The sequence below is a fragment of the Mesoplodon mirus genome (genome assembly GCF_964341445.2).
Source record: "Mesoplodon mirus genome assembly, chromosome: 19".
Taxonomy (NCBI): Eukaryota; Metazoa; Chordata; class Mammalia; order Artiodactyla; family Ziphiidae; genus Mesoplodon; species Mesoplodon mirus.
In genome coordinates, this window is record NC_138995.1 from 53,548,710 (window position 1) to 53,613,481 (window position 64,772).

Consider the following 64,772-nt stretch of genomic DNA (forward strand, 5'->3'; position numbering starts at 1 on the left):
AGAAGTCTCATACAATGCTCCTTCTTAAATATTTTTTTCTTCAGTTGGTTTCTTTCCCACTGGTTGACATTAGTGATTAAGAAAATGCTTCCCAGTTCAACTACCTGGATTTAAGTGTTAGCTCTGGCTCTTCTGTGTGACCTTTAGCCTCTCTGTACCTTAGTTTCCTCATCTGTAACTTGAGAATGAGTGATGGTACCCACCTTGTTAGATTATTGTCAGGATTTAATGAATGTATGAAGCTGTTTTAAAATATGTCCACAGATTCTTTGACACTCCTTCTTTCACTAGGTGGAGCCTAATTTCCTTCCTCTTGAGTATAGGCTGCACTTTGTAACTTGCTTCTAACCAGCAGAATATGGTAGAAGTGTTGCTGTGTGACTTCTTAGACTAAGCCATAGAAGGCATTGAGGCTTCCTCATCCATCTCTCTATTGAATGGCTCACTTTGAGAGAGACCAGCCACCATTTGTGACAGCACTGAAGCAGCCAGCGGAGAGACCCAAATGGAAAATAACCGAGGCCCCGTGCCAACAAACCAGCACCATGTGAGTGACCCTTCTTGGAAGGACATCTTTCAGCCACATCAAATCTTCCAGTGACTGTTGCACCTGGCCAACATGCTGACTGTAGCTTCACGACACCCTGAGCGAGAACCAGCCAGGTAAGCCATCAACAGATTCCTGACCAACAGAAACTGTCTGATGGTAAATGTTTGTTTATTTATTTATTTATTATTTTTGGCTGTGTCGGGTCTTTGTTGCTGCGCGCGGGCTTTCTCTAGTTGCGGCGAGGGGTGGCTTCTCCTGTTGTGGAGCACGGGCTCTAGGGCGTGCAGGCTTCAGCAGCTGTGGCTCGCGGGCTCTAGAGCGCAGGCTCAGTAGTTGTGGCATATAGGCTTAGTCACTCCGCGGCATGTGGGATCTTCCCGGACCAGGGATCGAACCCCTGTCACCTGCATTGGTAGGAGGATTCTTAACCACTGCGCCACCCGGGAAGTCCCTGTTTGTTGTTTTAAGCCACTAAGTTTTGGGGAATAATTTGTTATGCAGCAATAATAACGAATACAAATGCCTAATGAAATTAGGGCAGTGCCTGGCACATAAGAAGCACAATAAATGTTTGTTACTATTGATGGTTTTTATTGTTTATGTTGTTGTTACTGAAATGGCATATTTTACATTTTTTTTACGAGAAGCACACTGAATATTTATGTACTTTTTATTCTTTTTTAAAAAAATTATTGATCTTAATTGTTTATTTTTGGCTGTGTTGGGTCTTTGTTGCTGCGCGCGGGCTTTCTCTAGTTGCGGTGAGCGGGGACTACTCTTCGTTGTGGTGCGCGGGCCTCTCATTGTGGTGGCTTCTCTTGTTGCCCAGCACGGGCTCTAGACGCGCGGGCTTCAGTAGTTGTGGCTCACAGGCTCTAGAGCACAGGCTCAGTAGTCGTGGCGCACAGGCTTAGTTGCTCCGCGGCATGTGGCATCTTCCCAGACCAGGGCTGGAACCCATGTCCCCTGCGTTGGCAGGCGGATTCTTAACCACTGCGCCACCAGGGAAGTCCCTGTACTTTTTATTCTTTTTTTAAAAAATAAATTTATTTATTTTATTTATTTATTTTTGGGTGTGTTGGGTCTTCGTTGTTGTGCGTGGGCTTTCTCTAGTTGTGGCAAGCAGGGGCTACTCTTCGTTGCAGTGCGTGGGCTTCTCGTTGCGGTGGCTTCTCTTGTTGTGGAGCACGGGCTCTAGGCACACGGGCTTCAGTAGTTGTGGCACGTGGGCTCAGTAGTTGTGGCTCATGGGCTCTAGAGCGCAGGCTCAGTAGTTGTGGCGCACGGGCTTAGTTGCTCCGCGGCATGTGGGATCTTCCCGGACCAGGGCTTGAACCCGTGTGCCCTGCATTGGCAGGCGGATTCTTAACCACTGCGCCACCAGGGAAGCCCTACTTTTTATTCTTAAAGTTTTTAAAATTGTGATAAAATACACATAACATAAAATTTACCATTTTAACCATCTTTATGTGTACAGTTTAGTGGCATTAAGTACATTCACATAATTGTGCAACCAACCTCTAGAACTCCTTTCATCTTGCAAAACTGAAACTCTGTACCCATTAAACAAAAACTCCCCATCCCTCCCTTCCTCTAGCCCCTGGAAACCACCTATTTACTTTCTATTTCTATGAATTTGACTACTCTAGGTGCCCCATCTGAGTAGAATCATTATTTGTCCTTTTATTACTGGCTTATTTCATTTAGAATAATTTAGCATAATGTCCTCAAGGATCATCCATGCTGTAGTGCATGTCAGAATTTCCTTTTTTTTTTTTAATTACATGGCAAGTATTTATTTATTTAGAAGTATAATTGACCTACAACACCATGTTAGTTCCAGGTGCACAACATAATGATTCAGTATTTCTATACATTACAAAATGGTCATCAAAGAATCTCCTTCCTTTTTAAGGCTAAATAATATCCCATTTTATATATACACCCCATTTGCTTTACCCATTCATCTGTCGATGTACAGTTGGGTTGCTTCCACCTTTTGGCTATTGTGAATAACGCTGCTATGAACATGGGTGTACACATATCTCTTCAAGACCATGCTTTCAGGACTTCCCTGGTGGCACAGTGGTTAAGAATCGCCCTGCCAATGCAGGGGACATGGGTTCGATCCCTGGTCTGGGAAGATCCCACATGCTGCAGAGTAACTAAGCCCGTGCACCACAACTACTGAGCCTGCATTCTAGAGCCCGCGTGCCACAACTACTGAAGCCCGCGTGCCACAACTACTGAACCTGCATGCCACAACTACTGAAGCCTGCACGCCTAGAGCCCATCTCCGCAACAAGAGAAGCCACCACAGTGAGAAGCACGCACACTGCAATGAAGAGTAGCCCCCCCCTCACCACAACTAGAGAAAGCCCGCACACAGCAACGAAGACCCAACACAACCAAAAATAAATAAATTATTTTTTAAATTTATTAAATTTATTTTTTTTAAAAAGACCCTGATTTCAGTTCTTTTGGGTGTACACCCAGAAGTGGAATTGCTGAGTCATATGATAATTCTATTTTTAATTTTTTGAGGAAGTGCTGTACTGATTAACAGAGTGACTGTTCATATTATTCTTTTACATCTTGCTTTTTTTTTTTTTTTTGGTGGCGCTGCGCAGCTCCTGGGATCTTAGTTCCCTGACAGTGATTGAACCCAGGCCCTCGGCAGTGAAAGTGCTGAGTCCTAACCACTGGACCACCAGGGAATTCCCACATCTTGCATTTATCATTCAGTGATACATCTTGGAAAGTTATCCGTATCTTTAGATCTAACTTGCTCTTTCTCAAAAATAAATGTTTTGAAGTGTACAGAAAAGCGCACAAATCATAAGTGAACAGCTGAATTAAATTTCATAAACTGAACACACCTGGTAACAAGAACTCAGCTCATGAAAAGAACATGACCAGCCCCTCCAGGATGCCCCCAAAGGAAACCACTAACTGGACTTTTAACAATATGGATTAATTTTGCCTGTTTTCATACTTTATATAAATGAAATCTCACAATATGCATTGTTTTGTGTCTGCTGTCTTTTGCTCAGTGTTTTGTTTGTGAAATTCATCCCACGCTATTGCATGTGGCTGTAGCTCTTTCATTCTCATTGCTATATAGTTTCCTCTGTGTGAAGATGCTACACTTTATCCATCTGTTGATGGGAATTTGTTTTTTGGTGGACATATGTTCATATCTGATTGGACTGGAATTGCTGGGTCATAGGATATGTTCAGCTATAGTAGAAACTACCCAACAGTTTTCCTAGTGGTTGGACCAATTTGGATGCCCACCAGCAGTGTACGAGAGTTTCCCCACTCCATATCCTCACCAGCACTTCCTGGTGGTGTCTTCTTTCATTTAGCCATTCTGGTGGGTGTGTATTGGTATCGCACTGTGATTTTAGTTTGCATTTCCCTGATGATTAGTTGAGTAACTTTTTAAATGTTCATCTCTCCCTTGGATTTCCTCTTTCTGTGAAGTTTTGTTCAATTCTTTTGCTTGCTTTTCTGCATACACACACACACACACACACGCATATATACACACACATGCAAATATATTATATTCGTAAATATAATTCATAATATATTAGTAAAATTCTCCTAAGAACAAGGGGATTCTCCTATATAACCATAATACCAATTTAACATTTCCCCAAGTATCAGTTTAAGATTGATAGAAAACTATCATCTAATTTATAGTCTATGTTCAAATTTCTCCCATTGTCCCAATAACATACCTTGTCACCATCTGCTTTCCATCCGTGATCACACTTGGTTTAGTTGTCATGTTTCTTTAGTCACCTTTAATCTAGAACTGGCTGCCAGCTTTTAAATTTTTGTTATTGTTTTGGTTTTCATGACACTGACATTTTTAAAGTGTACAGACCAAGTACTTTATAGAGTGTCCCTCAGTTGGGCTTTGACCCATGTTTTCTCATGATTCAATTCGGATGATGCATTTTTGGCAGAAAAACATCACAGAAATGATGTTGTGTCCTTTTCAGTGCATATCAGGAGGCACACAATGTTCATTTGTCCCAATACTGGTGATGTTAACTTCTATCACCTGGTTTTAGGTGGTGTCTGCTGGTGTTGTCCATTAATACTATTTTTTTTCCCTTTGTAATTAATAAGTAATCTGTGGGAGGATACTTTGAGACTAAATAAATATCCTGTTCCTCATCAAACTTTCACTCAGTGGTTTAGGCTTCTGTTGATGATCCTGGCTGGAATTTTGTGTTTAATATTCCAGGACCATCACAACCCCCAAGAGGCCTGGGCCTCTAGTGACATCCTGGAAGGGGTGGGGAGACTGTATGAGGCTGATGGTGGCCAGAGAGATCTATTGGAAGTGAATAAATCTCTATGGTGGCCTAGGGGGTTGAAGGGACCCACATTGCCCAGGGATTTGGTAAAAAACTGAGGCTGGTGAGAATTCATGCCCTTACCCCACAAATATGTATCAAAGTCCTGCTTGGGGCCAGGCACTGTTCTAGGCCCTGAGGCACAGCAGTAAACAAAAGAGATCAAATCCCAGCCAAGCTGGAGCTGGCACTGGTGGGAGGACTCAAACCAGCAGAAATATGTAATATGTTTCATAGTGATAAGAGCGAGGTTAAGGGGGTACAGAGTAACAAGGGTGTCTCTCCCCATAAAACAGTTCTGCCCCCTCTCCTTCTCATCTATGCTCCTGTGGGTCTCCCTGCCTGTTGTCTGCCAGAAACTCTGGCTGAGCCAAGGTCACTTCCAGACACCGTCTGTTCTCCCCAGGAGTGGGGCCTGTACCAGCTTCAGCGTCTGGACTCTTGGCACGGAGCCCCAGAGCCCTGGAGCGAGGGAACGCTGGCCTGCCCCACATCAGGAAGGGAATCCTCCAGTTTGGCTGTCTGGGACTGGTGAGATGGAGGGCTTCCGAGAAAGAGAAGCCAGTGCAAGCTGGGTGGCCTCCCTGAAGGAGGTGGAGGACTGCTGGGCGAGAAGAGTCCCTTAATTAGACTGATGAAGACGGATGTAAACAATTATATTCCTAAACACCATCAAACACGTTCAGAGTGCCTAGTTTGGGGCAAATGTTGGACATTTGTTATGGAACCTAATCTAAGTGCTTTATATATGTTATCATATCTAAGAGGCAGGGGGTATTTTCCCTATTTCACAGATGAAGAAATTGGGGTTCAGAGAGGTGATGCCATTATCCAGAGGTCACACAGCGAGTGCTTTGAAGAGCCTGGAAAGGAACTCAGGTCTGTGTGGGTCCAAACACTAACTCATAACCACCACCTGTACCACCTGCTAAGCAGCACGCCCTCCCTGGCCCACTCCCAGCACCGCCCCTTTCCCTGGAAGCCCCCGCCGCACCTTCTGCCTCTGCTTTCTCCCCTCTACTTGGGCCGGCAAGAAATACAGCCCTGGGTTACAGTCTGTGGGTCGGTCCTACTACCAGTTGTTTACCTTGGCCAAGTGAGCACACACCTCTGAGCCTCAGTTTCCTTAACTGCCTAATAGGGATACAAATAGAGCTACTGAGAGGAGTCCGCGCGTTGATGAACGTAGGGTATCTAACCCCCGCGCCGGGCGTAGTCTGCACTCAGTGACCCGGCGGCACGCTTTTAGGCAAGTTCTAACTCTCTGCGCCCGTTTCCTCCTGGGCACGACAGGACAATCAATGATAGTGCCTCTTAGGTGGTTCTCGGGAATAAACGTGTACGTGTATATGTAAAGCACTAAGAACCGTGCCCACAGTTAGCCGGGGTTGCTGTTTTTACTGTTGGGGAGGGGGGAGGGCAGTGGGGTGGAAGCAGGGCCAAGCCAGGAAGGCTCTGGAGAATCGGGGCGCCCCGTCCTCCGTCCTGCAGCGTTTGGGTCTGGGTTCGGGATGTCAGGGCCGGCTGACCTCGGAGACCTCCGCCTGCTCCTCCGCACCCGAGGTGGCAAGGGCCAGCGCCGGGCGCTGACGTCGGCCTTCAAGGCCCCATCACCCGCCCCCCCCACCCCCGCGCGCGCGCGCGCGCACACACACACACACACACACACACACACCCGGCGGCCTCCTCTGAGGGCGGAGCCCGGGAGCCCACCGCCCCGCCCCCACCCCCGCCCCTGCGCGCCGCGGGCCCGGGGCGCTGAGAGGGGTGCGCAGCGGAGCTCTCAGACCCCGTGCTCCCCAGGCCTAGACCCCTAGGAGCGCGGGGCTCACTGAGTTCCCCCACCCTGAGCGGCAGGATCGGGGAGGGTGTCGGTACGGAGAGCCCAGGAGGTCCCGGCCTATGGCCGTGGGCTGTGAGTGAGAGGCGCAGCTTGGGGGGCCCCGCTCTTCTCCCGGGTCCTGGCGCTGGGGACAGGGAGGCAAAACCTTGGCCAGGAAATCGGCTCAAGCCAGGTTTGACTGAGGGCGGGAGACTTGGGGACCCCCGCAGAGGGATTGTGAGGGCGAGAAGAATAGTCTCCGTGGTTGAGTTGTGTGGTGGGTTGGTGGTGTTATGGGGGAAGTGTGCAAAGGTGGATTCTGGTAAAACAAGAGGTGTCAGCGGAGCGGGTGGGTGTGGGCCATGGATGTGGGTGGAGAAAGAGAGGAGTGTGTGGCCCCGGGTGTTTGGGCAGATGTGCAAGGGAAGTGATGGGGACTGGGGAGAGTGTCCAGGCTGCATGTGTGGGAAGCCTGTGCATATATGTGCATCTGGGGAGAATCTGATCCTGGGGGGGATTAGGATGAATGTGCAAGGAGTTATTTGGGGTGAGTGTGTAAGACCGTTGGGAGCTCATGTTTGGGGCAAGTATGCAAACAGTCCCTTGGGACGTGAATGTGCACAGGTGGAGGTGGGGATTGGGCTTGCCTGGATGGGTATGTGTGGCAGGGGACTTGGGTATTGAGAGTGTGCAGGCTTGGGGGCACAGGCGGTGTGTGAACTAAGCATCATTGGGGATGGGTGTGGGGGAGAGGGATGAGAGTGTCAACCCAGGATGGGTGTGTAGTTCATGGGCCAAGTAAGTATGTAAGGCATGGTTTGGAATAAATGTGCAACAGGTGTGTGGTTTTTGCCTGAGGAGAGAGAAGCCTGGAACTGAATGTCCAGAGTCCTGAGTTCTCTTCACAACTTGGACCAACCTCTGTTACTCTCTGGGCCTCGGTTTTACTATCTGTAAAATGGGTCTGAGGATGGTTCAGCTACCTAGTCTCTGCCTGGAGTCTCTCCAAAGCCAGGAGTCAGGGGAAGGATAAAAGTGAGACTTTTACAACTCGTCTTTTTCTTTCCCCTACTCCCAGGAAGCCCCTCTGGGAGCCTCTCCCGAGCCATGGACAACCCCAGTCTTCCAGAGCTCCAACAGCCTCTGCTGGTGGGTGTAGGCGGTGAGCCCCCTGTCCAGAAGCCTGGCGAGCCTGAGCCAGGGCCTCCCTTTTGAGAGACAGCCTTTGCAGAATCACTGAGGGGTTGGCAGTTCCTGCCACCATCTCTTCCTTCTGTGAGTGCTGTACTGGGGGAGCCAGGGCTCCCCGACCTTGAGGTAGGAGCAGGACCACTAATGTAGGCTGCTTAGTGGGAGCTGGGGGAGGGGGCTGGAGGTGAATGCAGCTGTGGCCAACATCTGGCAGGCTGCTGGCCAACTCCAGCTGCCAGCTGCTGGCCTTGAGTCTCACTTCGCAACTGCGTGTGGCCTTCCAGGTGTGGTTTTTCCTGTTCTCCATCCCCCCTGGCTTCTTTACCTTTTCCTCTCCAGATTCATCTCTCATCTTTGTTCCCTTTGTGTCTGTTTGTTTTCCCCCTGATTTCTGACCCCCCTGTTCTCTATCAGTCCATCTCTTTCCAAAGCCGATGCATCTCTGTGCCTCTGTTTGCCCTGGTCTCTCTCTCTCTTTTTTCCAATTAATGTCATTTTTTATAATTTCTTATTCCTTGTGCATATTGTCAAGCTTGTCTTTTATTTGCTAAACATGGTTTTCCAGTTGCTATTGCCATATAAGAAATCACCCCAAAGCTTAGTAGCTTAAAACAACAATCATTATCATGGCTCATGGTTTCCATGGGTTGGGAACTTGGGAAGGACTTGGGTGGTTCTGCCTCAGGGTCTTTCATGAGGTTGCGGTCAGCCAGTGGCTAGAGCTGGAACAGTCAGGGTCTGAAGCAGCTGGGGTCTGGTTGACTAACTCTCTCTTAATGTAGTCTCAGGGCTTCTGCAGGAGTCTCCCCATGTGGGCTGGTTTGGGCTTACAGCATGGCGCCTTCAGGGCAGCCAGACTCCTTATGTGCCTCCAGCCTCCAGCAGGAGTGTTTCAGCAAAGCAGAAGCTGCCTCACCTTTTCTGACTTAACGCTTGCAAGTCGTGTTGCATTACTTCCACCACATTCTATCAATTACAAATGAATCATAGCCTGCCCAGACTCAAGGAAAGTGGACATAGACCTCACCCCTGATGAGAAGATTATCAGTCACACAGTAAGAAGAGCATGTGGGAGGGAAGAGATGGGTGTGGCCATTTTTGGAAACACAGTCTGCCACACTGTGGCAGTAAGCTTCGCTTTGACATGGTTTGTGTCAAAGAATCCCATTATTTGAAGACTTTGAGGGCCTTATTATTTCTGCTAGTTCTCCTCCACGGTTCCTGTCTGCCTGGTTATCTTTGACTGCATGCTGGTCACTGTATTTGGAAAGCTTGTTTTGAGGCCTAGAATGAAAGTACCTTCCTCAGGAGAGGATTTGGTTTGCTTTTGTCAGCTGTCTGGGGGTACTACCAGTTAAAGATCATTTTTAATCTAGTTCAAGGTCTGAATGAAAGCTTAATTTCTCATTCAGGGATTGATAAATGCCTGCAGGGCAGAAGGGGCCTTCTCTGTTCCTTTGACCTCTCTGTTAGATTAACCTTTTCACTTCAGTTTTGGCTTTACAGTAAGTCTTGTGAGCTATTTGATGCAAGATTTTAAAATATATATTTTTAACCTAGAACCTGTAGTTTCAGCAGGCAGGTTTGTCCTAGTAATTTAGGCCACCAGAGCTGGCTCCCCTAATCGCCATCTTTTTGCAGGTTCCAGTCCCCATTGGTTTCTGTCGCCACTTCAGCGGTTTTTAACTCAAGAGCTTATAAGCAGCTGTAGTATCCATGAGTGGACCTGTGAACTTGAAATTGAACTCAAAGCTTTTGAGTGTGGGTGAGGCTCTTCCCTGGAGACAGGGTCCAGAGCTTCCCGTCAGAGGGATCCAGGATGTGGGCAAGTCAAGAGCCTACCTCTTGGAACATTTTTCTCTCTTGGTGTCTGGGGGCATGGGGAGTGGAGCAGTGGGGCAAGGAAGATGGGTGGAGATGACCACTTAGGCTGTCTCCTGCCCATAGGATGTGTCATCCAGTGACAGTGACTCGGACTGGGATGGGGGCGGCCTTCTCTCCCCATTCCTATCCCACGACCACCTTGGCTTGGCTGTCTTCATGCTGTGATGTTTCTGGCCCGTGGCATTGCCGCCTTCTGCCTGGCCCAGAAGGTCAGTCTGTGGATGCACTCGAAAGAAAAGAAAAAAAAAGAGGAGGCATGCTTGGGGGAAAAAAAAGTGATGGAGAAAAGGATTTACATAGAAACATTCAGGGGTAAAATGAGGCATTTTTCACAGAGGGCAGCCCAGAGTGGTGGTTAAGAACCTGAGCTCCAATCCTAGGCCTGCCACCCTCTGGTAAGGTTGTGGGCAAGCCACTTAAACTCCCGGTGCCTCATTTTCCTCATCTGTAAAATGGGAATGAATAATTCCTGCCTCAGGGTCATTGTGAGGCTCAGCGAATTAGAACTGTGGCATATAGTAATATATGCATATTTTTATTAATCACCCAGTATCCCCGGTGCCCAACTGTGCCTGACCCACAGTAGCTGCTCCCTGTTTTTGGAACATATGAATGAATACATGGGTGTATTGGGTGGGGAAGGGGTCGGGCTGCGGGAAGCAGGGTGGGATGAGGGGATACCTGAGTCACCGCTGCCCAACGCCTCCACAGACCAACAAGGCTTGGGCCGAGGGGGACGTCCAGGGGGCAAGGGCCGCCTCCCGCCGCGCCTTCCTGCTGGGGGTCCTGGCCGTCGGGCTGGGCGTGTGCACGTACGCGGCCGCCCTGGTGAGCCTGGCCGCCTACCTCGCCTCCCGGGACCCACCCTAGTTGCCCCTGCGGTCCCCACTGTGAACCCAGGGGCCGCCCGCCCAGCGCGTCCGCGGTCAGAGTGGAGAATCCAGGTGGATGAGGCGGCAGCGGCCAGAAACGGGGAGGGAGTCGGTTCTCCCCCTCCCCGCCACCCCCCTTCCTGGAGGCCGCAAACAGCGATTAAACACCAGACACTCCTGCAGCCAAACCTGTCTGTCTGTGTGGGAAGGCGGAAGGGACGGGCCGGAGTGACAGGCTGCCCCCCGGGGTGCTTCCGGACACCTCAGAGCCAGAGAAGAGGGAATCCGAGGAAGCTCAGAGGGCTTCCAAATTGCAGAATATTCTCTTCACAACGTGGGTGATAGGTAGAGAATTAGAGAGAGCCAGGTTCCAAGGCCTTCCTCCTCCAAGTTCACTGTGTAACCTCTGCCCACGTACCTTCTGAGCCTCACTTTTCCTCATCTGCAAAATGGGACTAATTTCTCCCACACCTGGAGCAGCTCTGAAAACTGAAGAGTCATACAGTGTAAACAGCAACCTCCCCCAGAGCCCCCTCGCCAGCAAGTGGCAGAAATCCAACTTAGACTGCCTTATACAACAAACGGGAAGCTGAGGGAGAACTGGATTGAGGGCCTCAGATAAAAGAGTCTGGTCTCCCCATCTCTTGGCTTCACTGCACAGGCTCCACCTCGTGGGGGAGGAGAATGGAGCAGGCAGCTCTGGTACCCCAAAGATCCTCTTCCCCAGGCACCCTCTCATTGGCCCACCCGGGCTAGGAGGCAGCCCCATCACATAGTCAGAGACTGGGAAGGATGGGGCCTTCAGGCCTCAAAGTGCTGACACTCTGGCAGGCAAAATAGCCCTGTTCTGAGCTTATCAGAGGTACATTAAATGGAGCCTGATATTACCAAGTAATAAAGTGAGAGTGGTTTAGTTTTTTCATTCCACTTAATGCCATTTAATCTTGCTTCTTAGAAGAAAACACTATTCCTTGTTTGTGCTCTCCTGCGCGTCTTCACGGAGTGTAATTTCAAGCTAAAGATATTTATGCATTTCCTTCTTGTTTACTGGGGATGAAAATGACACCTGCTCAAAGGCAATTGTGGGCACCGTGTGGGCCAGTTTAAGCATGTGAAGTGTGCAGCAGTGGGCCCCCAGATGTGTCATAAAACCCTAAATGTCAGTGGCAGACAGGATCTGGCAGCCATGTGGCCCACCTGTGGGAACGTTATTCCTTGCTGGATGCGTCATCTTGGCTCCTGCCCCCTGCATGTGAGGGTGGGGATTAGTCAAATCAGAACTGAAAATACATCCATTTCCAAAAGCCCCTTAGGGGGTGCTATCACCCCTGAGAGAGAACCAACAGGCCTTGGCCACTTCCTTTCACAGACAGGGACCGGAGGTCCAGAATGCGCTGGCACCTCCAGTGTTTGTCTGCATAGTGAGGGCTCTGGGTCTGGACATTTTTTTTGGCCGCACCATGTGGCACGTGAGATCCCCAACTAGGGACTGAAGCCGTGCCCCCTGCAGTGAACGCATGGAGTCTTAACTGCTGGATGGCCAGGGAAGTCCCTGGGTCTGGACTCTTGAGTGGGGCCCGTGCTCCACCACTTAACTAGCTGGTGACCTCTGGCGGTTAACTGGCTTCTGAGCTTGTTCCCTTACATTTTTTTTTTTTTTTTTTTTTTTGCGGTACACGGGCCTCTCACTGCCGTGGCCTCCCCAGCCGCGGAGCCGGACACACAGGCCCAGCGGTCATGGCTCACGGGCCCAGCCACTCCGCGGCATGTGGGATCTTCCCAGACCAGGGCACGAACCCGTGTCCCCTGCATCAGCAGGCGGACTCTCAACCACTGCGCCACCAGGGAAGCCCTCTTCCTTGAATTTTATTTATTTTTTTGGCTGCGTTGGGTCTTCGTTACTGCACGCACGCTCTCTCTAGTTGCAGCGAGTGGGGGCTACTCTTGTTGTGGAGCACGGGTTCTAGGCACATGGGCTCAGCAGCTGTGGCACGTGGGCTCAGGAGTTGTGGCTCGAGGGCTCTAGAGCACAGGTTCAGTAGTTGTGATGCACAGGCTTAAGTGCTCCTTGGCATGTGGGATCTTCCCGGACCAGGGCTCGAACCCATGTCCCCTGCACTGGCAGGCAGATCCGTAACCACTGCACCACCAGGGAAGTCCCTTGTTTCCTTACCTTAAAACAGAGACTGTAACAACAGCCACACCTCACAGGGTTGTCGGGTGGGTAAAAGCAGCATTCAGAGCCAGATTCCCCTCTGAGGCCCACGAAGCCCACGAAGCCCACTGCCTCCCTGACCACCTCCTTTACTCTCCTTAGCCCTCTGCTCCAGCCACACTGGCCACCTTGCTGGTCCTTGAACCTCTGCCCGTCTCTGCCAGGGGGTCCTCCCCCTACATGCCCATGAGTCCCTGAGTTTGTCCCTGGCCTCCTCCTGGGCTTCCCTCAGATGTTCCCCTCTCCACGGAGGTGTCCCCGACTGATGTATTAAATCTGCCCTCCCCCCGACTCACCTAAACCCGTCTCCCGTTTGTTTTTAAAGAGCATCCACCATCCAAAAAACACCAATTTTATTTGTCCATCACGTCACTGCTCCTCGAACCTGGGATGTGGGCCTCCTTCACTGCTGAGGCCTCAGCACCCAGCAGGGCCTGCACACTCTTAAGAGCAGTCCCACTTCACTGGGCTGTCAGAATGAGTAGATTCAGTCAATAAATGAACCATCCTACTAGCGTTTTCCTGGGGTGGGGTGGGGTCTGTGCCCCCGGGCCCAGGGGCTGGCTATCGACACTTTCTCAGCAGGGCTGGGCTACCAGTTTATTTGACGCTGGAGGTGGTGGGAGGGGCACCTTGCCCCTGCGTGCCTCGGCTCTTCGAGTAACGCCTCTGCAGAGATTCCCGGTAGAAGCGGAAGACGTGCTGGGAGGCAGCCTGGGCTGCAGCCAGGCACTGCTGGAGCTGGGAAGGGAGAGGGGCTCAGTGCTGCGGGCCCAGGCCTGCACCCACACGGCCTGACGGGCCCCACCTCCCTGTTCACCGGGAGCCCCGCCCCCCAAGGGGAGGCAGGTGGAGCGGGGATTACTCCCTGTGCATTTCCTTCTTCCCCACTTCATGGGCTCCTTCAAGGGGAAGGCCTCAGGGGTCAGGTTCCAGCAGCTCCAGGCCCTCAGACCAAAGGCATCAGGCAGCCTGACCCCTGGACGTGACCCCAACCTTGTTGAGCTCCGGGGCCAGATTGGAATTTTAGAGCCACAGGCCCTGTGACTCCAAATAGTCTTAAAAGCCATGGAACCTGAGGCCCCAAATCTTTACTGCCTTGTATACCTGGATTCACAAGAGGGCCAGGTGGGAAATATTCTTGGAGACCATTTGGCCCAACAGGTGCCAAACTCTGTTTTTCAGACACCCCGAGTTCCGGGGTGCACAGCTCTGAGCTGGAAGCTGGGAGGCCTCCAGGTGCCCCCATCTCTTGATTTCAACCTGTGCCCCTCTTCTCATAAATTGGTCTTCCCTTTAAAATTCCCACAAAGGTTTCTATGGCTACAAAGTTTGAAAACTCCTATTTACAGAAGGGATGCAAGGACGGGGCCCTCCTTAAGCTTACTAGGATTGGGGCAGGACCTTATGTCAGGTGGGTGGGAAGGATCTGGCATTCACCCCCAATTGCACAGTGGTACCTCAGCATCAGAGTAGAGCCCCTTGGTGGTGGACATCAGCAGCTTCTGTTCCACGCTGTCAAGTGCAAAGGTCAGGACTGCCCGGGCCTCCTAGGGATGAGGGGTACAAGGTGGGGGACCTGGGACTCTCTCTTCAGACACATTCTTAGCTGGTCCCCAAAAAAGTGTATTTTTTAAATTTTTGGTCTACATACCACCCCTTCCCTGCTTCCTTGAGTAATCGCTACCCATGCCAAATTCCACCACATGGTTCTGACAGGGGCTTCCGAGCACAGTATCCTGCGCCACAGGGGCAGCAGCCACAGTGCCGGTCGTTCCCCGGTGCCTCCCATCTCCCTGCAGCGCTCTGTACCCCTGGGGCTGGAAGCCAGCAAACTACATTTCCCAGATTCCCCTGCCAGTTAGGTTCTACCAGGAATCTGGTGGGAGACTGGGAGGGAGGATTGCAGCAGGAGTATGGGGTATATCACCTGCCACAGGAGGCATGGAGATGGGGCGGGTTCTGGACTTCAGCAGCCAGGGCAAAGCCAGACCATCTCTGTGCATCTAGATCTGACTGCACCAGTGTCTCCGCCAGTACAGAGCAGGAGCTGGCTTCCGGCTTCTCATCTCTGGGTGTCCTCTCTTCTTCCCTTTTGCTCCTTCAGCTCTTCCAATATGGTTATAGCTAGTTCCCTGCATTAAATTCTGTCTGAAATCCCCCAAGGGGTTTCTGCTTTCCCAACTGGATGTGACTGTTACAGTCCTGAGCAGATAACTGGGAATAACCAGAACCCTAGCACACTGTGACCTTGAGCCAATGAAGAAAAAACTCTTTCCTCCTTTGCTTTTTTTTTTTTTTTTTTTTGCGGTACGCGGGCCTCTCACTGTTGTGGCCTCTCCCGTTGCGGAGCACAGGCCCCGGACGCACAGGCTCAGCGGCCATGGCTCACGGGCCCAGCCGCTCCGCGGCACGTGGGATCCTCCCAGACCGGGGCACGAACCCGCGTCCCCTGCATCGGCAGGCGGACTCTCAACCACTATGCCACCAGGGAAGCCCTGCTTTTGTTTTTGAACCTCTTAAAATCAGTTCCCTTTTTGCTCCAGCAGGTTAGAGCTGGGTTTCCAGCACTTGCCCAGATGAACAGGGCAGAGCTTGCCAGCTGAGACTGAGGTGGTACAAGCCAACTGTTTTGGAGAAGTGAGGCCTAGAGGAGGAGAGGAGGAGTGTCTACCCAAGGCCTTTGACCACCCCGCCCTTCATACCTACCTTTTCTTGCTTGGCTGTGGGGTCCAGCAGGAGGGTCCCATCAGAGTCCAGAGCACAGGTGACCCCACAGAAGAGGGCCCGCATGGGCACACCTGCGTCCACCAGTGCCATGCAGGCGGCATTCAGGCAACAGGCCAGGAGCTGAGTGCCACAGGCAGTGGTTAAGAGTTTCTTTTTTTTCTTCCTTTTTTTTGGCCGCGCTGTGAAGCTTGTGGGATCTTAGTTCCCCAACCGGGGATTGAACCCAGGCCCTCAGTAGTGAGAGAGCAGAGTCCTAACCACTGGACCACTGGGGAATTCCCAGGTTAAGAGTTTCTACTGGAGGGCTGGTCAGCAGAACATATCCATGTCTCCATTCCCCCTGCCAGTGCCTGGAGCAGACATCACTAACTGATCACAGAAAGGCAGAGTAGTTCTGGGATCAAGTATCCTTGGGTTCCAGACCTGAATTTGCCACCTCTAAGCTGTGTGACCTTGAGCAAGTTACGTATTCCCTCTGAGCCTCAAGCAGGGATCATAATGATATTCAACAGATATGCACCTTCAGGGAAACGGAGGGCAGAAGCCTTCCAAGATCACACAAGTAGGCAGTGGCAGAGCCAGGCCTGGAGCTGGGGTATCTAGAGCATGTGGTGCTACCAGGCAATAGACGGGCAGGGTGACAGAGGGAGGGGTCAGTGTCCTCAGGGAGCCCACAGTGCAGGGGAGAGGTGTGGCCCTGGCATAGTGCAAGGTGAGCACAGGCCTGAGTCAGACAGGTGGCGCCACCTCAGTTTGCTCAAGTCTTTCCTCCCCAGGGCCCAGCTTCACTATCAGTCAGTCCCACCTCTGCCACTGACCCTCCATTGCCTCCCCTCTGTGAAATGGGTTCGCAACAGTCCTCCTCTTCCCTCATCTGTGAAGTGTCTGCCCAACGCAGGGCCATGCCTGCAAAGCCATCTAGTAATGCCCATTTCTGGTCCTTGGCCTCTACCTTTCTCTACCTCTACCCAAACCACAGCGATCTTTCAAGGCTGAGCTGCTGAACCTAAGGTTCTACCTGCTCAGGGCTCCCCTGGTGTTGAGCCTCAAATCCAAGCTCAGGGTCAGAGTTGAGGTCACTGGCACAGGCTTTGGATTCTGGAGGACTTCCTGGAGGTGGCCTGGGGGAAAGGATACAGAGCCAGCATCGCTGACGACCTGCAGCACCACGGTTATGGAGGTGCGGGGGTGCAGAGCTCCCAGTACCACCGCTTCACAAGTGTTTCTGATCAGCCGCTCCCGGCTCTTCTCCGCTACGCCTGGGGAAATCAGGGGTGGGGTGGGGTTGTCAGACTCTTCCCTTCCATCTGGCTCACCTTCCTCCATATGCCCCACCCAAGCCCTCTGGAAAAGGGCCTGCAGTCCCAGTCTGGGTTGCTGAAAGACCCTGAATGGACGACAGAGGAGTCCCAGTGGGAAGGAGGCAGGGCCTGACTGCCACCCACCCGACCCCTGCCACTTCCAGCACCCACCAAGGGAGCCTCCCGGGGAGGAGAACCTCTGAGCTCCCACGTCCAGTACTGCTGTCCACTCCCATCCCAGTGGGCCCAGCCCTGGGGAGTGAGGGGGACGGAGTAAAAGAGTGGAAAAACAGGTTAATGGAAAGGCGGAGAGATGGAGCCAGGAAAGAGGAGGGGAAAGTGAAGATGGAGAGAGACAGGGAGAAAGAGAGAAAAGTGACAGAAACAGGGACTCAGAAGCAGAGAGTTGGAGAAAGAGACAGAAATAGCTGAGGGCAGGGGACTTCCCTGGTGGTCCAGTGGGTAAGATTCCACGCACCCAAAGCAGGGGGCCCAGGTTCGATCCCTGGTCGGGGAACTAGATCCCGCATGCATGCCGCAACTAAGACCCGGCACAGCCAAAATAAATAAATATTAAAAGAAAAAAAAAAGGGAAGAAATAGGCGAGGGGTGATGAGAGGGAGGGGTAAGGGAGACACCGGGTGAGAGGCCCAATTACCAGGCAGACCGATCTTCGGCCTCAGGGTCACCTCCAGTGTGGCCTTGTTGAAGATCTCTTTGCTGACTTTCACCTCTGCTGGCCCGTACACGCCTGCCAGGACGGAGGTATCCCCTGGGGAGACAGCATGGGAGGTCTCACCCAAATCTTCCCTGCCTCTGGGGCCCAACGCCTGGCACTTAACATTGTGGGCCCTGAGCCAGGTGGCCAGGGTTGCCCACATCACCCTCACTGTGGCCCACCATTTGTTGGTAGTGATTCTTTGAACACTTGCTTCATTTCTCTGCCTCCACTTCCTCATCTGTAAAATGGGGATAACTACAGTACCTCCCTCACAGCTGTGAGGATTACATGAGATAAAAAGAAAACCACTTGCGACTGTGCCTGTAAGTGTTGAGTGCCCAAAAGACTTTAGCTATTATTATAAATTTTAATGGGAAGTTCTTCCTGAGAGCTAAACTTTCTCCCTCTTACCGCTGCTGGTCCCAACTTCTCCATCCAAAGCTTCCCTTAGCCCAGCTCTCTTCCCTCAGGCTCACATCCCGAAACTGTGCAGCAGTCAGGACACCTGAGAAAGAGATAAATATCTGGGGGTGGGTCCTGACACCTGCTTATTTCCTCCTGGCTCTGTAACCTCAGCTGATTTTGCTCACTTCTCTGGGCCTTAGTTTCACCATCTGCAGAATGAGGAGACTGGACCTCAGCAGCAGCTTGCAAACTCTTCTGACCCTAACTCCCAATAAGAAATACATTTTAGAGCAGGACCTAAAACTCACCCAAAATGGAACAAAAGCCTCACAAAACAACTCTTACCGTTATTGCTTTGATATACTCTGATATCTTCTACTCTATTCCAGTTAAAAATAACCACTAATGACGCAGTGGTTCTCAACCCTGGCTGCACAATGGACTCACTGCGTAGCTTTAAAAGATACTGATGCCCAGGTCCCTCCCCGAGAGAGCCTAATTCCATTGCTGGGGGCTGGGGCTCAGGCACCAGCAGCCTCAGAGCTCCACAGGCCATTCTACTGTGTAGCTGGGCCTGCAACCTGCAGTGGGAAGAAACGGAGCTCCAGCAAAGCTTCAAAACACTGGCCTGCAATCAGAATCACCACGGCAATTAATTCAAAACTGTAGAAGGCCAGCCTTAGTCGGAGTGGGTAGGTTCTGAGGCTTTGCTTTTTTTTTTTTTTTGCTGTACGCTGGCCTCTCACCGTTGTGGCCTCTCTCCTTGCGGAGCACAGGCTCTGGACGCGCAGGCTCAGCAGCCATGGCTCACGGGCCCAGCCGCTCCGCGGCATGTGGGATCTTCCTGGACCGGGGCACGAACCTGTGTCCCCTGCATCGGCAGGCAGACTCTCAACCACTGCGCCACCAAGGAAGCCCGAGGCTTTGCATTTTAACCTCATCAGAGATTCTGAGGCCAGAAGCATGTGGGACACACTTTTGAAGGTCTGCAAAGGACCCTGCTCCAGGGTCCTGGGCTTTGGGGTTTTAGAACACAAAAGGGGCTCAGTATTTCTTAAGCTCTAAGAAACTCTCTTTAGCAAGAGAGCTAAGCCTTGGGGAGGTCCCGGGTAGAGGCCTTTTTTCCCCTGGGGTTGGCGGGGAGGAGCTGCCACACAATGGAGGGGATTCTCTTGGCTCCAGGAGAATGCACCCGAAGGGGGAAATTATCCAAGCAGAACTAGAGCCACACTGGGGCCTTCCTTCCTGTTACTACAGATGAGCTGTTTGTGGTTCACGTGAGCACAAGAGTTCCTCCCCTCTGGACCCCACATCCATCTAACTCCTGCCCCATTTATCTGATCCCCTTACAGCAAAGCTCCTGAAAAGCTGTCTCCACTCGCTGACTCTTTCCCTCCTTGACCCCATCCCTCCACCAGAACAGCTCTTGACTGCGCTGCCACCAATGACATACGTCCAAGTTGTCAACCCACAGGTCTAGCCCATCCTCACGTGATGCAGCCTCTCAGTAGGACTAATGCAGTTGGTTGGCCCTTACAGCTCAAACACGTTCTTCTCTGGGCCCCAGGTCGCCGCCCTCTCTTGGTTTTCCTCCAACCTTACTAGCTGCTCCTTCTCAGTGTCCTTTCCTAGCTCTGCACAAGCTAGAAGACCCAGGGCTTAGTCCTGGGACCGCTTCTCTTCTCCATCTATACTGATTTTCTCGGTGATCCCATCCAATCGGTAGCTTGAAATACCATTTATAGCCGAAGGATTCCAAATTCCAGACTCGTACGTCCGACTGCCCAGTCCACACTGCCACGGGGATGTCTACTATGCACTGTAAATTTAATGTTCCAAACTGAACTCAGCTTCTCCCAGCACAGCTGATCTGGGAAAAAAACTTTCGCGTTATTCCTGACTCTTTTTTTTCATATCCCCAAACCCAACCATCTGCAAAATCTGTCCGTTTTACCTTCAGAATCTCACCACCTGCACCGCTCCCACTCTGGTCTGAGCCACCCTTACCTCCCCCTTTCCCCCTCTAACCTCAACAGTGCAGCCAGAGAGATTCTGTTAATATATATTCAGATCATGTCACATGGCTCCATTCTCAATCACTAGGCCTTATAGGACGGGCAGGCCTCCTTACCTCCCTCCCGCCTCCTGTCTCTGCTGCAGCCATACTTGTCCCCTGACTATTCCTCACCAGGCAAGTTTTGGCCTCAGGGCCTTTACCCCTGTGGTTCCCAATGCTTGGTAAGCTTTCCTCTTGATCTCTTTAGGGTTTGCTTCCTTACCTTTAGGTTTTTATTCAGAAGGTACCATCTCAGTGAGGCCTTTCCTTACCATCCTAATTAAGACTGCAACCCTCTCTGGCACACCCTAATCCTCTTCCCTACTATATTTTTCTCCACAGCATTTTACTATATATTTTACGTAGTTATCTTTTGTCTGTCTCTTTGACTAGGATGTAAACTCCATTAGGGCAGGAATTAAAAAAATTTTTTTATCCACGTATCCTCAGTGCTAGCAAAAATACATGTGTTCAATGAAGGAATGAGTGAAAACAGGTTCTGTACCTGGGTCTGAGGTAACGCCCTAAGGCAGGGCCTGAAGCATTTATGGGGGTGATCCTTAGGCCTGGCTCCAGAGGAATATTTCCCGGGGTCAGGGAGGTGAGTCTAGTCTGAGAATTATTTAGCTAGGGGAAGGGGATATTTACCTAATAGGTAAGACCTGCCCCAATCTTAGGGATATAGGAAGAATTGTGTATCCCAGTCAAAGGGATATTTACCCAATGGGTGGGGTGGGGCTGGGGACATCACCCTCAATCTGATAAGTATCCACTTCGGTAGAAGATCTGCCATGGGTCCAGGGAGTAATTAAACCGCTAGTGGTGATTTGCCAGTCTACCGGGTATTTATGCGAACCAAGGGGTTTGCCTCACCCTGGGATGTATGGACGCAGGGTGCGTGTGTGGGAGGCGGGGGAGGAACCTAGTCAAGGGAGACACCCGGGTAAGGAGATTTCCCCCATTCTGGAGTATTCGTTCTTAAGAGGAGGTCTGCCCCTCTCTCATTCTGAGTACTTACCAAAGTGGAAATACCTTCTCCCGGCTAGTATGGAGAGAGAGGTATATGTCTACTGACGTATGCAGTAGTATCCACCTCGGCAAGAAATGCACCAGTCCAGGAGGAATATTTACCAGCTAGCACAGTACACTATAACCGCGCCCTAAAACGAATACGACCTGGGTGAGTTCCTACCTTGCAGGAAAGAGGCCGAGCCATCGGGCCGGGACAACAAATTCTGTTCGCAGGCAAAGTTCCGGAGGCTACAACCGGGACCCCGAGGGCCGGACTCTATTCCAGACTCAGTGCGTATCTTAGTCTCAGTCTGCACCGCGCCCTCCATCGCCCCGGAGCCCACGTGCAGCCGGGATTGTCGCTTCCGTCCAGAAGCGCGCGCTTGCGTACAGACTGCGTACCTAGTGCGCACGCGCCGACCCGGGGTCGGGGGTGTTTCCAGGATCGGCTCCCGCACGTGGCTCCGCGTTTACTAACAATTTGGTCCCTCCTACTCCCCCCTCGAAAGTCCAGGAAAGCCATTGGACAGAAGAGAAGAGAGGGAAGGCCTTGACATGTCCTACCCGAGGTCCCCGGGTCCTGAAACCCTGAGGCTCTGGTCAGGTTGCCCTCTTCTTTGCCTGTTACAGGAACAACTGCGATGAGGCGGTCAGAGTAATTTTGGGGAAGCTAGATTGTTTTATCCACCTACATATGTGTACTAGAGACCGCAGGACTAGTAGCAAGTGGTTTCTTGACAGGGTGATGCTGGCATTTGCGTCAGGCTTTTGAAGTGGCAGCCCCAAGCTCGGCGAGGAGGGGCGGATCGGCGAGGGATTGTTAGCCAAGATGGCGGTGGCGGCTGCCGCGGCGAGGGTCTGGGGGTCAAGTCGAGGCTTGGGCCGGGTTGGCCTACTGCTCCTGCGGCGGCCAGGGGCTCGTGGGCTGGCTAGATCAGTGAGTACCTGGGTCACCGGGGAGTTTTCTCCAAGGAGGTATAGGGATGTTTACGCTGTCTTCAGAGTGTGGGGGTCCCTGTAGGGAGTGGAGGAAGGGCTGTTACAGAAGGGACAAGGGCTGGGAGAACCACTTGGAGAGGACACCCAAGGGAAGAACTTCCAGTTCCTTAGGAGGAGAAAAGCCAGGCAGCTCCTTTGTAACCCTGAGGGAGAGAGACAACTTGGAGAGAGCGAGGGAGTTACTTATTAGTTGCTGCCGTTCCCCAGGGGAGGCCGCTTGGAGGACACGGGGGGGTGGGGGGAAGGTGTGACCTTTCCTCTCAGGGGTTGGAGAAAACTGCCTTTGTAAGGGACAGACTTTCTTCTTGGTAAAGACTCCCCCCCCCTTCAAGGAGGAGAAAAGAGAGATCAGGTTTCCCACCAGGGGCTTTTATGGTGCCCTTTGCTCTAACTCTGATTTTTAAATGAATTGCGTAAAAAAGTCGCTTGATCCTGTGCCCCCTGATAGAATGCCTTGTCGGTTTTGGTGACTCTGCAGAGAAGGTGATCAATAAATATTTGTTGAATTAATGAGGGAGCGGGGGCGGGGGGAGAGAGGTCCAGACAGAGCACTTAGCCCACATTTCTTAGAAACACTTGAGAAATGCTTTGTTTCTTGTCAAAAGTGTTAGGTTGGGCTTCCCTGGTGGCGCGGTGGTTGGGAGTCCGCCTGCCGATGCAGGGGACACGGGTTCGTGCCCCGGTCCAGGAGGATCCCACATGCCGCGGAGCGGCTGGGCCTGTGAGCCATGGTCGCTGAGCCTGCGTGTCCGGAGCCTGTGCTCCGCAACGGGAGAGGCCACAACAGTGAGAGGCCCGCGTACCAAAAAAAAAAAAAAAAAAAAAGTGTTAGGTTGATGCTGCTAATTGCTAGCTCACACAGCACAAATCTAGTTAGGAGCCGCTATTTAGGAGAGAGGCCGGGGGCTGAGAAAAGCTGTGAACTAAGATTTCGCATATAAGAGAGTCGTGGTTAAGAAGATGGGCTCAGGAGCTAGACCATGTGGCGCCATGTCCCTAATCTGCCACTTTCCAGCTCTGTAGCTTTGGGCAAGGGACTGCTGCTCTCTGGACCTAATTTCCCCCTCTGTAACATGCTAACAATGGCCACGTCTTAGGGTTGTGTAAATTAAATGTGTAAAGTGCTAAGAACAGGACCTGGTATATGACGAGTGCAATTGGAATGTTGGCCGCTGTTGAAAGTGAGGGTGGACGGAAGGGACAGAAACTGTCCTCGGAGATGGGGGAGAAGAAAGGAGGTGGCCTTGGGAGGGTCTGGATTGGTGAGGGCCTTGGCGGGAAATCTATCGAGATCTTGTGGGGTTGGGCCTGACCATCTGATGCCCAAACCACTGGGAAGGGAAGATGGAATCTGTGGGAAGAAGCTCTAGCTAGGGAGAGAAACGGGGGCAAGAACATGGGCTGGGAGTGAGGTGTGGGGACACCTGGGAAGGGAGTTGACGCAGGTAATTTCCGAAGGGCTGCTGGAGCAAGATGGAGGTGGGAGAGTCCCTGCCTTTTGGCTGTTCTCGGTCAGTTTTTTGTTTGTTTGTTTGTTTTTTGAGCAGTCACATTCCCCACAGCTGAGCTCCCTAGAGCCCATTGGTTGGGCCTGCGCGGTGGGGGTGGGCTGGACTGGGGCAGGAGTAGGGAAGGGTCATTCATGACTGATTAAATCCGCTTCCTTCCTGGCTCAGTCTCCTCGCTGCCCTTCTCACTTACTTCCCCTCCTTTTTTTTTTTTTTTAGTGGGTTGGGTTGGGGGCAGGAGGTCTTTCAGAGTCCCTACGTTTTGCGTATATATTTTTAGAGTCCCTATTTTTTCTTCTCCACTTTTAAGTATTTCACTTGTTTTTTTCTTAAAATTTAAAAAGGAATTTTTTTTTTTGAGGGGAGGGAAGGAGTAATAGCATTTAGTCGAAGATTTTGAGCCTGATCTGGTCAACAGGACTTTTTGTAATGATAGGAGTGTTCTATATCTATGTTGTCAAGTACAGTAGCCACTAGCCACACGTGGCTACTGAGCACCTGAAATGTGGCTTAGCATGACAGAGGAATTGAAGTTCTCATTTAATTTTTTTTTTTTTTTTTTTTTTTTTTTTTTTTTTTTTGCGGTACGCGGGCCTCTCACTGTTGTGGCCTCTCCCGTTGCTGAGCACAGGCTCCGGACGCGCAGGCTCAGCGGCCATGGCTCTCGGGCCCAGCCGCTCTGCGGCATGTGGGATCTTCCCGGACCGGGGCACGAACCCGTGTCCCCTGCATCGGCAGACAGACTCTCAACCACTGTGCCACCAGGGAAGCCCTCATTTAATTTTTTTAAATCTATTTATTTAGTTATTTATGGCTGCGTTGGGCTTTTTCTAATTGCGGAGAGCCGGGGCTACTCTTTATTGCGGTGCGTGGGCTTCTCATTGCGGTGGCTTCTCTTGTTGCGGAGCAGGGCTCTAGGCTCACAGACTTCAGTAGTTGTGGCTCGTGGGCTCAGTAGTTGTGGCATGCAGGCTTTAGAGCACAGGCTCAGTAGTTGTGGTACACGGGCTTAGTTGCTCCTTGGCATGTGGGATCTTCCCGGACCAGGGCTCGAACCCGTGTCCCCTGCATTGGCAGGCGGATTCTTAACTACTGCTCCACAAGTCAAGTCCTTGGCTAGTGTCTTAATGAAGCACTTTATCATTTATAGTGTCAACTGACACCATTATTGTATTTAATACTGCCATACTGCAAGGTATGTATTGGTAGTGTTCTTCTCTTACAGGGGAGGAGACTGAAGCTCAGAGAGGTGAGGTCTGAACTTGGAGCTCCGGACTCCAAAGCCTAGTCTCTTTCCACAGTACCAGGCTGCCAGGAGGAGAGGGGGTAGGGCTTCGGTTCAGGTCTTGCAACATCCTGCTTAGTCCAGACATGGTGTGTATCATCAGCCTCTGCCTGGGGCTGGTGGGAAGAGGGGGTGGGAAGAGCCGGCCTCAGCCCCCATCATGCCCTCCCTTCACTGCCCTTCAGCCCCCACTGGCCATTTTCCCCTTTCCTTGGATGAGCTCCTCCCACCCGGAGGCCTTTGTAGGGATATGGTCCTTCAGGTGTCAGGCTGAGAGTTCACTTCCTCAGAGGAGCTTTCCTGACCCCATGACTGGTCTCAATGTGTAAAACAGGGATAATAGCAGTACCTCCCTCAGAGAGATACGCTGAGGGTTAAAGGAAACAGTTCTTAGGAAGCACTTACACATATATCCATGTGCTCGGTAAGGGCTCAAGAAATGGGGGCTGCTGTTTTCCCCCAGGAGCAGTGTATCAGTGGTGGCCTTGACTGATGCAGGGAAAGGATGCTTCCCATTTTCAGTGGCTGGGGGAGCTTAGTGCTGCTAAAGCCCCCGGGTCCCTGAGGCCAGAGAAAGCCTGATCCATCTCCGCACTTCCCTGGCCTCCCCAACCGGATCCCCCTGGAAGGGGAGGCCGCTGATGAGGTCAGTGACATTCCTGAGCTGGAAGTAAAGCCAAGGTCAGCTTTGCACTCTTTGAGGCAGAGTGCCTCAGACTCCAGGGCGAGAGCAGGCTTGGCCGGCCTCAGCTGTCCTAGCTTCGGAGGACTCGGTTAACTGGCACCATCCACAGCCTTCCCTGGCTGGACCCCGCTCTTCTCTCCAGCTTCCCTGTAGTGGGCAGGCTGCCTGGCTTCATATGCTGACATCACTGCTCATGATCTCCCTGGGTCATGGCCAAGTCACCTAACCCCTCTGAGCCTCGGGGCCACCTGTGTGGTACGGAGGTGTGGTCATGGCGCCTGCTTCACCTGGGTGCTGTGCAGGCTCAGTGAGACACAGGCGCCATACAGCAGGTGCCTGGTGTGGCGCCGAGGCACGTAGTTAACTGCTGTGGTTAACGTGCTACAGCCAGGTGGTCTCCAGGGTGCCAGGATCTCTCCTCTTGCCTCAGAGCCTTTGTCCTTCCCAAGGACTGACGTGTTCTTCCCCCAGCCTTTGCCTGGCTCACCCCGGCTCGTCCCTCAGGCCTCAGCTTCGCTCCCCCTTCTCCAGGAAGCTTTTCCTCCTGCTTCCTGTGATGCAGCTAGTGAAAGCCTTCCTCCTTGAGCTACGGCAGGTGCTTTACACCCGCCTCACCACCAGCCAGTGAAATGGAAACTCTTATTTCCACGAGGGGACACGGGTTCAGGGAGACAGTCTCCTACCCAAGGTGACGTGGCCGGAAAGGGACAGAGCCAGGATTCAAACACGGGCCGCTTGGCTCTCCAGCCCTCATCCTGCCCTGCCTATGTGTTAACTAACTTCTCTGCGATCCTGCCTCCTCTGACATTGTCCCTCCTGACTATAGCTTGTGTGTTCAGTGTCTGTCATCCGTCTCTCCCCGTTGTCCCCAGCCCTCAGTTCAGGGCCTGACTTGGAGCAAATATTCAGTGATTACTTGTTTGACCGCTACGGTCATCAAGTCCACTTGTTAGCTACTCATATTTATCGAGTGTTTGTTATGTGTCAGGCACTGGGCTGAGCACTGTACACACAGGAGCTCTTTAAATCCTCAGGACCGGGCTCCCCTGCCAGCGCAGTGGTTGAGAATCCACCTGCCAATGCAGGGGACATGGGTTCGAGCCCTGGTCCGGGAAGATCCCACTTGCTGCGGAGCAACTAAGCCCGTGCGCCACAACTACCGAGCCTGCACTCTAGAGCTCGCGAGCCACAACTACTGAGCCCTCATGCCACAACTGCTGAAGCCTGCACGCCTAGAGCCCGTGCTCCACAGCAAGAGAAGCCACCGCAATGAGAAGCCTGCGCACCGCAACGAGTGGCCCCAGTTGGCCGCAACTAGAGAAAGCCCACGCACAGCAATGAAATAAATAAATAAATGCAGCCAAAAATAAATAAATTAAAAGAAAAAAAACACTGTAAAAAAAAAAAATCAGGACCATCTGTGAGATAGATGTTCACACCACCCTTGGTTTACACATGAGGAAACTGATGCTCCGGGAGCTGTAGTTACACTCCCGAAGGTAGCAGTCAGCTCAGAGTCCCTGCCCTTAACTGTGGACCCGTAGGGAGTGGCTCGAGGAGGGGCCACCACAGTACCTGTGGGGCAGACCTTGGCCTTCCAGAGCAGGCGTCTGTGTCCTGTGTGGTAGGAGAGAGCGTGGCTTCAAGGCTTTGTGTAAATCTGTGCAGCTTCTGCCATTGTAGATCACTGCCACCAGGACAAACCCACTCCCCCACCAAAAAGAAGGAAAAATGGGTGGGGTCGCATATATCCTCTGCAGGCATTTTACCACCCATTTCCATTATGGAGCATTTCCTCAGGGCCAGGCACTGTGCCGATCCCTTTGGTAGCTCAAGGAATCAACACGGTAACCGTGGGGTAGGTACCACCTTCATCTCTACAGGCCCAGGAAGAGGGGGCATGGCCAAAGCCCAACTCCAGGGTACAGGGGGCATCAAGGTACCCTGATTGTAGCTCTCCAGCCTCTGGAGGCAGACAGTCCTGCCCTGACACCAGGGTTTGTTCGGAGCCCCATGACCCTGTCCTCCTGGCCCCTGGCCTCCCATCCTAGAGCCCCGCCCCAGATGGCATCTCCCCTGTGTCTCAGCCTCTCTCTGGAGTGTCCGCTGGGGCCTCGGTCTGGAATTACAATACAGTCCTGAGACGCAGTCAGCCCTTCTCCCCAACTCCTCTTTTCCCCATCTTCCCAGGGTGCCAGTCAGTTTCCTTTTTCCCATTTCCTGACCCTAGATTTTGGGGTTTTTCCTCTTTTACCAATTTTTGAGCATGTAACGTGTCCCATGCCTTTGCTGAACCCTTTGTGTGCCTTAGGAACTTTTTGCAGCAGCTCTCTGCAGCCTTTTCGCAGATAAGGAAATTTAGAGACACGGTGTTTTGCAGAGGGCTGTGCAGTGAGCTGAGAAATTGGAACCCAGGTCAGTCTGATTCTAAGCCAGTGAACTTAGCCGCTCATTCATCCGTTCGGTCAGTAATTGCCTGTTGAAGTGTGCTCTGTAAACCAATGTGGACATGCTTCTTGCCTCCCTGGAGCTTGTGATGTGTGTGGGAGATACACATGAGAGGAATGGATCCTCTAGGTGAATGGAAGGATCCGGCCGCCTGAGCGCTCAGAAGGCAGAAGCACGGTCTGCAAGAGTTGGGCCGCTGCCGTGCTGTTGTCAGGCCTGGACCCGCCCTGCCGTTGGGAGTATAATTTCCTTTATATCCTCACAATCACAAATGCAGATAAACGCACACATGTTCACATTCCCCTGCTGGAACCTGGGACGACCTCTTTGCCACAATTAAAGGAGGGAGGGTGGGGAACACATTTGAGCACCCATGTGTGAGATCCAGCTCATGACAAGCCTAGACATTCTTCTTTAGCGCCTATTGGAAGTAAAGCCACAGTTACTGAGCTGAGAGGAACCTGGCGACCGGTGGTGGAAAGTAAAGATGCAGATGTGTGCAAAGTGGGCCAGCAGTGGCAGCTGGGGTTCGGGGCCTGGGTTTAGGGGTCTGGATGTCAGCCCTGCCCAGGTTTGAAGCCCAGTCCTGACTTATTTGTTTTAGCCCCGGGGCCTGGTGCAGGGAGGTTATATTACCTCCCTGAGCCTGGGTTTCCTCGTCTGAAGGGCAACAGTACATACTCTCTGCCTCACGGATGTGCTCTGAGGGCTCAGTGAGGGTTCTGCATGCGGACCTCAGCCTGGTGCCCGGCAAAGGCTTAATATAGGGGCGCTGTTGCAATGCTGAGACTAGTTCAAGGCATTCTAGCTCAAGTGCTGAGAAATGGAATTGGTTCCCCTCCTGGTGCACATGTAGGCTTCTTCCAGGCTTTCCCCAACAGGCCTCCTCTCAGCCGGCGGGGTGGGGTGTGATGCTTCCCACGGGACTCCTTCCCAGTTCCACAAGGGAAGTGAGCAATGTGGAAGCTAACTTTTTGCCTTTTGCGTGTCCTGTTACCCCAGCTTCAAATGCCCTTTCCCTGACTCCTAGATATCCTTCAGGTCCCAGCTCTCATATCACTTCCTCAGGGGGACCTTACCCTCTCTCCACTCTGCTCTCACCCCATGGCTTCTCCTGGGAGAATACGCATCACCCTCATCCGCTCGGCGTTACTTGTTGAGGCTCTGTCTTCCTTGCTGGGCGGCAGGGACAGGTGTCTTGCCTCTCTTAGGTCCCCAGAACCGAGCACAGCCCGTGGAACGAAGCAGGTGCTCAAATATTTGTTGAATGAGTCAGTCTGGGCTCCTGAACTGGAGTGGAGAGGGTGGTAAAGTGTGTGGAGCAGTTTGCCAGGTGATGGGGAAAGAGGCCGCCTAGTACAGAGAAGAGAGCAAGAGATGTGGTGGTAGAAACGACAATCAGCATCTTTTTGAGCCTTTACTATACGTACAAGTACTCTGCTCGGCGTTTTATACACGTGATTTTGTTTGAGCTGCGCAATGTTCCCATGAGGTGTTCTCCATTTTACAGGTTGAGAAAGGGGAGACTTGAAGAGGGGAAGTCCCGTTCCCATGGTCACTCAGCAAGGGATTTGAACTTGGCAGGCTGACTCTTAAGGGCTCACAGACATAAGCTCTAAGCTGGGTGGCCTCCTTGTGGGTAGAGGGGTCAGTAAGGAGCCCTTCTGGCTGATTGGAGGTCACTGTGCAGGGGGTGTGTGTGTCTGTGGTAGCCGTGGGAGATGGAGAGGATGGGGTAGCGGCGGTCAGCCCTGGGGAGGCCTTGAATGCCAGGGTGAGGAGTTTGGGCCTCTGATAATAATAGCTACTGGTTCTTGAGCTGCCTGCCACTTTATTAGATTATTTAACCTTTACAGCAACCCTGTGTGGTAGACATTATGATTTTTCACCCCAATTTTACAGCTGAGGAGCTGAGACACAAAGCAGTTGTAGGAACTTGCCCAATGCGTGACCCATTGGGAAGGTGGCGGAGCCGGGATTCAGACCCTGTGCATCAGGCCCCAGAGTCCACCGCGGCTGTGGTGGCTTAATCACCAGGCCACGCTGCCTGCGGCTGTGGGGTTGCGCCTGCAGAACCTCTGCTGCTCCTGACGAGGGCGTCTCCTCCCCCCCTCCCCCGCCTTCTCTCCCCAGCATCCCCAGAGACAGCAGCAGCACTTCTCGTCCCTGGATGACAAGCCCCAGTTCCCAGGGGCCTCAGCGGAGTTTATAGACAGGCTAGAGTTCATCCAGCCCAATGTCATCTCTGGGATCCCCATCTACCGCGTCATGGACCGGCAGGGCCAGATCATCAACCCCAGCGAGGATCCCCACGTGAGAGGCCGCTTCCCCCCGACCCCGTGCCCAGGCCCCTTGCCCGTCTCCTCCCCTGTGGTCCCAGCTGGCCCACATGTGTCTGTGCCTCCACCTGCAGCTGCCCCAGGAGAAGGTGCTCAAGTTCTACGAGACCATGACGCTGCTCAATACCATGGACCGCGTCCTCTACGAGTCCCAGAGACAGGTGCGTGGGGGCGGGCTGGGGAGAGGGGCGGGGGATTGCCTGAGGTCCCCCTACCTGTGTTTGGGCCAAAAGACAGCTCCCAGGGAGGAGGGAGTGCAATGGAGATCCTTGTCTTGAGGTCCTTAGAGTTCTTGGGGTTCTGCTGGGGCTCTGGAGGAAGAGGGTGGGAGGGTCCTGCCCAAGGGCAGAAGGGTGGACCGGACCACGGAAAGCCTACTGTGCGCCAGGCTGGGGGCTTAGCTGTGCTGGGAGAGGGCAGGCAGGCAGAAGACTGGACGCCTCTTCCTCTCGGGTGCTCACAGTTCTGAGAAGCAGGGTGGCTCTCGGTGCTTCCAGGGTGCCCGTGTCCAGGGTGCTGCAGTGGGACACTCAGCAGTGTTAGCATCAGCCGACAGAGACCCAGTCAGAGCAGTGTCAGCAAAGAGGGAACTGGTTGACTCGACTAACTGCAAGTCCGTAAGGCCCTGTTTCAGGCACAGCTGGACCCAGGGTCTCAAAACATGTTTTCTGACCTGTTTCTCTCTCTGAGTGTCTCTTCTACTCTCCTTTGCCTTGGCTTCCTTCATTCTCAAGCTGCCGTGGTCTCTGGACGCTCCAGATTCACGGAGAGGTGGCAGAGAAAGGGTTCAGGGTACGGGCTCTGGAGCTAGACTGCAGTTCGAGTCCACATTCTGTCACTGTCTAGCTTTGTGGCCCTGGGAAAGTTGCTTAGCCCTTCAGTGCTTCAGTTTTCTCTTCTCTAGCTATTTCATGGGGTTGCTGTGAGGATTGATGGTGGCCTACGTAATGGCCTTAGGAACAGTGAAACTGGCATTTGTCACGGATAGCAGTCTTGCAATTATTATCCTTTCTGTTTAGCAGTGGAAAGAGCATGTCTGGTCCCTAATGTTCCAGCAAAAGGCCCAGAGCTGACGCTTTTTGGCCAGGCTTTGGTCACAGACCCCCGCTTGAGCCAGCCCATGTGATTGACCGGCCAAGCCGGGGCCATGTGCCCACCCCCAGGAACCAAGGGAGCAGAGACCTGGAGTCCGTCCCTCCCGGGCTGCGGAGACGGAGGGCAGGAGCGTGGGGTCCCTGTTAGGAAAGTGGGAAGAATGCTGGGCAGGCTCGTCCTCAGGAGTGGGGATGGGCTTGGCGGTCGGCCCCCAGGCGACCCCGCTGTGCACTGAAAGCACGAGGCCCGTGAGGACGGTCCCGAGCAGATGAGGCGGGCAGCCAGCTCCCTGGTCCTCTTGCTCACGGGAGCACTACGTGTGTGTCCCCACCCTGCCCAGGAACTTCCCTTGGCTCCTGCCGTCCACGGGATCAAGACCTGCCCCTCCTGTCCACCCCGTCTCCCATTCACTGTGGCCTCGGCCATCTGCTCCCCTCTGCATGGCCTCAGTGCCAGGCCACCCCTCCCACCCTCTCTCACATGCCTGGGCTTCTTCCTGACCCCTGGGTTGGCTGCGCAGACGGGGGCTTTGGAACCTGACGGATGTGGGTCCAGTCACAGATGTAACTTTAGGCAGGTGATTTTTCTTGTCTTTGCCTCAGTTTCTTTAGTGTATTAAAACATAGAAATAACAAGAGAACCCACCCAACCCCACCTGACCAGGTGGGAGTGGGAATTCTGTGAGACCCGGCACGTAAAGCCCCTCGCCCGTTGGCTGACACAGGGAGCCCTCGGTAAGATCAGCTCAGCCATCAGGTTTCAGCCTTCCTTAGCTAGGGTTATCCCAGCAGCCCCCCATCCCAACAGAAATAAAAGCAGTAGTTTAAACAGATTAATAGGTTTTTTCTCTTGCATAAAAGAAATGTGAAAATAGGTGGTCGGGGCTGGTATGGTGGCACCACAATGTCATTGGATACCCAGCACTGGCTTCTAGCCTCCAGGGCCCCTCATAAACCAAATGGCTGCTGGAGCCCCGTCCATCATGTCTCGTTCCAGGCAGGAGGTAGAAGGAAGGTGGAAGGTCAAACATGGCACTGCCCAGCTATCTCCCCACACCCACATTTATAGAACTTGCCAGGCAGTTCCACCAGAAAACATGACACGTTTCATCGGTCACTCCCAGCTGCAAGGGAGACTGAGAAAGTAGTCTTTTAGTCCGGGCAGGTGCTGTCTGTGGTGGCATGAGATCTGTTAGCAAAGAGGAAGAGGGATCTGATACCGTGTAGGCAACCAGGGACCTCTGCCACTAGCCCAGGTCCTGTTTCCTCAGGGGGCCCCCCTCTCAGGCTCCTCCCCACACCAGCCTCGCAGCCCCGCCAGGCCCTCAGCACCCAGCATCCGCCCCGCTCATTGCTTTCAGTTGGCCCCCCACTTGGAAGAAAGTGTTCATCTGTGGTTCCCCCACTGCGACAGGAGGCCCCTGCGGAACACGTGAGGCCTGGGCACAGGGCGTCCTGCAGCTGCTGACCCGGCTGGCTCCGTTTTTACCTTACACACAGTCCTGCTTACCTCCATCTCTGTGCCAGGGCTCCCGGATCTCCAGCCAGACTTCACCCCTTAGCCCCCGATCTGCTTGGCTTCTCACCCCGGGTGTCCCTCACCAGATTCAGCCAGTCCAGACTTGACCTCAGCACCTTCCTCCCGGACCTGCTCCTCTTCCGCCCTTAGGCCATTTCTCAGAGACGGTACCACCGTCCACCCATTTGCCCAAACTGGAGACCTACTGGTATTCCCTGTCCCCTCCCACCCCCTCACTGTCACTTTCCCCTTTCATTCACTCTGCCCTTAGGTATTTCGTTAGAAATCCATTCTGCTCAGCACCCCCATCAGGAACCCAGACTTCCTCCCTTTCTGCTTCACCATCGTGGGCGACTTGGCTTTCGCCCTGTGCTTCTTGCCTCTCGTTCACAAGATGGCTGCCACAGGTCCAGGCTTCACGGCTGTGTGCAAACCTGGAGGGAAGGGGTGGCAGCGGCTGCAGTGACCTCTTTCATCAAGAAGGCAAAAGCAGGCTTCCGCTGAATTCTCTGGCTAGAACTTGTGTCCTGTGGCCACTTCTGACTGTAAGGGAGGCTGGGAACATATTTTTCCAGGCTCTGGGATTAGGGGGCTCAGGAGAAGGGAGTTGCCCCGGGCACCGGTGTAGGGAACCAACACAGGCCGCCGCTCCCTGCACCGCTCACTCTGCTTCTCAAGACTCTCAGCCGTCCTCTCCCTGCCGCCTGCCACCACCGGGCCAGGCCGCGCCCCCTCCCACCTGGCGCTTGGCACTCGTTCCTGTCTCCTCCATCCGTTCCCACGTGGTAGCCTGAGAGACATTTTTAAAACATCTCTCCCCTGAGAACTGTTGGCGGGTTACCGTCGTCCTCAGGGTAAAGTCCGATACACGGCGCTCCCTGCGCTACCTGGGCCCTGCCTCTCTCTCTCCCTCCTCGTCGTCCTCCACCCCTCCCACGTTGTGTCCCAGCCCTTCTGACCTCATGGCCTTTCTTGTTCTCTCTGCCTGGAAACCTCCACCCTCCCTACCTTTGCTCGGCATAGGCATTGCTCCTCGATGCCCCTCCACAGTGGGGCGGGTACCCCTTCAGCCCCCATCAGGCAGCCCCATCACCCTGGCTCTAACCAACCTGGCGGTTCCTCTGTGAAGGCAGGAGTGCCAGTGTGGCCTGGCCCAGAGCCGGCCTTCAGGAAGCATCTGTTGAATCACAGAGTAATCAGAAGTCGGTCAGCGTTTGGATGTTTCTCTGTCATTGCCCGGTCTAACTGGACCCGGCCCTCTGGGCCCTCCTCCACCCCCAGGGCCGGATATCCTTCTACATGACCAACTATGGTGAGGAGGGGACGCACGTGGGGAGCGCAGCAGCCCTGGACAGCACGGACCTGGTGTTTGGCCAGTACCGGGAGGCAGGTACGTCTGCCCATGGCAGCAGGTGCCAGGGACCTGGGTCTGTGGTCCCCATTGAGACAGGTCAGGCCCAGTCCCTCCTGCTAGGAAGGCGAGGCCCACATTAGTTACCGGTGGGCTCTTCTGGGAGTGGCACCTTGCCAGGGAGGCCTAAGGGTGCTTCCCCTCTGCGGAGGCCTGGCAGTATCGTAGTTAAGAGCCTGTGCTCCTGACCATTCCATGCCCTGCTGGTGACCAGTTGTTCGATTTTGGGCAAGTCACTTCCGTTCTCTGAGCCTCAGTTTTCTCATCTTTGAAATAGAGATTATGATGGGATGGCAACCCCCTGTGCTGTGGGGCTGCCACGAGCCTGCAGTGAGGCCAGGCCGAGCTGGCCTCTTCCCAGGTGCTGTATCCTGCACGCAGCTGCAGCCGAGGCAGATGCACGGGCGTGTTCCAGCCTGGGAGCGGCTAACTTCTGAGTGAATGAGGGAGAGGATGGAAGGAGCAACGACTAGGAATGAAGAAAACGGATGAGTGTTAAGGAGAGACCGGGGGTGCAGGAGTGAGCCCGGGGAGCTGAGGGTGGGCTTCCAGAGCAGTTGTTGGTATGGGGCCTGGCAGGGGAGCCAGATCTGACCCTTCCTCTCAGGTGCTGCACGGTCTTGGGCAGGTTGCTTAACTGCTCCTTGCCTCAGTTTCCTCATCTACAGTGGGAGATGGTGAACCCTCCCAAGACGGTTGTTGAGGGGTTTCACAGGGCAGATGACGCAAAGCCCTCAGCACAGGGCCTGGCGTGGGGTAAGCACTCGGAGTCAGAGGCGGTGTCGTGACCAAGGCCTCTCACCCGGGGACAGCTCTTCAGTGGGGAGGTGTGGCCTGGCCAGGCAGGCTGCCCAGAGCGCTCCCGGGACCAGCACAGCCTTCCAGTCTGCTCTCAGACTATCTACTGTCTCAGCTGCGCCAGACCCCCCACCCCACATGCTCCAGGGGAGCAGATGCCCTGTGACGCTGTCCGTGGTTCCGCATCATTAGGTTTGCCTGGGCATTGGGCCGCAAGCCAGGCCCCTGCCACGTCTGCTAAGCGCTTCCCACTGTCTCTGCTGAGGGGATCTGTCTGGGGAGGGCTCCAAGCAGGGCCTGGAGCGAGGGTCCTGGAGTTACGGGCGGCCACTGGGCTCTGCACACGGGGGCTGTTTGGGCCCCGGCCACCTCTGCAGGAGTGAGCCGTCCTGCACCAAGGGTCATGGAAGGCCCTGCATCCAGGCAGCTGCCGAGGGCGCCTTTGCGGGGCGAGGAGGAAAGGCAGGCCGCGCTTGTCCCGGTCCTGACCGGGCAGCTGCTCCCCGTGTGACTGTGTCTCCCGTGAAGTGGGGAGAACAAGGGCGCTGAGCTGTCGTCAGTGCTGGAAGCCCTGGAGCCTGTGTCGGTTCCCCTCGCAGCAGAGTGGAGGCCCCTGCCCACCTCCCACTGGAGCGGCCGCAAGGAACCCCCGCCAGCCCCACCAGCTGTGCGGGCCAGCTGGTGCGAAGCTTGGGTCAGAGAGGTGCGGCCTTGTGGCGCCTTTGATGACGAGGTGGGCGCCCACCGGGGTTTTGTTTGAAGAAAGGATTTTACTGCCATGAGCAGGTTTGAATATTTCCTCTCTAGTCCACAGGTCGTGAGCACGGCCCATACGGTTATTTGGTTCATATGATGATTTTTTTTTTAAGTAGATGAATTAGTGGAAACGCTTAAAAATCAGGTAGCTTCCCCTCCTCTCCCCTAGCACCCACCCTCTCCCCAAAAGAAAGCAAGCTGGATTGCTCCTTTTGAAAAACTGGACCATCTGGCCTCCCTGGGCAGAGGTTAGTTGGTTTGAATGGCAGCCTCCGTCTTGAGGCAGGCCTGTGCCTTCTGCTCTGCCCGCCTGCTTCCTGCACCCGCCTGGTCCCTATAAGCATCCGAACGCGCCTTCCCTGCTGTAGTACAGTCAGTGGAACAGGTCCCGGGCAGGAAGGGCCTGGCCCAGGGGCCCTCACAGGGTTGGCCTGTCCCGCACACCACCCGCCATGGTGACCCTGCCTTCTCCTGCACCAGGTGTACTCATGTACCGGAACTACCCCCTGGAACTGTTCATGGCCCAGTGCTACGGCAACGTGAACGACCAGGGCAAGGGGCGCCAGATGCCCGTCCACTATGGCTGCAGGGAGCGCCATTTCGTCACCATCTCCTCTCCACTGGCCACGCAGATCCCTCAGGGTGAGGATGCACGTCCCGGGCCCCGGCCCCACAGTCTGACGTCGTTACCCTGCTCAGGCCCTAGCCTCCTCCATCCCTTCCGGGGGCTTCCTGGTGGCGCCACGGTCCTAGCGCTGGTCTGGGCTCTAGACTTACAAGACCCCTCTTGTCTGGGACCCTCGTAGGAGGGCTCTAGTGGCGTCTTTGCCCCATCCGGCAGGTTTGAGCAGACACAGTCACGGTCTCAGTTTCCCACGCTTGTGCCCAGCCTGTGTCCATTCACCGGCACAGCCAACTGCATGGGACTGAGCATGTGCCAGCTTCCTTACTGAAGGTCACCCGGCAGGTAGCAAGAAGAGTAGGCACTCAAATCGTGGACCATGTGGCTCCAGAGCCTGGGTTCTCCACCCCGGCCCTGCCCTGCCCCTGTCCTCAGTGACTCCCCTAAAGCTTACTCCGCAAGCCCACGTTGCTTAGCGCAGTTGGTGTGGCTTCTGTTAAAGGTGACTGCTTGTGAAGCAGACCCGCCGGGGGAGGGCTGCGGCCACACAGTGCAAAAACAGGGATGTGGACAGCCCCCGCCCCCCGTCCTGTGGAGCCTGCACTCGGTTGAGGGTCAGTCTGCTCCAGGGCAGACACATGAACTGATGTGTACAGGGCTTAGAGTGCCTGGCATGTCAGAGGGCCCTGGGCACGTTCGGCCAGTGTGTTCTATTTGGGAACAGGAGCGGTTTGTGTCTGAGGTGGGAGGCGGACAGGGCAGCTTTCTGGGAGGAGGTAGCATTTTCACTGATTTCCATTTTGTAGGCTTTCCATAAGGTGGGGCCTGGCCCTCATCTTCCATTTGGGTGACCAGTCAAGTCACTCAGGTGGCCAGTGTATGGAGTCCATGCTGTGTGCTGGGTGCCATTCTAGGTGCATTGAACAGAGGCAGCAAAAACCTCAGGCTTCCTGGTGCTGACACTGGTGGGAGAGACGGACAATAAACAGGATGAAGTAACACATGGAGTATGTCAGGGGTGATAAGGCCCACAGGGAAAAATAAAGCTGAGAGGGAGCGGTTCTTGATGGGGGAAGGTGGGGACACGTGTCACCAGGTGAAAGTACAGACCAGAAGGTGAGAGAGGGAGCCACCCGGGATCTGGAGGCGGGTGCCTGCTCGGTGACGTGTCTGAGGTGCCAGGAGGAGCCAGTGGGGCAGGTGTGGAGGGAGGGGTGCACGCAGGTGGGTCTCAGGCTGTGGACTTTCGAAGACACTTTGACCCAGAGTGGACCCGAGCTGGGGGAGGGGGAGGAGTCCTCTGCAGAACCACCTGCCAGCTTGGCTGCTGCCCTGAGGGTAACAGCTTGGGTGGGAGGAGCAGGGGGCTGGGGAGGAGGCTGCTTGGGCCAGAGGTGGGGCTGGGACTACCAGGGAATGGTTAAGGAGTGGGGAGAAGGGCTCAGATTCTGGCTCCATTTTGAAGGTCGAGCGGGCATATGGGGGCGTGACAGAAAGTCAGGAGTCAAAGATGCTTTAGTTTGTGGCCTGAGCAGTTGGAAGGATGGAGCTGCCGTCAGCCAAGGGGAGGAGACTGTGGGCGGGGCAGCTTCTGGGGGAGGGGAGGGGCGGCTCAGGTGTTTTCTTTGCCCCCAGACCTTGGCAACCGCTAGCCTGAGGGCCGGAGCCCCGGGTTGGGGTGCGAGGGTGTGGACGCTGGGAGGGTATGAGTGCAGGGAGACACGTGTCTCTGCTCCTGCAGCGGTGGGGGCAGCCTACGCGGCCAAGCGGGCCAACGCCAACAGGGTCATCATCTGTTACTTCGGAGAGGGCGCGGCCAGTGAGGGGGACGCCCACGCCGGCTTCAACTTCGCCGCCACCCTGGAGTGCCCCATCATCTTCTTCTGCCGGAACAACGGCTATGCCATCTCCACGCCCACCTCCGAGCAGTACCGCGGGGATGGCATCGGTACGGGCCCTGGTGGCTGCTCCCCGCCCTGCCTGCGCCCTCTCCTTCCTCCCCTCTCTCCCCACTCCCTGCTCCTGTCTCACCTGAGCCCTGGGGCCTGACCTGCCTCCCTGTCCCTACAGCGGCTCGAGGCCCTGGATACGGCATCCTGTCCATCCGCGTGGACGGCAATGATGTGTTTGCTGTGTACAACGCCACCAAGGAGGCCCGGCGGCGGGCCGTGGCGGAAAACCAGCCCTTCCTCATTGAGGCCATGACCTACAGGTGCCTGCTGCCCCCCGTCGGTCCCCAGCCTCGACTGCTGCCGTCCTCAGCACCTCCCCCACATTGATCACCGCCCCCGCAGTACAACCCCACTGCCCTGCCCCGTGTAGCCCCTTCCGGCCTTTATTCCATGCCCCCCTTCTCCCCTAGTCCACCCCTTCCTTCCTGACCTTCACCTGAGGGGCGCCGGCCTGACCCTGGGTCCCCCTCCCGCTGGTAGGATCGGGCACCACAGCACCAGTGACGACAGCTCGGCGTACCGCTCAGTGGATGAGGTCAATTACTGGGACAAGCAGGACCACCCCATCTCCCGGCTGAGGCACTACCTGCAGAGCTGTGGCTGGTGGGACGACGAGCAGGAGAAGGCCTGGAGGAAGCAGTCCCGCAGGAAGGTGAGCAAGGGCCACCCTCTGTTGGAAACCACCCCAGGGGTCGTGTTCCGGGATGGTGTGTCACAGAGAACCCTGGAAGGGTGGGGAGGCTGGGGGTTGGGGGCCATTGACTTGGCAGTCTCGGGGATAACCCTGGTGACGTCTCTAATGTCATGATGCCAGGACACGTGCACCTCAGCCGTGTTCTGCCCTCAGCTCCTTCGCCTCTGAAGAGGGATACTGGGGTACCCACCTCAGAAGCTTGTCTGAGGGTTTGCATCTGATCCAGATGGGGTGTAAGTGTCCGCCAGAGTCTGTGCACTGCCCTCCTTGGCCCTGGTCCTCAGACACCAGAAGCACTGTGGCCCAGTGGGCAGGGCAGACCCTGGTGTCGGGCAGCATGTGCTTCCTGGCTCTGCCCCTGACCACGTCATCGTGGGCACGTCCCTTCTCTTTTCTGTGCCTCGGTCTCCTCATCTCTGAGCTGCCTGCTTCTTAGGGCTGCTGAGAGGCTGAATCGATTCCATACTCTTAGTATAGTGCCTGGTTCTGCTAAGGGTGGAGATGCTGGGATTTGGGACATCAGTTGTCACCACTGTTTTTTTTTCTTTTTAATTTATTAATTTATTTATTTTTGGCTGCGCTGGGTCTTCGTTGCTGCGTGCGGTCTTTCTCTAGTTGCAGCGAGCAGGGGCTACTCTTCGTCGCGGTGCGCGGGCTTCTCATCGCGGTGGCTTCTCTTTGTTGCGGAGCACGGGCTCTAGGCGCGCGGGCTTCAGTAGTTGTGGCGTGGGCTCTAGAGCGCAGGCTCGGTAGTTGTGGCACACGGGCTTTGTTGCTCCGCGGCATGTGGGATCTTCCTGGACCAGGCCTCGAACCCCTGTCCCCTGCATTGGCAGGCGGATTCTTAACCACTGTGCCACCAGGGAAGCCCGTCACCACTATTTCCATTGTCCACGTGGGAACTTGAGGCTCAGGGGGCTTAACCCCTCGCCAAGATCCCACAGGTAGGAAGCAGGTTCCTGGGTGAGAGGTCGGCTGCCTGCCCACTGCCGCTTGTCCCCCAGGTGATGGAGGCCTTTGAGCAGGCCGAGCGGAAGCTGAAGCCCAGCCCCAGCCTGCTCTTCTCAGATGTGTATCAGGAGATGCCTACCCAGCTCCGCAAGCAGCAGGAGTCTTTGGCCCGTCACCTCCAGACCTATGGGGAACACTACCCCCTGGATCACTTCGAGAAGTGAGGCTACTTGCCCCATCCCCACCTACCTCACCTCTGCCTCTGAGGGGCAGAGGTGACGGGCAGGATGCTACCCCCTTCCCCTGACAGCTCCCTGCAGCACACTCGGGCCAGGGCAGCCCTTGGGGCGGCTCCTGCCTCTCCAGGCTGTTACATTGGTGGGGCCTTGGTCAGCCCCTTCTTTGCCTTTAGTTACAGGGTCTTCTCCCAGGGGCTGGGCAAGGGCACCTCCAGGACTGGAAGCCCCTCAGGGCTGGGGGTGGACGTGGCAGGTCAGCCTGTGGAACTTAGTCAGAGTGAGAGGTGGTCAGCAGGTAATGAATAAACTGTGTCTCTGCATTTGGCTCCATGCTACCTCTGGTTTCTGTTTCCTGGAGTTTGGGATGTGGGAGCATGACTGGTTTGGGACCACCCCTGCTTCTCCAGTTGAGATAAACAAGGCCAAGTCTGTTGCGCTATCTTCTTACTCCAGAAACGTTTGCAAGCTGGAAGGTCAGCGTCAGCAAACAGGATGGGGGTGGGGTCCTCCGGAGACAGCCTCTTGTCTCCCATAGAACGGGTCAAAGCTGGTGTCCAGCAAGGTGACCAGGAGGCCATTGGAGCCGGCCTTGCCCAGTAAGTGTGGGGAGAGTGTCTGGTGTGAAGGTCAGGTGCAGCTGAGCTTTGCTCTGTAAACTACCTCAAGGCCCCGTAGACAGAGACGACGACTCCAGGCCTCAGGGTGGGGAGTGCATATTTTTCAAAAACTGAAAGACGGAAACAGTCTGTCGCCTCTTGGAGGAGGCCCAGGGAGGGCTCAGGCAGCCTCTATTCCAGGACCTCCTTCCTCGCACTGAGGCCTAGAAAGAGAGGCTGAGCAAGGGGCTGGCGCCAAGGCCCAGGCCAGGTCTGCCCTCCCTGCCCCTCCCCACCTCTGAGTCTCAGCACTGGAGCTGAGGGTCCCGCAGCTGTTTCCAGAGCTGGATGCTGTCCTGGGGGCTGAGGGGCCGCACCAGCAGCAGGTCACGGAAAGCACAGGGGTCAGCAGTGCGGTCTGCCGGCCAGGCCGTGAGGAAGCCTTTGTGGGTCCTGGGGGCCAGGCCCAGGGCTTGGAAGCACAGGCCGGTATAGACATCGTCGAAGGGGAAGGGGGCCACGCGGGCCGCTGCCCGCAGCAGCCAGGGTGCCAAGCGGCCCGCAATGATGTAGCCACCCCCACTTGCGTAGGCTGGGTAGCCGCCTTCAAAGAAGGACCTAGGCACGTAGAAGGGTCCTCCAGGATTCCGGAGGGGCTTGGCCTGGGTGAAGACCTCACCCAGGTAGAGGCCACGGGCCATGCTGGGCGGCAGGGCCCGCAGGTGGTCCAGAAGGGCGGGGATGTGCACAAAGGCGTCATCCTGGGCTTGCAGGATGAAGCTCACGCTGGGGCAGTGGCGGCCCAGCCAGGCTAGCAGCAGCAGGTCCTTGAGCGTCTGGTTGAAGGGGACGTCAAGGAAGTCCCAGAGCAGCAGGTCGCTGTAGCGGCGGCTCTCCCAGGCCACCAGGGAGCCTAGGTCAGGCCTCCCCTCGCCCGCTGGGGACCCCAGCAGGAAGAGCAGCCGGACCCCGGGAGCCGGCCTGCCCCACGTCTCCCTCACGGCCTGTCGTTCCGCAAAGCGCCCTGGTTCCGACTTGACGGCCAACAGCAGGTAGGGGATGTCAGGATCCTCGCAGCTGGCCACCTGGCCACTGCCACCCCTGGGCATCCACCGTGGGAAGCTCCGGCAGGCTGCCGACAGCAGGAAGTGGCGGAGGTCCTCGGGGTAGGAGGCGAAGTCGGGGATCTCAGCCGCAGCGGCAGCTCCCCAAGTGCGGCAGCCCCCCACCTCAGTGCTGTCCCCACTGGGCAGGGTCCCCAGCCGCCACTGCTGCTGGTTCCAGTAAGCCGAGGGCAGCGGGTCAGTCTGGCCCAGACGGGCCGAGAGGTTAGCCGGCAGGGTGGGCTCGGGGCTGGCTGGCGTGGGGCCTGGTGGGGTGCTGTGGGGTCCCGGGTAGGCCTTACCCAGCTGGGGCTCGGACGTCCACTCGATGTACACTTTGAGGCCCAAGAGCGTGAGCAGTGCTGACAGGCAGAGAAGGCACTTGGGGCAGCGCATGACCCGGCCCAGGAAAGGGCAGCTGTGGGAGCTGCAAAAGAGCCACAGAGGCCTTTTGGGGTGCAGGGACGGGCCCCCGGTCCCTGCTGAGCCCTCTAAGGCTTCTCGTAGTCTCAGACCCTAAACCAGCCCTCCACCAGCGACCCTGACTTTCCTGTCTTCAGGGACGTACAAATCCCTGTTCCACTCGCATTCCAGCACCCTGTTCTTGCCACTCAGCCCAGCTCCTTCTACTTTCATAGAAACCCGGGAGGCTACCTATTCCCCATCCGCACCCCAGAGACCAGGGTCTCCGCCTTTCCGACCTCCCTCTGCCCCCAGTTCATCCCCCTCACCAGGAGTCAGGATCACTGGGGTCACCTCCTCGCCCGACAGTCCCCACCCCAGGCACGGCTCCCTCCCCTTTACCTCTGGGTCCGGCTCTGGCCAGCTCCAGCGCCCGGGGCCTAGGGCCGGCCCTCTGCCCTCTTCCGGCAGCGCTGGTGTCTCCAGCACTGTTGTTCTCCAGCCCAGCCCAGCCCAGCCCAGCCCAGCCCAGCCGGTCTGCGGGAGGCTGGGAGGGCCCCAGGGGCCGGGAGGGACCGGGGCGGGGCTGAGGGAGGGGGAGGGGGAGGAGGACAGGAGGCCGACCTGAGGGATGGGGCTCTGGCGTGTTGGGGCTGGTTTTCTGGTGAGACAGCGGGAAAGGTGCAGGGGTGGCTGCAGAGACCGGGAGCTGACAGGCCGGGGAGGGGAGAACCAGGGGGCCTGGGAGAGAGTCCGAGGGAGGGTGCGGCCGAGGGGCTGGGAAGTGTCAGAATGGCCCAAGGGCAAGCCGAGTTCTAAAGTGGCCGGGCCGGAGGCCAGGGGCAGGGCCTGGCCTGGGGAGGAGGCGGGGGTGACTGTGCTGAGAGGGCATGGGTGACCTTGCCAGAGGTGGGGGTGTGTGGCCCGGAGTCAGGGTGGGGATGGGGAAGGGGGCTGGTGGGGAGGAGGGGATACAGGCAGAGACCGACATTGCAGAGAAAGAAGAGACAGCCAGGGAGACCCCAGGGGCAGGCAGGGAGGACAGACAGGCGGCAGAGATTCAGGAAGGCCAAGAGGAGAGAGCTGCGAGAAGAGAGAGAGAGGACGGGAAGGTGGAGACAGCTGGCGAGAGATAAGGGAAGCCCTTGTCGGGGAGGGTGGAGAGATGTGCAGGGGCAGGTGGAGGGACGACGGGGTGGGAGCAGAGAGCAGGGAGTCTGCCAACCGAACCAGAGCCAGGCAGAGGCAGCCAGACCCAGAGAGGAACCGGGGAGGAGCCGGGGAGGAGCGGATGGAAGGGGTGGGGGGAGGGGGAGCCAAGCCAGAGGGCAGTGAAGGGGGGGCACCAGGAGCCCTGGAGCCGAGCTGACCCCCGTGCCTCCTCCGTCCTCCCCTGGTCCCACACTCTGGCCCTGGGCCTGCCACGCCCTGAGGCCCTGGCTCTGCCTACAGGGGCATGGTGATTCCAGGGACACTCCCATCCCCCCCCCCCCCCCCCCGGGACCAGAGAGGGTGTCTGCCAGTGTTTCCGTCACAGCCCTCCGGAGGCGTCTGCTGTTTGGGCTGCATCGGCTGTCTGGGGTGGCAGGCAGGTGGGGCCGCCTCATCCCAGACCTCCTGGAGCCTGGGCTGGGACACAGGGCCCCTCAGTGAGCCCGGCCTGACCCCCTTCACCCCCACCCGGGTTGGGAACTGTCCAGATCACCTCAGGAACCCTGTCTTTTGGACAGGGCAGCAGCAGTTGATTATCTGTCCAGCTGATTCCCTCTCCTCAGGATTGAATAATGGAGCCCATGGGACCAGATGGAGGAAGAGGGTATGGAGAAGGTGGGGAATACTGGTGGAATAAAAGCCAGAGTGGGCTGGGGCAGGGCCCTGAGCAACCTTGGAAGGGGTCTCCAGCCCTCTTCCCCGCAGGCCGGGATGGGGCGGTCCAGGCCCCCCGACTCTTGGCTCATCTAGCTTCTCCCAGGGCGCGGAGGTTTCTCCACCGGGGGCCGAGCTGCTGTGTGCATCAGTCTGCAAATGCTCCAGTCAGGAGAGAGAAACCGCTCAGCAGCCGGAACAGGTAAAGTCAAATGTTGAGAATGACTGAAGACGTGCCCTCTTGTGGAACGTGGTTGGGTGGGTGTGCGGGTTGAAAGCGGTGGACCCCATCTTCCTGTCTCCCCCAGCCTTTGAATCTCCCTCTCCAGATTATGCCAGGGCAGTTCTGGCTTCTCGCCTTAGTAATCGTAGGTCACTGTTGAGTCCAAGTGCCAGTCAGCCAACTAAGAAAGCTGTCAGGAGCACCCCAGCTGCACTAGCTAACTTGTTATACCCAGCATCTCTAGTAAGTGCCCTCCTAGCGGTGAACTTGGCCCCATGCAGTGTAAGATCCACTCTCACTGGCCTAACACCCTGAAAACCCACTCCTGTGCAGGTTCCCCAGGGTTGACTCTACATCTGTTTGCAAGTCTTGCCCTTCAGTGTAAGAGCTGTTCCCTTCTGGGTCATAGTGAGCACCTGTCCTCTGGAGCGTGCTGAGACTTGACCCTTGGCATTTGTGGGTCTACTGGCAGCAGGGAATGCTTGTGGTAAGTCTTGAGAAAAGCAGGTCCCCCTTTCAAGGCATCTGCCCCAGGGGAGGTCCTCACAGGGTTTTCAAGAGCAGGATCGCTGGTGGTCTCCTCACACTGGTCAGGGAGGCTCCCAGTGACTTGGGAGTTCGAGATCATCTGTTTCCTTTGGGTCCAACCAGATGACCCGATTCCAGATTTCTGGATCCTACTGTTGACCAGTCAGTGCCCTCACTTTCGTATGAGAAACTTGTTAAGACTGGGAATTCAACTGTCATAACTCAGCAACTCGAAAACCCAACTGTTGTGTTGTATTTTCAGCAGTATCCACAAGTAAGAACTTTGGGGGGCGGTGGGGGACTGTCATGGGAGATTTCCAATTCTGAAGGGATGACTTGAGCTGGGCACTCCAGGCAATCTACCTAGCCCTATCTTTAGAACTTCCATTACTGCCCACAGCATCAAGTGCAGCAGCCATAGGGCCTCCCAGGGCACAAGGCTTCAGTTGGCACCTCATCACGACCCCAGGCAATAGCGTTTTCGTGATGCGGTTGCACGCTTTGGATTTTTAATTTTTATTTTATATTGGAGTATAGTTAATTAACAATGTTGTGTTAGTTTCAGGTGTATAGCAAAGTGACTCATATACATGTATCCTTCTTCAAATTCTTTTCTCATTTAGGTTATTACAGAATATGGGGCAGAGTTCCCCGTGTTATTTATACATTAGGTCCTTGTTGGTTATCTATTTTTTATTTTTTAAATGTTTTTGGCTGCACTACGCGGCTTGTGGGGTCTTAGTTCCCCAACCAGGGATTGAACCTGCGCCCTCAGCAGTGGAAGCACAGGAGTCCTAACCACTGCACCACCAGGGAATTCCCTATCTATTGATATTTTAAATATAGCAGTGTGTACATGTCAATCCCAAACTCCCAATCCACCCCTCCCCTCCACCCTTCCCCCCTGGTAACCCTAAGTTTGGTTCTCTGTGAGTCTGTTTCTGTTTTGTAAGTTCATTTTTATCATTTTTTTTTTTAGATTCTGTATATAAGTGATATATGATGTTTTTCTCTGACTTAATTCACTTAATATGATAATCTCCAGGTCCATCCATGTTGCTGCAAATGGCATTATTTCATTCTTTTTAATGGCTAATATTCCATTGTATATATGTACATCTTCTTTATCCATTCATCTGTCGATGGATGTTTAGCCCATGGATTTCTAATGTCTCCTTTCCCACTGCCGAGGAGCTTAGCAATGCACTCAAGCCAAAGGCAGGATCAAACCAACCCCCAAATCCCATCTTTGTGGGAACACTCCAGATGCCAGTGCTCTATCAGTTTGGATCCAGTCGGGAGAGAAGAAAAGCCATACGGTAATTTGAACAGGGAAAGTTTAATATAGAGAATTAATAACTTTAACAGCAAAGTGAAGTAAGGAGGGAGATTCATTGGTAAGGTGCCTTGGAATTGACTGGAAATCCACCTTCAGGGGTGTGGTGGAGAGGCATTCACAGGGAGGCGCGTCAGTGGAGGCTCTCTATAGAACTGCCAGGTCGGGTGGGGGGGTGCCGGGAAAGCTGCTGACTACCTGACGCTTCAGGAAGCAGGTGCGCGGGGCAGCCATGCGCTGCAGAGCTGCTGAGCTGGCACTCCTGAGCGCCGCCAGGAAGCAAAAGCCTTGCCTCTCTCAAGGAACGTCTCTCGAGCGCCCTCTACTAGCAAACCTTATCAGGCCACTTAGCAAAGGAAAAATATTTCAAAGGCCCAGATCAGTTTTCACAGAGCAAACAAGAAAGCTGAATTTGGAGCCGAGTCAGTAACTCAATAAGCAGGAACACTGTGGGATTTGGGGTGCTCCCAGCATTTAGTGGGTGTGGCCCAGGGATGCTGCAGCCTGCAGTGAGCTTGAGTCGTCCCACACAGGGAAGAACCATCCCTACAAAATGCCCATAGCACCTCCTGTATCAGTCAGGTCCTGGCAGGAAACAGTAGCACACTCGAGATAATCTGACAAGAGTCTTCTGACAAAAGCCAAGAAAAGTTTCTTGACATAGAGGTGGGCACGCTGTGGGAGCACCGCAAGGGAGAGTGCAGCTCCCTGAGGCTACCTGCAGCCAGAAGCCCTTACCTCCCCCAGGCCTGAAGAGGCAGGAGAAGGGGGTTCCTGGAACTGGGAAGGAGAGAAGTGTGTGGAAAGGGCTGCCTGACAGGCTGACAGGAGCTGCAAGCTTCACCCCAGGGTGCAGCCAGCCAGAGCACCCCCGCAGTAGGGGACAAGCCACCTCACTCCCCTTGCCTCTGACCTGCCAGTGCCTCTGATCCTAGCCCGACCCCCCGAGTGAACCCAACTGGAAGCTAGAAGAAGGGTGAGCTGTTAACCTCTCAGCACAGCCCGGCTGAGACCCAGCTCCACACGGACAGGGCCAAAGGCTAGGCAGGGATGGGGCTGCTGGCTGTGTCCCGGGACTGCTCCTCTGGCCCCAACTTGAGTCCCTGGGCCCAGTCAGCTCCCAGGACCTCACAGTTGGGCAGCATCTCCTCCACCAAGATCTGAGTGAGGCCTGGGTTGGACACGGCAGGAAGGTCAGAGATGTCCAGTCTGCGGAGGTTCCTGAGGAGGCAAGGTTGGGGCAGGGGTGTGAGGACACGTGTGAGGATGGCGTCTGTGGCAGGGGGTGTGTGGGGGCGCACCCACCCCCACCTTAACCCCTAGCTTTCTAATAAAAATCTTTGTTCAACTACGTGAGACCCACTGTGTTCATTACAAACGGACACCTCTGGCTCCTACTGTTCTGCAACAGTGTGAATTTCTTGGGGTCTCATTAAAACAAAAAGGCAGGCAGGCTAGGAGTCCTCCCATCCTCCTAGAGGCTCCCCGCGCCACTCATCTGTGCTGACCCACCGCAAACGCCCTAGGTCCACCGTGGAGGCAGGGATGTGGGAAGTGCCCAAGGGCGCCCCTCCCTGGCTGGGGGCCCAGCCTGAGCTGAGGTCTCACTGGAGGTGGTGGAGGCAGGCGAGGCCCCGTTCAGAGATGCGGGGGCAGCCGGCCAGCGAGAGCTCTCGTAGCGAGTTGGCTAGCTGGTGGAGGCGGCTGAGACACCAGTCATCCACATGGGGACAGCGCTGCAGCGACAGGGACTGGAGCTCCTTCAGGGCCACTGCAGGGGGAGAGGGCAGATGGCACTGAGGGCCCTTCTGGAGCCCACCACGAAAGGGAAAGCGCAGAGCCTTGCCCATCTCCCCACTCCCCACCACACCCTACTCACAGAGGTTGTCCAGGCCTTGGTAGTTGATGGCACAGCCGCTGGCGTCAACAGCCTCTATAGGCACCTCCCGGAGCTTCCAGAGCTCACCAGAGAGGCCACGCCCATTTGGCTGCATCCACTCCTTGTCCCGAAACCTGGAAGGGGAGAGGGAGTGTCAACAGGGTCCCCCAGGCCACCAAACTCTTGAGAACACTCCCAGCCCCGTAATAAGAGAACACGGCACACTCACTACACACCAGGCCCTGCACTAAGGGCTTTATGTGTCTGGTCTCACTGGATCCCCTCACAACCCCATCAAAGATGGAACGTCTGGCCAATTTTACATGCCTGGAAGTTGAGGGTCGAAGAGATTACTGATAACAGAGAAAAGAGCTGTAAGACAAGAATCCTTGTAGATGGGCAAAAGTTGAGGTGTTTTCAGACAGGTACATCATTTCTTAGGAAGGTGCTGGAGGAGCACCTTCAAACCAAGTGAAAATTTTACTTGGAACCAAGAGGAGGGACAGATGAAGCCTACATGAATTGTTTTCAAAAAAAGGAAAGTAAAGGGGAAAAACAAAGGGAGGAGGAGGAAGGCAAGAAAAAGGAGGGGAAAGGAGGAAGGAAAAGACGCACTAACGCCGACTGAGCACACGTGCTAAGCCAGCCTGTGACCTGTGACAAGTGTCCAGATTGCAAAATATCTTTGAACCTTTACAGCGCACCTTGTAAGTTAGACACAACTACCATCCCATTTTACAGATGACAAAACTGAAGCTCAGGAACAAGTCTCCAGCCACACAGCCAGGAGGGGGCCGAGACCAGGGCACGCACGAAGACTGTCAGACTGACTGAAGAGCCCGGGGCTTAGACAGCCGCTCTCCCGCCTCCCCCAGCCCCATTCTGACACCTTTGCCATCATACTTGACTGCGCCTCCCTGCTTCAGGATGAAATAGGCACCTGCGACGTAGGGGCCATATCGCTCCTTGATGTAGGTGAAGGACCTGCCGGGAGAACAGTAGCCGAGGGTGAGCCTTGGGAACACCACACCCCTCGCCAGGCCCCAGTGCTGCTGAGAGGGTCAGAGTCCACAGCACAGGACTGAGACTGGCAGGCAGGCAGGCAGACAAAGACTGCAAATATTTACTGAGGGTCTATGAAGTGCTGGGCACCGGGGGACAGTGGTAATCAAAAGGCAGATAATTGTCCCTGCCCTTGTGAAGTTATTTCACTGAGGAAACAGGTAACCGGGAAGTAAAAACAAATTGCAGAGTATCAATTCCGTGATGCACCAAGGGACAGACCAGGAGTGGCTTGGGTCAGGGGTAGGGATAGAGGAGGCTAATTTAATTTGGGTGTTAAGAAATGCTTCTCGGAAGAGGTGACACTTGAGCAGAGATTTGAGTGTGGGAAGGAATGTAGAGGTCAAGGTAAGAATCTGCCAGGCTAAGGGAACAGCTAGTGCAAAGGCTCAGGGGCTTGAATTACGATGGTTGAACAAATAGCAATAAGGACACCATGCTGGCGGGGGTGAGCGGTATCCCTGGTAGGGGTCTCAGAGCTCAGGAGGGGCCAGGTTTTCGGCCTTAAGAGTTTGGCTTTTATTCTAGTTGTGGTTGGAAACCATTTGAGGTTTTTTTTTTTTTTTAAGATTTTTTTTTTGATGTGGACCATTTTTAAAGTCTTTATTGTATGTGTTATAATAATGCTTCTGTTTTATGTTTTGGTCTTTTGGCCACGAGGCATGAGGGATCTTAGCTCCACGACCAGGGATTGAACCTGCACCCCCTGTATTGGAAGGCAAAGTCTTAACCACTGGACTGCCAGGGAAGGCCCCATTTGAGGGTTTTGAACAAAGTAGTAATGTTATCTGTTTCCCTTTCTTAAGAGTCCTCTGGCTGCTGTGTAGACTATAATAGAGGGCAAAAGGTGACCAGTTAGGAGATGACTGCAGTAATCCAACCATAAAATGAAAGGGCTCAGACCAGGCTATAAACAGCAAGGAGGTGACCGACCACCGGTCAAATTTGGGATATTCTGGTATTTTATTGATGGACTGGATGTGGAGGGAAGGGATGCAAAGAGAGGAATTCCTTAGAATGTGGTCTGAACAACCAGGTAAGCAATGGTGCCGTTGACTGGGATGGAGAAGGCTTGGGGGTGAGAAGACTTTTTAAGGGGGAAACCAAAGGTTAGCCATGTTAGGTCTGAAGTGCCAGCTAGACCTCCAAGAAGAGATGGGCATTGGGTTGCGTCTGTGAGCCGGAGAGCTTGGGAAGTGTGTGGGCTGGAGATGAAGATGCAAGTGGGCAAGGCTGGCACTGGAAGCCCCAGGGCTGCCTGGAGTGGCAAGGGCAGGGTGGGCACTGACTGGGGAAGCCTGAACAGCAGGGTCGTGCAGGCCGGGGGTTCTCACCGATTTTTCTGGAGCACCTTCAACATCTGCTTCTGGAGCAGGTACTCCCTCACAGCCTCCACATCATAGAAGTGGTCAGCCAGGAACTGGAGCAGCGTCCTCCCCTTCCTCTGACTTCCCTCCGGGTCCATTGACCTGCTCAGGCCACGGATGCCGCTGGTACCCCCGTTCCATACTGGAGCCACCAGGCGAAGGAACTGGGGAGGAGGAGAGGGGAGGAGAGGCTGAGCCTGGAGCCTCCTGTGAGACACACAGCCAGATCCCCCTGCTTTTGCTCCCAAGTCTCCCCTCCTCAGTGCTTCCCTGCTCACTTAATTCTCCTCTAAGAACTTACAATTCTTTCGGATCCATAAAATTTCCCCATGTTTCCCCTAAGTTCTTCCCCTTAATCAACATTAAATTCTTTGATTTGGCCAAACGGTCTTGGTTTTCCTAAATTCTCCCCCTAATTTCCCCCTAAGCCCGTTCTCTCAAAACCTCTACTATCTGAACTCTTAATGTCCCACAAATCCTCCCCTTAATTTTATCCAAATCCCACCAGACTTCCTGAATAACGCATTCCTTTCCCCCAAATACAATCTTAATTTCTCTCCAAATCACCCTTAGCTTATCCCTTAAAGCTCCCAAACTCTTCCTTCAATTTCCCCTCCAAAGTTTTCTTAGTCTGCCTCAATTTCTCTTTTTGCTTTAACCAAATTCTCCCGATAATTTTGCCCAAATCCTTATTTTCCCTTAAAATTCCTCTTAAGTTCCCAACCTCTTACTTTAAGTTTTCCTAGGTCCATTCCTTGATTTTGCCCAATTCCTTCTAAATTCTCTCCACAATATGTCAAATCCTCCCCTTAATTTCCCCTAGGTCCTTCCCTTAGAATTCCCAAATTCACCTCTTGGATCCTGCCCCCACCCCCCATCATCCCTTTGACTTTCCATCAAAATTTCTAACTCTCCCATGAGTTTCCCTCACCTTTGGTTCCCTACCCTTGCACCTCAAATCCCAGTTTCTCTGCCAATCCCTCCCAAACCCTCATCCCTTGCAGGTCCCACTCTCGCCAGCCCCTCGGCTCCAGGAGCTCGCAGTCGGATCCCTCCCTCTGATTGGCTGGGCGCGCTTTCTCGGACCGCACGCGCTGCTTCCCCATTGGTTACCACTGGTTTCTCTCCTCCGCGGCCTGTGAGCCTCACCGATCCTTCCCGGCCCCCGACGGCCACACGTCTCCGCGCCCAGCTCGAGGCCTAGCGGGAGAGGCCCCCTGCTCCCCCTCGCTACTTGGCCCCTGGGCGCCGACAGAGGCCCTGAAAGCAGAGCGGACACTAATTAGGGGTGGGCTCCAGAAGCTTCGTTCACTTACCGCCCTGGGGGCCGCCATCTCGCTAGGATTATGTAACCGGAAGGGGCTGGTCTTTTCTTATCTAACCCACCCGGTTCAGGGTTGGGCGTCTTTTCTTTTGGCCACGCCCCCTCCGTTTTCCAGCTCTCCTCTTAAAGGAGCACACACTTATAACTCTTCTCGGGTTTAGGGATCGCTTGGAGCTCCCTCTGCCATGGGCCTTAAAATGGGACTCGGCAGCCTTTTCCTAGGAGAGCGTGGGCAGTTCTTCCTGTTGGAATACCATCCTTCCCTCCGACTGCACTCATAGTCCACCTGAGGTTCCCTGTTCCTCTACCTCTAACTTGCTACCTCCTTAGAACAGGGAATGATGCGTTGAGAAACTGTCCGCCTCTTCTTTAAAGCAGGGTCAGGGAAGGGAAGTGTCCAGTAGATGGTGAGGTTAGACCTCAGGGTAAAGGACAGAGGTGAGATCTCAAGACTAGTATTGTGATGTGTTGGCAATTTCAGTTTGGAGTTCCAGGCTACATCTTAGTGTGAAAATTCAATATGAAGTCTTGTGGATAGAATTACTCATTCATTCCTTCTACAAATATTTACTGAGTCCCTACCACGTGGCAGGCACTGTTCCGGGTAGTGAGGCTGCCATGGGACCAAGACTCTTTCTCAGGGAGACGACATTCCAGGCAGGGAAAGGATGGATAAGAAACACATGAATAAGCAAGATAATTTCAGACAGTGTTCGATAAGAGGCAAATAAAAACAAGCAATACGGGCTTCCCTGGTGGCTCCGTGGTTTAGAGTCTGCCTGCCGATGCAGGGGTCACGGGTTCGTGCCCCGGTCCGGGAAGATCCCACATGCCGCGGAGCGGCTTGGCCCGTGAGCCATGGCTGCTGAGCCTGCGCGTCCAGAGCCTGTGCTCTGCAACGGGAGAGGCCCCAACAGTGAGAGGCCCGCATACCGCAAAAAAAACCCCCCAAAACAGGCAATATAATAGGGAGTGACTGGGGCACAAGGCCATCAGCAAAGACCTCTGTGAAGTGGTGACATTTAAGTGGACGTGAAGGATAACAAGGAAACAGCCATTCAAAGATCTGGGGGGAAAGTGTTTCAGGCAGAGAGGTACAGCCAGTGCAAAGGCCCAGAGGTGGGACCAGCTTGCAGAGAGAGAGGTGGGAGACTGGGTCAGAGAGGTGGGACAGAAACCGTGCTTTATTCCATTTGCCGGGGCATGCCACGATCTGATTTACATTTTCTAAAGATCATTTCTGCCAGGTGGAGAACAGACCTTAGAGAGCAAGGCGGGAAGCACGGAGCCAGCAAAGAGGCTACTGCAATCGTCCAGACAAGAGATGAATGGGGGCAGCAGCAGGGACCGGGCAATGGAAGTGCTAAGCGCTCAGATTATGAGTCTATTTTGAAGACAGAGCCGATAGCTCGAGAAACTAAAAGGAACGCGACGCCATTTTTGGCGAGGGGGAAACTGGTAAAGTAGCAGGTATGGACGGGTAGGTGTGGTAGGCTGAATAGTTCCCCCCAAATGTCCACATCCTGATCCCTGGAACCCGTGAATACGTTACGTTGTATGGTAAAGGGAAGATGTGATTAAGAATCTTGAGATGGGGAGATCATCCTGGATAATCCCGACGGGCCCAATGTAATCACAAGAGTTCTATTTTTTTCTTTATAAGTGTATTTTTATTTATTTATTTATTTTTGGCTGTGTTGGGTCTTCGTTGCTGCACGCGGGCCTTCTCTAGTTGCAGCGAGCAGGGGCTACTCTTTGTTGCGGTGCACAAGCTTCTCATTGCGGTGGTTTCTCTTTGTTGAGAAGCACGGGCTCTAGGCGCGCGGGCTTCAGTAGTTGTGGCTCGCAGGCTTAGTTGCTTCGCGGCATGTAGGATCTTCCCAGACCAAGGCTCGAACCAATGTCCCCTGCATTGGCAGGTGGATTCTTAACCACTGTGCCACCAGGGAAGTCCCAAGAGTTCTATTTTACTTTTTATTTTTTATTTTTATTTTTTGGCCATGCTGCACAGCATGTAGGAATCTTAGTTCCCTGACCAGGGATCAAATCTGTGCCCCCTGAAGTGGAAGTGCAGAGCCTTAACCAGTGGACTGCCAGGGAAGTCCCACAAGAGTCCTATTTATTTATATATTTATTTATTTAAAAATATTTATTTATTTATTTATTTGTCTGCGCCAGGTCTTAGTTGCAGCATTCAGGATCTTTAGTTGTGGCATGCAAACTCTTAGTTGCCTCATGTGGGATTTTAGTTCCCCGACCTGGGATTGAACCCCGGGCCCCCTGAACTGGGAGTGCAGGGTCTTAGCTACTGAACCTCCAGGGAAGTCCCAGAGCCCTATTTAGATGGAGGCGGGAAAGTCAGTAAGTAGAGGACGTGATGACAGGTGCAATAGGCTGGAATGATGCAGGGAAGGGCGTATGAGCCAATGAATGCAGGTGGCTTCTGGAAACTGGGAAAGGCTAGGAAATGGATTCTCCCCTACAGCCTCCAGAAAGAACCCAGACCTGTGGACACACTTTAGACTTCTGACCTCTAGAACTGTAAGATAATAAGTCTGTGTTGTTTTAAGCCACTAAGTTTGTGGTCACTTGTTACAACAGCAATAGGAAACTAATACAGTGGGGTAGATCCCAGCTGAGAGTTCTGTTTTGACCACATTCACCTTGAGATGTCCGAGACATCCAGCTGGAGATGCTAAGTAGTGGTCCGGAGGTCAGGACTGGAGTCAGAGACTTGGGAGCCATTGGCGTATAGGTGGAATTTTAACACCCCTGCAAGAGGGGTTCTAGCGGAGGGAGGCCCGCAGTGCCTCCCCACCTTCTCCATGATGGGGCCCAAGCTGCTAGTGATAATTCTCTGGGCAAGTCTAGGGTCGGCAGAACTGGCTGCTCAGCTGTGGGCCAACAGCCTGGACACCGAGGCACCCTGGCCAAGGGATCGTTTTCTTGGAAGCCACTCCTGGCTCCTCAGGCACATTGTCTGGGAAGCCCTGGGAGGTCCCGAGTGGAGAAGACTGGCAAGGACCAGGGGAGGGGAGCCAGGGGAAGCCAGAGATCAAGAGGGCTGCAGGGGAGGCTGGGGAGGAGGAGTGGGTGGAACCCAGGAGGGGGCAGGACGAGGTGAGGCCGGGCATCCACACACTGGTGAGGGGTCAGGCCTGAGAAGAGGCAGTGAGAGGTGGAGTTTGACCTCCGCCAGAGGGGCTGAGGTTGGATCCTTGTGAGCAGAGTTGAGGTTAGACTTTGATTAAAACAAAACAAAAACACATGAAGCTGCTGATTCTCAGTGGAGAATGGACTTTGGGTGGCCTGAGGGGGTGGGGCTGGCCCTCTCCTACCCCCCACTGCCCTTTACTCCCCCCCGCCCAGCCCCCGGCTCCCCAGGGGACTGGGTCACTCTGGACCTTGCTACTTCCTGCTCCTGGCTGCCACTGCTCAGAGACTATGGAGCTGTGGAAGCAGCTGAGGCAGGCTGGACTGGTGCCCCCAGGGCTGGGCCCACCCCCGCAGGCCCTGAGGGTGGTGCCCCCAGTGAAGAGGGTGGGTCAGACCCTCATGTTCCCAGGGGCTGACACTGGAGGTGCCGGGGAGAGTCTGCTGTGGCTCTGGAAGGAGCTGGTGAGTGGGGGGTTTGGAGGGGTAAGAGATGGGGTTGGGGGAGTGGATAAATGAATAGGAATGAGTGTAAATAAAAAGGCCCAGAGATTGAAAGACAGAAAGTCAGAGACAGGAATAGAGAAATAGAGGCAGAGGCAGACACACCCAGAGAACGATGGACACAGACAGAGACACAGAAAGACGCAAAGAGTGAAAGACAGGACTAGAGAGAGGCAGAGACAGAGAGACCCAGAAAGAGATGAGAGATGGAAAGCAGAGGTTGAGAGCCGCAACAAGGACAGACTCATTAAATCTGAAAGACAGAGAGGTGGAGACAGTCCAAGGCAAGGGCAGAGAAATAGAGACAGACAGAAAGACAGGGATATGGAAGGACAGAGACAGTCAGAGACAGCCAAGTAAGAGACAGAGAGATGGAGACAGATCACAAGAGAGGGAGACCTAAAAAGAGAGACAAAGAGACTAAGGCTCAAGACACAGAGAAAGAATGAGAGAGATGGAGACAGCGGGGGACAATGAAATGGAGAGACCAAGACAAAGGGAGACAGGGCAGAGATCAGAGACAGAAGCAGCATGGCAGTTAGAGTCCAGGGACACAGTGAGGATCCCACCTGCGGTGCTGTGGGCCAGGACTGTTAAAGAGAAAGTAACTTATGACACCTGTTAAAGATGCCAAGGCTTGGGGCTTCCCTGGTGGCACAGTGGTTGAGAGTCCGCCTGCCGATGCAGGGGACACGGGTTTGTGCCCCGGTCCGGGAGGATCCCGCATGCCGCGGAGCGGCTGGGCCCGTGAGCTGTGGCCGCTGAGCCTGCGCATCCGGAGCCTGTGCTCCGCAACAGGAGAGGCCACAACAGTGAGAGGCCCGTGTACCGCAAAAAAAAAAAAAAAAAAAGATGGCAAGGCTCTAGGTATGAAGACTGCTGTGATGGGGATTTTGCAGTAGAGGAGAGAGATTGGGCTCAGCTCTGAATACAGCGTGGGCAAGGGGGAATTTACAGCCAAGGAGCAGGAGAGGGGTCAGGGGGTAGAAAATTCCTAAGAGAAACATCAAGGGTATAGGGGGGAGTCTGGCTCAACCAATCTAGCAGCATTCTTGCTGAAGGCAGGTCAGAGTGAGCCACCATCACCTGGGGGAGGGTGGAGGGCGAGGAACCCGGTCAAATAAGGAGGAGGGGGGATTCTTGTTAAAACTGGATTTTACAAAGAAGTGCTGATGGGCCTAGGAAAAGGTTCAGGATCCTGAGTAAAGTTTGGTCAGGAAAAGAATCTTTTCTGGGACTTGAGCTGAGACCTGCTCCCACCCAGGTTTCATGGCAGAGGCACACTAACCCCTTGCCCTCTGGGGTGGGGTGCCCATGACTCCCCCTTCCCACCCGCAGGTGAACCTCCGCCTAGTGGATGTCCAGCTGCTGGGCCAGCTATGCAGCCTGGGGTTGGAGATGGGGGCACTTCAGGAGGAACTGATCACCTTCCTGGAAGAGGAGGAGGACATAGAGCTGGAAGGGAAGCAGGAGGGGGCCTGCAGTCCAGCCCCAGATCACCGCCTCCCTGACTTTGAAATGACTATCTGAGGCCCTGCTGCTGTGCTTTCGGACCCATGAATGGTATGCAAATTTATGCCAAGAAGATGGGGAAATTCGCAGGTCAAATCAACCTGCAAACGTTGATTTGGCATTGGCACGCGCTCCTTGAGCAAGTGCTTTCTCTGAAAATGTCGGAGATTAGATTGAGGGGTGGGCCCCTGAGCTGCGGGCGTGTTTGCAGGTGATGTGGGAGGTTTGCAGAGAAACTCTAGGTGTATTTGCAGATGCGCTGCAGTTGTGTTGCAGGGGAGGCGTGGGTCTTTGCAAATATGATGGAGATGCATGCAGATGGCTATTGAGTGCTTGAAAAGTGGCTAGGTCTGACTGAGGTGTGCTGTACATGTAAAACACACGCTGAATTTCCAAGCTGGGTGTGATAAGAAGGACAGACAACATTTCAATAATCGTAAAAATTAATTACATTTTGAAATGATAATATTCTGGGTATGTTGGGATAAATAAAAATATGACTAAAGCTAATTTCACCTGTTTATTTGTAAACTCTTTTACTGTGGTAAAATACATATAACATAAAAGTTACCATTTTAACCTTTTTTTTTTTTTTTTTTTTTTTGCTGTACACGGGCCTCTCACTGTTGTGGCCTCTCCCATTGCAACGCGCAGGCTCCGCGGCCATGGCTTACAGGCCCAGCCACTCCGCGGCATGTGGGATCTTCCCGGACCGGGGCACGAACCCGTGTCCCCTGCATCAGCAGGCGGACTCTCAACCACTGCGCCACCAGGGAAGCCCCCCTAACCTTTTTTTTTTTTTTTTTTTTTTTTTTTTGCTGTACGCGGGCCTCTCACTGCTGTGGCCTCTCCCGTTGCGGAGCACAGGCTCCGGACACACAGGCTCCGCGGCCATGGCTCGCGGGCCCAGCCGCTCCGCGGCATGTGGGATCTTCCGGGATCGGGGCACGAACCCGTGTCCCCTGCATCGGCAGGCGGACTCTCAATCACTGCGCCACCAGGGAAGCCCCCCCCAACCATTTTTAAGTGTACAATTCAGTAGTGTGAAATATATTCACGTTGTTGTGTGAATGTGTTTCATCTTGCAAAACGGAAACTGTACCCCTTAAACAACAAGTCCCCATTCCCCCTCCCCCAGCCCCTGGCAACCACCCTTCTACTTTGGGTCTCTATGAATTTGCCTACTCTAGGGACCTCATGTAAGTGGGATCACACAGTATTTGTCTTTTCATGACTGGCTTATGTCGCTTAGCATAATGTCCTCAGGGTTCATCCATGTTGCGGTGTGTATCAGAATTTCCTTCCTTTTTAAGCCTGAATAATATTCCATACATGTGGTATGTACAACCACATTTTATTTGTCGATGGGCACTTGGGTTGTTTCTACCTTTTTTGGCTGTGGTGAAATACATTGCTCTGAACGAGGGTGTACAAATATCTGTCCAAGTCTCTGCTTTCAGTTCTTTTGGGTATGTACCCAGAAGTGGAATTCCTGGATTGTATGCTAAGTCTCTGTGTAATTATTTGAGGAAGTGCCATACTGTTGGCTGTACCATTTGTCATTCCCAGCAACAGTGCACAAGAGTTCCAACTTTCCACCTCCTTGCCAACACGTTATTTTCTTTTTTCTTTTTCCTTTTTTCATGATAGCCATCCTAATGTCTGTGAGGTGATACCTCATTGTGGTTTTGATTTGCATTTCCCTAATGACTAATGATGTTGGGCATCTTTTCCTGTGCTTATTCATCTATTTCTTTTTACATCTTAAAATATGACTGCTAGAAAGCTTAAAATTACATAAGTAGCTCCCACTGTATCTCTCTTGCACTGCACTATTTCAGACGTTTGAAAAAGGAATGTGGGTGTGAGCAGACGAGAGGCGAGGTTTCCTCGATATTCCCAGACGCGTTGCAATTGTGTTACAGCGCCACCTGCAGGAGACAGGCAGATATCTGCAGATGGCAGCCGACGAGAAGCAGGGCTGCAAATGTAACTCCTGCCTAGGTCCACATTTGTAGAAAAGATGCCCAAGACAGCAGGTGGAGGGCTCCAGCCTGAGGAGAGACAGCTCTTCTGGGAAGACAGTTGGACATTCTTCATAAAACCATTACTCCCAGTGAGGAAAAATACACACTTGCATTTCTGCAATTCTTCAAAACAGTTTTCTGGTTGGGAGTGAGGATATTCCCAGAGAAGTGAGATGCTGGCAGGTGCTGAATTCCTGTCTATGGGGGATTTCCGTCTTCAGAAAAACATGCTTCTACTCTACAGCCCGCGAGCCTCAACTACTGAAGCCCACACACCTAGAACAAGAGAAGCCACTTCAGTGAGAAGCCTGCGCACTGCAACGAAGGCCCAACGCAGGCAAAAATTAATAAATAAAATAAAATTTAAAAATACCCTGGTTTTTTTTGTGCAGTGGAATCACCCAAGACTCGAGGGGTTTGGGGGTTTGGGCTCCATCCTCAAACTGGTCCTCCTTTGCCTACCTTAGCCAGGTCTGCAGCTGCTGGGAGTTCTCCTGTAGGGGGTGGTGCTGGGTAGAATGCTGGAAGTCAGACCCCAGTACCCGGGGAAGGGGAAAGATACCCCAAGAGCATTCAAATAAGCAGAGCCCCCCTCTCCGACACTGGGCACTCTAGAAAGAGGCTGGGGGCAGTCCAGGTCTCTTGGCAGCTACATCGAGTCCGTGGGGGTCACCAGGGCTGGGGAGATGGGGCTCCATGGCCACAGGGTCTGGGTCATGCTTCACAAATGCCAAGGTACTCTGCCTCTTGCGGGGAAAGAGACTGGGAGGGAGGGAGGCACAGACGGGAGACTGGAGGGGGCGACTTGGGAGGGAATGCTTACTATTCAAGAACAGCATGGTGGGTGGCCCCTGATGTCTGGGTGGGAGTTGCTCTGGGCCATGTTCTGGGCCATAGAGGTGACATCTATGGGGGAATCACCTCAGTCAAACACTCAGGGAAGTTTGGGTGAATGTGGTCAGCTCCCCCTCCCCAGTACTGTCCTTCAATGCCAACTTACTGAACTACATCCAGCAATGATCAAGTCAGCACCAAGTTTGCCCTCTGGAGCTCCCAGCCCAGCAAGGTGGGGGGACCCCTTAACACACAGAGATAGCTAAGATGATCAGGGCCGGGATGGGGGAGCACGGACTCCCCCATCTGCTAACATCTCACTTCTCTGGGAATATCCTCACTCCCAAATAGAAAGTGTTTTGAAGAAGAATTGCAAAAATGTAAGTGTGCATTTTTCCTCACCGGGGAGCATGGAGCAGGATGGGAGAGGACTCAGATAAGGCAAGAGGCCCAGCCTGAAACATCAGGAAAGTGTTCTTAGAAAAGAACCTAAGGAATAAGTAAATATGAGCCAAGCAAAGAGAATGGGAAAAGAGTAACAAGTAGGAAAACTACACATGCAAAAGTCCTAGAAAATCTAGTGATCTAGAGTCTTGCTACTCAAAGTGCGGTCCATGGGCCAGCAGGATGAGCATTGCTGCAGCTATCTACTGCTGCACAACAAACAACCCCAAAACTCAGTTATTTTAAGGAATGACAGCACGTATTTTGCATAGAATCTGCAGTCTGTGGGGATAACTCATCTCTGCTCCAAGGTGAGCTACTGTGCTTCAGGTGGAATCATCTGGAGGCACATCCATTCACACGTCTGGTAGTTGATGCTGGCTATTAGCTGGGGCCTCTGTTCCTCTGCAGGCCATCTCTCCATATGGGTGAGACTGGCTTTCACACAGCATGGTGGGTGGGTTCCAAAGGCAAATGTCATGAAGAGAGAGCCAGGCAGAAGCCATATTGCCTTGTAAAACTTAGCTTCAGATGCCAGGCAGTCACCCTCGCCATATTCCTCCTGTTAGGGCAGTCGCAAAGGTTCAGGGGAAGGGGAAATGGTTCCCACCTCTTTATGGGGAATGCAAGGTTCTGGAAGCATGTGGACCAGGGAAACCAAGCAGGACCCTGTGGGGCCCTCCCAGGTACAAAAGCCCCTCTGTGTCCCCTGTTTCTTGTTTGCAGACAGAGGCTTTAGTTTCCTAGACCTTCCCTGAGTTCCAAAGAGCAGATTCAGACAGTTACTAGGAATTAGGGAAGTGAGAGAATGCAGAAACAAAGGAAAAACCGTCAGTCAAGAAAAGTAATGATGGCTTAAACAATGGTTCAGCAATAAAGCAGAGTGCTAGTTCCTTCTCAGGCGAAATATACAGCGGTCTGATGCATACCTTTGAGTTGTTCTGCAGAAATTAAGACCCCGACTCAGGTGGAGGATGGTGACTAAATGCTGACCACAAGCATGTAGACCCCAGACTGGTTGGAACCAGAAGGTTGATGATTAAGATTCCTGAAACATCACCCTGTTACTTCACCACCAACCAATCAGAAGAAAGTCATGTACTCTGAAGCCCTAACCTCAAAAGCTGCCTTTAAAAACCCTTCCCAATACTTACCTGGCAGGGGAGATACCATGATCATGAAGGTGGTTTTCCCAGGGTGAGGCTTATCCATTGCACTCCGGATGTGCTGACCCCTGTGGTTTCCCCAAATGTGGGAAATTGACTGCATAATCTGTGGTAGTGGAGGACTGTGTTTCTGCTTTTCCCCGACAAACCTGGTTTAAGAGTAGCATTTGAGGGAATTCCTTAGCAGTCCACTGGTTGGAACTCCACACTTTCACTGCTGAGGGCTCGGGTTTGATCCCTGGTCAGGGAAATAAGATCCCACAAGCCATGCAGCATGGCCAAAAAACAAAACCAAAAACACTCTTCCTGAAAACCATCAGGGAGTTTGGGTCTTTTGAGCACAAGCTGCCCATCATCCTTGCTTGGTGCTTGCAAATAAATGCTATACTTTCCTTTACCACAACTTGGTGCCAGAAGACTGACTTTGCTGCACAATAGGCAAGCAAAATCAAGCTCAGTTCAGTAACAACAGGAAATATTGCTGTGGTCATTTTCAGAAAACACAAACTGCCACAGAATCACTGGGAAGCTTGGTAGATGTGTTGATTGTCAAGTTCCACACTAGACCTACTGAATCAGAATCTACATTTTGTAAGATTCTCAGGTGCTTCCTTTGCATATTTGATGCAAGAAGCACTATTCTACCTCACAAATATGGCACTATTTTGAGCAGGAGGGGACATAAGTTTTGAAAGCTCCCTCTAGCTGCTGTGTGGAGGGTGGGTTAGAGGAGTTTCAAGTGGTGGTTAGATACAAGTAACCAAAGAAAAAAATAGATAAATTGGAATTCATCAAAACTGAATACTTTTGTGCATCAAAATATATGATCAAAAGTGAAAAGACTGGGCTTCCCTGGTGGCACAGTGGTTGAGAGTCCGCCTGCCGATGCAGGGGACACGGGTTCGTGCCCCGGTCCAGGAAGATCCCACATGCCACAGAGCGGCTGGGCCCATGAGCCATGGCCACTGAGCCTACGTGTCCAGAGCCTGTGCTCCGCAACGGGAGAGGCCACAACAGTGAGAGGCCCGCGTACCACAAAAAAAAAAGTGAAAAGACCAATTACCAGTACAGTAAGTCCCCTCCATACGAACTTTCAAGTTGTGAACTTTCAAAGATGTGAACGTCTGTTTGCATGTCCAGTCACGTAAGTTAGTCCATGTGTCTGGTGTACGTTGTCACGAGCATGCATCCTCTACAAGTGGTTGTGGTTTTGTGTACTTTACTGTACAGTACCGTATAGAGTACAGTAGCACAGTGTCTTTATTTCAAGCCCAGGATGTCTGGAAGTAAGCATAAAAGCAGCGGTGATGTAGCTGGTACAGTACTACCCGGACATCACTGGATCGTTTTTTTCAAGAGGGTAGATAGAACTGAATCCAGCAAGAAACAGTACCTGTGCCATCAACGCCAGGTGTGAGTGAAACTGCAGCTTACCCTTCATCTCCTATTGCTGATGATCCTTCAGTTCTACCATCTCTCACCTCCTCTCCCTCCTCCAGTCAGTAACTCTTCTTGCCTGTTCACTCCATGCCAGCCCCTGTATGCCAGCTGTTGTACTGTACTACTGTGCTTTTCAAGGTACTGTACTGTAAGATTAAATGTTTTATTTTTTGTGCTTGTTTTTTAAGTATTATTTGTGTGAAAAGTATTATAAACCTATCACTGCACAGTACTATATAGCCGATTGTGTTAGTTGGGTACCTGGGCTAACTTTGCTGGACTTACGAACAAATTGGACCTACGAATGCACTCTTGGAATGGAACTCGTTCATATGCAGGGGACTTGCTGTACTGAAATGAAATCAGTTATTTATTTATTTATTATTATTTTTGGCCATGCCGTGCAGCTAGCAGGATCTTAGTTCCCTGATCAGGGATTGAACCTGGACCCTCAGCCGTGAAGCGTGGAGTCCTAACCACTGGACTGCCAGGAATTCCCTGAATCAGTAATTTAAAAACTCCCAAAAAACAAAAGTCTAGGACCAGATGGCTTCACAGGTGACTTCTACCAAACATTTAGAGAAGAATTAATGCCTATTCTTCTGAAACTATTCCAAAAAATTGCAGAGGAAGGAATGCTTCTGAACTCATTCCATGAGGCCAGCATCACACTGTTACCAAAACCAGAAAGAGACATCACAAAAACAGAAAATTACAGGCCAATATCACTGATGAACACAAATGCAAAAATCCTCAAAAAAATAGTAGCAAACAGAATCCAACAATACACTAAAAGGATCATACACCATGATCAAGTGGGATTTATCCCAGGGATGCAAGGATTTTTCAATATCTGCAAATCAATCAATAAGAATAAAAACCATATGATCATCTCAATAGGTGCAGAAAAAGCTTTTGATAAAATTCCTCAACATAATAAAGGCTGTAGATGACAACACCCATAGCTAACATCATACGCAATGGTGAAAAGCTGAAAGCATTTCCTCTAAGATCAGAAACAAGACAAGGATGCCCACTCTCGCCAGCTTTATTCAATATAGTTTTGGAAGTCCTAGCCTCAGCAATCAGAGAAGAAAAAGAAATAAAAGGAATCCAAATTGGAAAGGAAGAAGCAAAACTGTCACTGTTTGCTGATGACATGATATTATACATAGAAAGATGTATGCCACCAAAAAACTGCTAGAGCTCATCAATGAATTCGGTAAAGTTGCAGGATACAAAATTAATATACAGAAATGTGTTGCACTTCTATACACTAACAATGAATTATCAGAAAGAGAAATTAAGGAAACAATTTCATTTACCACTGCATCAAAAGGAATAAAATACTTAGGAATAAATCTAACTAAAGGTAAAATACTTATACTCTGAAAACTATAAGATATTGATGAAAGAAACTGAAGATGACACAAACAGATGGAAAGGTACACTGTGTTCATGGATTGGCAGAATTAATATTGTTAAAATGGCCTTACTACCCAAGGCAATCTACAGATTCAGTGCAATCCCTATCAAAACACCAATGGCATTTTTCACAGAACTAAAACAAATAAT

At 53.4% G+C, this 64,772-nt stretch overlaps 6 protein-coding genes across 9 annotated transcripts; 3 read left to right on the forward strand and 3 right to left on the reverse strand.

Annotated features, from left to right (window-relative positions):
- The first annotated feature begins 7,843 nt into the window (after window positions 1-7,843).
- Window positions 7,844-10,806, forward strand: TMEM91 (transmembrane protein 91). The gene is given in 6 exon segments (XM_082607556.1): window positions 7,844-7,957; window positions 7,961-8,062; window positions 9,884-9,982; window positions 9,986-9,995; window positions 9,998-10,029; window positions 10,532-10,806. Coding segments are annotated over 6 exon segments (507 nt in total). The 5' UTR covers window positions 7,844-7,852; the 3' UTR covers window positions 10,691-10,806.
- Window positions 10,807-11,601: 795 nt separating this feature from the next.
- On the reverse strand, window positions 11,602-21,506 carry EXOSC5 (exosome component 5). 3 transcript variants are annotated; one of them, XM_082606408.1, is made up of 6 exons: window positions 21,313-21,493; window positions 17,597-17,710; window positions 16,775-16,896; window positions 15,617-15,757; window positions 14,368-14,457; window positions 11,602-11,938 (listed from the first exon to the last, which is right to left on the reverse strand). In XM_082606408.1, the coding sequence occupies exons 1-6, from the start codon at window positions 21,458-21,460 to the stop codon at window positions 11,846-11,848; spliced, it is 708 nt and encodes a 235-aa protein (XP_082462534.1). In that variant the 5' UTR covers window positions 21,461-21,493; the 3' UTR covers window positions 11,602-11,845. The 3 variants fall into 3 exon arrangements, with proteins under 3 accessions (XP_082462534.1, XP_082462535.1, XP_082462536.1); XM_082606410.1 differs by lacking the exon at window positions 11,602-11,938 and adding an exon at window positions 13,246-13,648 and having other exon boundaries at window positions 21,313-21,506; XM_082606409.1 differs by lacking the exon at window positions 14,368-14,457.
- Window positions 21,507-21,944: 438 nt separating this feature from the next.
- On the forward strand, window positions 21,945-40,761 carry BCKDHA (branched chain keto acid dehydrogenase E1 subunit alpha). The gene is made up of 9 exons (XM_082606259.1): window positions 21,945-22,068; window positions 30,190-30,369; window positions 30,470-30,556; window positions 34,290-34,398; window positions 36,454-36,615; window positions 38,337-38,543; window positions 38,666-38,807; window positions 39,028-39,199; window positions 40,246-40,761. Exons 1-9 carry the CDS (start codon window positions 21,961-21,963, stop codon window positions 40,414-40,416), a joined length of 1,338 nt encoding a protein of 445 aa, XP_082462385.1. The 5' UTR covers window positions 21,945-21,960; the 3' UTR covers window positions 40,417-40,761.
- A 135-nt stretch (window positions 40,762-40,896) lies between these two features.
- Window positions 40,897-43,779, reverse strand: B3GNT8 (UDP-GlcNAc:betaGal beta-1,3-N-acetylglucosaminyltransferase 8). Its single transcript, XM_082606260.1, has 2 exons — window positions 42,935-43,779; window positions 40,897-42,557 (listed from the first exon to the last, which is right to left on the reverse strand). Exon 2 carries the CDS (start codon window positions 42,524-42,526, stop codon window positions 41,333-41,335), a length of 1,194 nt encoding a protein of 397 aa, XP_082462386.1. The 5' UTR covers window positions 42,527-42,557; window positions 42,935-43,779; the 3' UTR covers window positions 40,897-41,332.
- A 2,690-nt stretch (window positions 43,780-46,469) lies between these two features.
- DMAC2 (distal membrane arm assembly component 2) lies at window positions 46,470-52,190 on the reverse strand. Its single transcript, XM_082606411.1, has 6 exons — window positions 52,110-52,190; window positions 50,761-50,957; window positions 49,268-49,348; window positions 48,365-48,498; window positions 48,094-48,256; window positions 46,470-47,706 (listed from the first exon to the last, which is right to left on the reverse strand). Exons 1-6 carry the CDS (start codon window positions 52,125-52,127, stop codon window positions 47,526-47,528), a joined length of 774 nt encoding a protein of 257 aa, XP_082462537.1. The 5' UTR covers window positions 52,128-52,190; the 3' UTR covers window positions 46,470-47,525.
- Window positions 52,191-55,561: 3,371 nt separating this feature from the next.
- On the forward strand, window positions 55,562-59,859 carry ERICH4 (glutamate rich 4; the record flags this gene model as incomplete). 2 transcript variants are annotated; one of them, XM_082606730.1, is made up of 3 exons in its annotated part: window positions 55,562-55,735; window positions 57,113-57,337; window positions 59,558-59,859. In XM_082606730.1, 2 exons carry the CDS (start codon window positions 55,562-55,564, stop codon window positions 57,302-57,304), a joined length of 366 nt encoding a protein of 121 aa, XP_082462856.1. In that variant the 3' UTR covers window positions 57,305-57,337; window positions 59,558-59,859. The 2 variants fall into 2 exon arrangements, with proteins under 2 accessions (XP_082462856.1, XP_082462855.1); XM_082606729.1 differs by lacking the exon at window positions 59,558-59,859 and having other exon boundaries at window positions 57,113-57,613.
- Between the last annotated feature and the right edge of the window lie 4,913 nt (window positions 59,860-64,772).

What these genes read in the sequence shown, in the direction of transcription:
- DMAC2 (XM_082606411.1), bottom strand. An exon ending in AAGCAGGGAGGCGCAGTCAA is followed by an intron (nt 48,499 to 49,267) that starts GTATGATGGCAA and finishes CTCCCCTTCCAG; the next exon opens with GTTTCGGGACAAGGAGTGGA. An exon ending in GCCTGCCTCCACCACCTCCA is followed by an intron (nt 47,707 to 48,093) that starts GTGAGACCTCAG and finishes TTGCCTCCTCAG; the next exon opens with GAACCTCCGCAGACTGGACA.
- B3GNT8 (XM_082606260.1), bottom strand. Translation starts at nt 42,526, where the DNA reads ATGCGCTGCCCCAAGTGCCTTCTCTGCCTGTCAGCACTGCTCACGCTC.
- EXOSC5 (XM_082606410.1), bottom strand. Translation starts at nt 21,460, where the DNA reads ATGGAGGGCGCGGTGCAGACTGAGACTAAGATACGCACTGAGTCTGGA. An exon ending in CTCGGCCTCTTTCCTGCAAG is followed by an intron (nt 17,711 to 21,312) that starts GTAGGAACTCAC and finishes CTGTCTCCCCAG; the next exon opens with GGGATACCTCCGTCCTGGCA. An exon ending in CCACAGCCAAGCAAGAAAAG is followed by an intron (nt 14,458 to 15,616) that starts GTAGGTATGAAG and finishes CCTCATCCCTAG; the next exon opens with GAGGCCCGGGCAGTCCTGAC.
- BCKDHA (XM_082606259.1), top strand. Translation starts at nt 21,961, where the DNA reads ATGGCGGTGGCGGCTGCCGCGGCGAGGGTCTGGGGGTCAAGTCGAGGC. An exon ending in ACCCCAGCGAGGATCCCCAC is followed by an intron (nt 30,370 to 30,469) that starts GTGAGAGGCCGC and finishes CTCCACCTGCAG; the next exon opens with CTGCCCCAGGAGAAGGTGCT. An exon ending in GTACCGCGGGGATGGCATCG is followed by an intron (nt 38,544 to 38,665) that starts GTACGGGCCCTG and finishes CTGTCCCTACAG; the next exon opens with CGGCTCGAGGCCCTGGATAC.